At 32.1% G+C, this 72,089-nt stretch overlaps 7 protein-coding genes across 8 annotated transcripts; all 7 read left to right on the forward strand.

The window, feature by feature from the left end:
• The first annotated feature begins 11,978 nt into the window (after positions 1 to 11,978).
• On the forward strand, positions 11,979 to 13,141 carry LOC110646842 (uncharacterized). The gene is made up of 2 exons (XM_021800417.2): positions 11,979 to 12,541; positions 12,645 to 13,141. The coding sequence occupies exons 1-2, from the start codon at positions 12,100 to 12,102 to the stop codon at positions 12,731 to 12,733; spliced, it is 531 nt and encodes a 176-aa protein (XP_021656109.2). The 5' UTR covers positions 11,979 to 12,099; the 3' UTR covers positions 12,734 to 13,141.
• Positions 13,142 to 21,469: 8,328 nt separating this feature from the next.
• On the forward strand, positions 21,470 to 24,052 carry LOC110646854 (heat shock factor protein HSF24). Its single transcript, XM_021800426.2, has 2 exons — positions 21,470 to 22,184; positions 23,128 to 24,052. Exons 1-2 carry the CDS (start codon positions 21,981 to 21,983, stop codon positions 23,800 to 23,802), a joined length of 879 nt encoding a protein of 292 aa, XP_021656118.1. The 5' UTR covers positions 21,470 to 21,980; the 3' UTR covers positions 23,803 to 24,052.
• A 1,428-nt stretch (positions 24,053 to 25,480) lies between these two features.
• Positions 25,481 to 39,095, forward strand: LOC110646846 (red chlorophyll catabolite reductase, chloroplastic). The gene is made up of 2 exons (XM_021800422.2): positions 25,481 to 25,929; positions 38,408 to 39,095. Exons 1-2 carry the CDS (start codon positions 25,582 to 25,584, stop codon positions 39,017 to 39,019), a joined length of 960 nt encoding a protein of 319 aa, XP_021656114.2. The 5' UTR covers positions 25,481 to 25,581; the 3' UTR covers positions 39,020 to 39,095.
• A 1,977-nt stretch (positions 39,096 to 41,072) lies between these two features.
• Positions 41,073 to 45,851, forward strand: LOC110646845 (abscisic acid 8'-hydroxylase 4). The gene is made up of 9 exons (XM_021800421.2): positions 41,073 to 42,166; positions 42,266 to 42,593; positions 43,151 to 43,300; positions 43,424 to 43,672; positions 43,777 to 43,866; positions 43,989 to 44,067; positions 44,755 to 44,861; positions 44,976 to 45,094; positions 45,468 to 45,851. Exons 1-9 carry the CDS (start codon positions 41,973 to 41,975, stop codon positions 45,586 to 45,588), a joined length of 1,437 nt encoding a protein of 478 aa, XP_021656113.2. The 5' UTR covers positions 41,073 to 41,972; the 3' UTR covers positions 45,589 to 45,851.
• A 3,084-nt stretch (positions 45,852 to 48,935) lies between these two features.
• Positions 48,936 to 52,877, forward strand: LOC110646844 (caltractin). Of its 2 annotated transcripts, XM_058154494.1 has the most exons (6): positions 48,936 to 48,971; positions 49,602 to 49,723; positions 49,800 to 49,835; positions 50,187 to 50,339; positions 50,414 to 50,493; positions 52,599 to 52,877. In XM_058154494.1, exons 2-5 carry the CDS (start codon positions 49,712 to 49,714, stop codon positions 50,453 to 50,455), a joined length of 243 nt encoding a protein of 80 aa, XP_058010477.1. In that variant the 5' UTR covers positions 48,936 to 48,971; positions 49,602 to 49,711; the 3' UTR covers positions 50,456 to 50,493; positions 52,599 to 52,877. The 2 variants fall into 2 exon arrangements, 1 of the variants encoding a protein (XP_058010477.1); XR_002493232.2 differs by lacking the exons at positions 48,936 to 48,971; positions 49,602 to 49,723; positions 49,800 to 49,835; positions 50,187 to 50,339; positions 50,414 to 50,493 and adding an exon at positions 50,500 to 50,996.
• Positions 52,878 to 53,752: 875 nt separating this feature from the next.
• LOC110646843 (pentatricopeptide repeat-containing protein At5g39350-like) lies at positions 53,753 to 57,174 on the forward strand. The gene has a single exon (XM_058154495.1). It carries the CDS (start codon positions 53,999 to 54,001, stop codon positions 56,864 to 56,866), a length of 2,868 nt encoding a protein of 955 aa, XP_058010478.1. The 5' UTR covers positions 53,753 to 53,998; the 3' UTR covers positions 56,867 to 57,174.
• A 7,144-nt stretch (positions 57,175 to 64,318) lies between these two features.
• LOC110646850 (ethylene-responsive transcription factor ERF109-like) lies at positions 64,319 to 65,397 on the forward strand. Its single transcript, XM_021800424.2, has one exon. It carries the CDS (start codon positions 64,376 to 64,378, stop codon positions 64,985 to 64,987), a length of 612 nt encoding a protein of 203 aa, XP_021656116.1. The 5' UTR covers positions 64,319 to 64,375; the 3' UTR covers positions 64,988 to 65,397.
• Positions 65,398 to 72,089: the final 6,692 nt, after the last annotated feature.

The raw sequence follows: 72,089 nt of genomic DNA on the forward strand, positions 1-72,089 counted from the left end.
AGAGCATCAAAATGATGACGTTGTTCAGGTTTCAAGATCTTTGGGATCTTTTGGAGATGGGTATTCTGACCCAGATGAAGAGAATAGGTTGAGGGAAAATCAAAAGAAGGACTCAAAGGCATTGTTCTTCATCCAATAAGCTGTCTATGACATAGTTTTTCCAATGATCGCAACAACCACTATAGCAAAGGAAGCATGGGAGACATTAAAGAAAGAATTTCAAGGCTCATCAAAGGTAATTACGATGAAATTTCAATCTCTACGCCGTAATTTTGAAGCCTTGTTAATGAAAAATAATGAGTCTGCAAGATTTTCTATCTAGAGTGATAGAAATTGTAAGTCAAATGAAATCCTACGGTGAGAAATTCCATGATCAAACTGTTGTTGAAAAAGTTTTGAGGAGTTTAACTCCTAAATTTAATCATGTAGTTGCTGCTATTGAGGAATCGAAGGATCTTTCTATTTTTACATTTGATGAACTAATGGGTTCTTTGCAAGCAGATGAAGCTAGACTCAATAGATCACTTAAAAAGAGTGAGGAGAAGGCATTTCAAGTGAAAAGTGAGGCAACCTCACACCATGATGAGTCAAGAAAGGCAGGAAATAGGGGTGGATATCGTGGAAGAGGCCATGGTAAAGGAAGAGGTAATGGCAGATCCAATGGGCAAGCTAATCGAGGGAAATCTTTAAATGAGCAAAAGAGTTATAAAAGTGGTATTCAATGCCACTACTGTAAGAAGTTCGGGCATGTGAAGGCAGATTGTTGGAAATGAGAAAAGCAAGCAAGTTATGTTATGGAAGACAAATAAGAAAAAATGTTATTCATGGCCCTTGAAGCTAAGCATGATGTAGCAACTGTGAATGAAGCCTGGTCCCTGGACATCGACTGTTCAAGTCATATGACAGGCATAAAATCAGTATTTAAGGAGCTTGATGAATCTCAAAAGACATGAGTAAGGCATGGAGATGGTAAGCCACTTCAAGCTAAAGGTAGAGGGACTGTTGCAGTGATTACTAGCACTGGTAATATCAAGCTTCTTCATAATGTGTTTTTTGTTCCTAGTTTGTCTCATAACCTGTTGAGTGTTGGGAAATTGATGGAAAGTGGGTATTCTGTGTTATTTGATGATTCTTCTTGCACTATTAGAGATAAAAAAAAAAAACAGGGCAAACTTTAGTTAATGTTAAAATGATAGCAAATAAGATGTTTCCTTTAGAAGTCACTACTATAGAAAGTCAGGCTCTTATTGCTAGTAGTCAGAAAAATGAGTCCAAGTTATGGCATTTACGATATGGGCATTTAAATGTAAAGGGGTTAAAACTATTAAATCAAAAGGAAATGGTTTATGGACTGCCTAAAATAGAATCTTTAGAAGCATGTGAAGGGTGTATTTATGAGAAATAAAGCAGAAAGTCATTTCCTGTAGGAAATTCTTGGAGGGCTTCAAGTTATCTTGAACTTGTACATACTAACTTGTGTGGGCCTATGCAGACAAATTCTCTTAGTGGTAGTCGATATTTTTTGCTATTTACTGATGATTATAGCCGTATGAGTTTGGTGTATTTTTTTGAAGTATAAATTAGAAACCTTTGAAAGCTTTCGAAAGTTCAAGGCACTTGTTGAAAAGAAAAATGGAGGCTGCATGAAAACTCTTCCCACAGAAAAGGGTGATGAATTTTTATCTAATGAGTTCAACTCTTTTTGTGAGGAAAATGGCATTTGCTGGAATTTGACAGCCCCATATATAGCAGAGCAAAACGGCATTGCTGAATAGAAGAATCGCATCATAGTTGAAATGGCTAGAAGCTTGTTGCGAGCAAAAAGATTGCCAAATAATTTTTGGGCTGAAGCAATCACAACAGCGGTGTATTTGCTCGATATTTCACCCACAAAGCAGTACCGAATCAGACCACTTATGAAGCTTGGGCAGGTATGAAGCCTCAGGTAAGCTACTTAAAAGTTTTTTGTTATATTTCCTATGCTTTGGTTGAATCACAAAATTGTCAAAAATTAGATAGCAAATCTGAAAAATGCATTTTTGTTGATTATTCATTACAATCCAAAGCATATAGGTTATATAACCCTATAAGTGGCAAGGTGATTATTAGTAGGAATGTGACGTTTGATGAAAATTCAAGGTGGAATTGGGGCAAAAATGGAGAAAGTTCAATAGCTATAGTTTCATCAGAAAATGAAGATCCTCAAACTACATCATTGGATACAACTCCAACAACTTCTACTCCATAACACCAAATACTTGCAGCTCTTCAAATTCATCTCCGAGTAGAAGACCATCATCATCTACAAATGAATCTTCCAATGAAAGCCCACCCAAAAAATTCAGATCACTCCAGGAGATCTATGACTCCACTTATGCATTGTTTGTAGCTGAACCACCCAGCTTTAAAGAAGCAATAAAAAATGAGGAATGGTGCAATGCAATGAAGGAAGAACTTGCAGCAATTGAAAAGAATGACACGTGGGAATTAGTAGATTTGCCGAATGGGAAACACGCAATTAGTCTTAAATGGGTATTTAAGACGAAGTATCATGTTGATGGAAGCATTCAAAGGCATAAGGCAAGACTTGTAGCAAAGGATATTTGCAGCAGTAAGGAGTAGACTTTGAAGACACATTTTCTATAACACCCCTAATTGCATAGCCTGGTATATTTTACTGTTCCGGTGACCGGAGTCGGTCTGGACAATTAAGGGGATTAGAACCATACGTAAGACAACTAGATAACCTATAAACACAAATAATTAGTAATTGCCAATTAGTTAAGTATAAATAAGAAAAACAGAATATAAGAAGTTAAACGAGCCGAGAGTCACAGCGATGGGTGACATTCTCGGGAAGGACTGCGAAGTCATTTTAAACTCAAATTTCGAACCGTAAAATGTGACGCTGCGGTCCTTAGGACTCTTATGAACACATTGGAAAAGTGAAAATCATGAAAAAGAACTGTTAAGCCAGTCAAATAATTAGGTCAGGGAGCCGAAAGAAATATGGAATTAATTACAAATCGGGATGAACTGGAGAGGGGCAATTTGGTCAATTGACCCCGAGAGCTGACTCCTGATCTAATTGTCAAATAAAATCGGAGAAAAGAAAATTTTGGAATCGAGAATTAAATTAAAGAACTAATAGAAAAAAAAATAAAAAAAAGAAATAAAATGAAAAAGGTGTAGGAAGATGACATCATGCATGACATCATGCATGATGCCATAAATCCTATAATTAATAAATTAAATTAAATGGATTTTTGGGGCCTTCCATAAGACAAAATAAATAAAATAAAGGAAAAAAAAAATTTATTGTCTTCTTCTTCCCTTCCAAGACGTTTTCTCTCTCCCTTACCTCTCTCTCTCAAACTCCATTAGAGCTCTTAAGTCAAGCTTCATAAACCTTCAATTCCACCATAAAAACCTTACTCTCCAACATTAAATCTTGTAGTTAGACCTAGATAAGGAGCTTGACAGAAAGGAAGAAGTTTTGAAGAAAAGGAAATTCTGCATAAAAAGGTTAGTAATCAAATTTGATAAATTGAGTTTGATTCTTACATTTCTAACTTATTTAGCTTGTAAATATGCTTATAATGAAAAGAAAAAATTGTGAGGGACCATTACTGAATTTCGGCCAGCATAAGGGGGAGGGTGATTTGCATGATTTGAATAGTTTGAATGGGTATATAAACCTTAGTTAGTTGAATGACTATGGTTAAAGGTATGGAATCAAGTAAATGCAAAAATTAGTGTGAATTAGGGTTAGGACATTAGGGTTTAGGGACCAAAAATGTGAAGAAGTGCTAAATGATGTCTTTAACATAGTTTAAGGAAAGAAATGGTCATTTGTGACCTAATTAAGTATGTTAGAAATGTTTGAATCAAAGCCAAATTCGGATTGGGTATGTACCATGACCAAAAGTCAACTTTGAGGGACCAAAAATGAAATTTTACAAGTCCAATTGGTATGGGACCAATTGGGACTGAAAATAGGCGCTAAATGACACAATTTTCATTTAGGAAGCATTCCCAAAAAGTGACCAAAACCTAGTGAACAAACTGACCAAACTTGAAAATCTGCAGTATGAACAGTACACATGAACAGTAATCGTGTTTGGGTCATAACTTGAACTAGGAAGGTCTAAATGACCTGAAATTTTACCTGTGGTTAGAGACCTAAAACTTTCATGAAGAACAAAAATCCAAATTATGTCATTAACCAAGTCATTTGGCCACCCCAAGTTGGTGACTCAAATCTGCCAAGACTGAAAATTACCTGCAGTGCAGGTTGTGTCCAATCCAGCAACCATGGTTCAAATGGCCATAACTTGAGTTAAAAAACTCCAATTGGGGTGATTCAAAAAGGAGAATAAACTTAAGACATTAGGAAACATTTTCTATGAAGAAAGTTTTGCCAAATTCCAACAGTAAAGTGACCAATGGAACAGTGCAACTTAGGACTCAAAAACTGAAAATTGGCAATTTTGCCTAAAAGACCTAAGTTTTGAGAAAACAACCAAAACCAACAAGTTTTGTGACCAAAATGTGGTATGTGGGTAAAGTTGGAATTCCCATACCTATTAAGCCTTAGAAAGTCAATAATTTGACTTGAATAGTGTAGTGAATAATAACCCGAAACACAAAATTTCAAGAACGTCGAGTTTAGCACGTTAGAGTTAGGTAAAAGTGAAGTTAAATTTATGTTTGGATTTATGCTAAGTTATGGTACTGAAACACTGTAAAATTGTGTGTTTCAGTTGAAAAAAATACTGGGAAAGAACCCGAAAAACCGAGTCAAGGCCAAGAGGCGACTCGCTTGAGGTTTGTGCACAACATTACTATGCTTTAAAATTCATTGATAAAGTGAATGAAATATGTATTTTACATTTGCTTTAAATTGTTGAAAATTTATTTGTGACATTAGTTATGATGTTTTGACTTAAATTTTTGAAAGTTATTGTGTATATTTGAAATGATAATATTTAGCAAATTATTAAGATAAGTTTTGAAACCACACTGTCATGACCATATATTTGAACACCTCACTAGCACGACTAGTGGGGTAATTAGTTTCGAATTTTGATTCCTTCTCTGGAGAAGTGTTAAGGTGTGCCAGTAGAAGAGGATGTGAATGGATATCCATATATTTGAGCTAGCTAGCCTTGTGATGTGATTTCTCTTTAGCCTCTGGCTATTGAGATTCTATTTGTTTCGAATGGCATAATCTAACTGTGGGTTTTATGAAATATGTTTTGATACTTTGAAATGAACTTGGTTTGCATTAAAAATCTCATAATTCATGTTTTGTGTTTAATGCTCATGTTTAGTCAAATTTTTGAATAAATGTGATTTATATTTTGCATAAAGATTATTTTAGTACGTTGTGCACCACTGAATCCTAGTACTCAGCGATAGCTTTTATTGCTGTCACAGATATAGAGACTAGAAGAGCAACAAACTGAGCTGCTGAGGATTGAGGATCTTCCTGCTTTGAAGCTAACGGGTATAATATATACCCTGATTGTAAATATTTATTTTGATGTATGTAATGCACAGAAATGTATGGACATGTGAAAATGGGTCTTAAGCAGCTTGTACAAAATCTATATAAAATTCGTAATAAATTTTAGTTTGGATTTTCTTAATGTAAATTTTTGTATGATGTATATATAAATTGTTTATCTTTAAAGAAATATGAATGTATGAAATTGATTGACTGTACCTTGAGGATTATTGAATTTTGAACTTGAGAAATTGATTGAAATGATTGTGGAGTTGTTGAAATTGATTGAGTTTGATTGTGAAATTGAAGTAGTGGTTGAGAGAAATTTTTTTAGAAGTGCTTTTTACAGGTATTTGAAGAACTTTTTTCTCAAAATACAGACAGAACTCTGTCAAAATTTTTATAAAATTTACGAAAAAATAAAATGGTTCAAAATTTTCAACTAGCTTTCAAACTTAATTAAATGTTTTAAACACCTATTAGAAAACGCTCACCACTTATCAAAAATAAGAAAATTATTTTAAAATCCCTTGTAGGGTACTTAATGAGTTATTGGTAGATGAAGTGCGGTAGTTCATTAGGTATTGTATGGGATCATGTTATACCTTACAGAGGGGTAAGGTGTGACATTTTCTCCAGTTGCTCGGTTTGAAACTATGAGAATTTTCTTGGCCCTGGCTGCTCAATTTAATTGGTTAGTTTATCAATTTGATTTTAAGTCTGCCTTTTTTTGAATGGTGAGTTGGAGGAAGAAGTCTTTGTTACACAGCCTGAAGGTTTTACATTTAAAGGCAAGGAAGAGAAGGTGTATAAGCTGAAAAAAGCTCTCTATGGGTTGAAGCAAGCCCTACACGCGTGGTACAGCAAAAACTTTTTTTTCTTCAGTAAAATGGTTTTGAAAGGAGCAAAAATGAGCCACCTCTCTGCTTGAAGAAGAAAGGTACAAATGATTTTATTGCTGTGTGCCTCTATGTTGATGATATTATATATATGGGGTCATCTCAATCTTTCATAGCTAAATTTAAAAATTGTATGATGAGGAGATTTGAAATGTTAGATTTGGGTTTATTGCATTATTTTCTTGGGATGGAAGTGCATCAAAGTAGTGGTGGCATTTTTATTTCACAAAGAAAATTTGCCACTGATCTTCTTAAGATGTTTGGTATGATTGATTGTAAAGTTGCAGCCACGCCTATGAATATGAATGAGAAGTTATAGGTTGAAGATGGAACTAGAAAGGGAGATGCTAGTTATTATAGAAGTCTAGGGGGAGGGCTAATTTATTTAACTCACACTAGGCCAGATATAGCATTTCCAGTTGGTGTTGTTTCTAGGTTTATGCACTCTCCTACAAAGCATCATTTTGAGGCAGCAAAAAGGATATTGCAGTACATTGCTGGAACAATGGAGTATGGGATTTGGTATTCACAGAAATCAGAATGCAAGCTATTTGGATACATGGATAGTGATTGGGCAGGTTGTTTGGATGATAGAAAGAGTACTTTAGGAAACGTATTTAGTCTTGGGTCTGGTGCTGTCTCATGGAGTTCAAAGAAGCAAGCAACAATAGCTCTTTCTTCATCAGAGGCAGAATATGTGGCTGCCACTTTCTCAGCGTGCCAAGCAGTTTGGTTGCGAAGATTACTTGTCGATGTTGGCCAAGAACAAAAGAGTGCAATAGAAATTTTTTGTGATAATAGTGCTGCAATTGCAATGGCCAAAAACCCAGCATTCCATGGAAGAACTAAGCACATAGATTTGCGTCATCACTTCATTCATGATCTGGTTACAGATGGTGAAATTGCTCTCAAATTCTGCAGTACAAATGAACAAGTAGCTGCTATATTGACCAAGGCACTCTCCTATGACAAGCATGCTTACTTTAGATCACAACTTGGTGTATGTAATTTTGAATCAAGGGGGAATTGTTGAATATTAATTCAAAATTACAGCTGAGTGTTTTTTGACTTGATCTTTACTTAGTGTCTTATTTTTCTCCTATTTATTAGTTGCAATATCTGATAGTGGGCATATTTTTTGTTAGTGGGCAAATCATGTTCTGATTTTTAGGTTCTTCGGTTTCTATGTAAGCCTATAAATAGGCTCTTTCATTTCGGATCAACATAAAGTCAGTTTCTTCATGATTTCCCCCATATATCTTGTTGTTTATTCTTTGTTAAAGTTGTTTGTTGTTGCTGGTTTAATTTCTTTTCCCAACACTTTTCGGATTTGGCTTTGTAATCTAATTCACACATTTCCCTTGTTTAGTCAGACAAATTCATTACTGTGTAATTCTATTCACTTCGTTGCTTTTATCTTGCAGGCGTTTCAAAAAGGTTCTGATTTAGCATCAGACATGTCACAAGCAATTTTGAAATTAAAGGAAAGTGGGGAATTGCAGCTAATAGAGGAAAAAAATGCTCTCCTCTTTCAATTGCTTAGTTTCAGGTTCTGATGCAAACCCAAGCCAAAGTTTAGGACTCGAACCCTTTATAGGTTTGTTCATTATATCAGGCAGTGCTTCTGGAACTGCATTAATAATAACAATCATTCATCTATCAAGACAACATTGGGAAAGAATGACAAACATCCGAGAAGCATTAATGGGTAGAGGACTTTGGATATGGTTGGCAACACTTTTCACTGCAAGCCAAACAAGAAATGAACTTCAGCTGGCAATTCTTCAAAGAGAAGGGTAAAAAGAAATGCAGTGTCTGTATCTTAACATTATTAAATTTGCAGGATAGAAATAGGTCGTATCATCGCAGCTTATGCTTAGTAATTTCTATTGGCAAGTGGCCCTTTGCAATTAGTGTATTTCGATTTGAAGGATTTGCACTACCTTTGAGACGCCCAGTACTTTAAATTGTATGCTGCAAGAGTTCATAAAATGAAAATAGCTTGAAATGGCCAAATGGTGCGATGTCAGAGAATCAGAGGATTCAATATTCCCTGCAAATGACATGTCAATATGAAAAAATCGAAAGGAACTGATAATTCTGATCTTAACATTAATCATTACATTTTTGCGGATGAAGATGAAGAACTAGCTGTGTTGAAGCATATTAATTAATAACCAAAAAAGGGAGGACAATGGTTCACCAAAACAATAGAATTATTACAAAAGAAATCATGGAAACTATTGCTCACTCCACCAATAAGGGTTTTGCCGCTATCACTATTAACTGGTGCTTGAATATTGCTAATGTTATCCAGATTCCAGAGCAAGACAGAGCACTGACATCATGTTTCAATATGTTAGGCTGGACAGTGGACACCAACATTGTCTACTTGATGGTTGACGTTTATCTTCCTTGCATCCCACCTAATACTATCCATCACTACACCAAATGAGCAAACGGCTGTCACTATGGATGGCAAACGGGCCCGTCCAGGTCGGAACTATAGGTTTCGGTCTAAAATTTTGGAGAATAATCAAAATCAGACTGTAGAATCTAATCGATTCCCATTTTAATTCTAATTTCAATTCAATTTTAATTCTGTTCAATTTAATTTTAATCAAATTCAATAATTGATTTTCTTTTAATATTTTTTAAAAAATGATTTTGTTTGAAATCAAATTGATCGATTTTGATCTAATATAGTCTGATTTAAAATTAATTTTGATCAATCTAATTTTAATTGATTTTAGTTTGATTTCAATTCGATTTTAAATTAGACCACAATAAGTATTTTATATTTAACAAATGAATTTAATAATTTTATAAAATATTTAAATTCTATTTATTTAACATACAACGTATAAAATTTATATATTATAAAATGTATATTTTATATTTAACTAATTATTTATATATATAATTTAAAATAAATAATATTTAATATATAAAATTCAAACTCAATTTAAATATTATTTAAATAAATTCATTCCAAGTTTAATTGTATAATATTAAATCTAACTTAATAAAATTTTATGGTATTAAATACTCAAAAATACTTATTGATTACTATCTTTACCTAAGACTACCTTTATATTCCCATGAGAATATGCTTATAAAATTTCTCTAATTGACCCAAAATAATTATGATATGGCATTAATTCTCCCTAAAGAAATGATGATATGGCATGGTATTAATTTTGATGATGACCCATATGATATAGAGATTTATTATACATAATACCTGTAAAGGAGAAATCTAATAATTTGCAGTGCATAATATCATTGCAATAAGCAAATTTTTAATTTTTTTATTTTATTTTAAGGTTATCTATTTATTTTAAAATTTTAATTATTTGATTATAATAAATTAATAATAATGATTTTATTTTAAAAAAATATAATTAATTAACAATTTATATATAAACAAAGATTGCGTCTAAAAAGTTGCAGTGAGAGAATAAATGAATTTGATTTTTTTTAATTAATAATTATATTTATTATTAAATTAATTCTGAAGTGTAAAACCTACTTTGTTATTGATGTGTTTGATATTTTATGATTAGATGTATCTTTTGGTAATTTTAAGAATTCAACCTTTATATTGATTTGTAATTTTAAGGAATTTTTCAATATAGTTGAATTCTTATTAATAAAAGAAAAATCATTGATGAAATTCATTATTGTCAGAATCAAATTGGACTGACCATTTGAATCGATTTAATTATTAATCATATCAATAATTACCTTGGTTTAAACAAAAGATTTGTTCTTTCCATGAACCGAGATTGACTTAATCAACCCGAGAGGACCATCTTGCTAATATAATTATTAATAATATATTATAATTTCTAATTTAAAAAATTAAGTTTATAACATATATTTAATATTTATTTAATAATATCTCAAACCAATCCTAATTGAATTTTAAAATTTTTGACTCCCTCCTTAAACAAAAAATAAAATAATTAATTTGATTTAATATAATAATTAAAAATATATTATCGCCGCCGCCAATTCTTATATTCATAATTAATCTATAATATAATATCCATTTCATTCATTAATTAATTTTATATTTAAGTGATTATCCAATCCAGATGATTCACTCTTCCATTAATTTTTTTTTATAAATTAAATTAATAATGGACCTTAAGTAATTAAGCATCTATTTAGTATATACTTTATATTACTATTATTTACTGTATACGTAGCTGCATTTTATATAACAATTGGGTTGGGTCTGAAAGTGATACTATTAATATTTTTATTTATTTATCAATTTTTTATTTTTTATTTTTGAGATTCAATTCTGTGGTCTGTATGATATATGAATTTTTATACAATTCAATATAAATTTATTAAAAAAATAAAATAAAATCAAAGCAAATTATAATTTAAAATAAATCTGTTTGTTAGTCTTGTCATATTTGACCATTAATTAAATAAAATCCCTAACAAATCCACCAGTTTTGACTTAGGAATATTCTATTTGAATGGTATTTTTTTTTTTTAACAATTTGATCCTTATGAAGAAGTTTTACGGCTACGTGGTCTGGTCCACTTGTCAGCCATTGGAAAGCTCCCTCATCCTTCAAATACGCGTTGGGTTGATATGTTTGATTGAATTTAACATGTGGAAGTCTACTTCGAGGATTGAAGCGCCAAAACCTAAAAAATCAAAAGTCCATTCTTATTCTGCAAATCAAAATTTGAAATTCTTTTTTCAAATTAGCCTTCAAATTCTATATATATTTAAAATATAAATTTGTAATTTAAAATTTAATTAAATATTTACTACACATTAAGGTTTTTTTTTTTAAATGTAAGTGAGAGGTGATTATTAACATGACGGTTGTCACTAAAATACAAATGTACGTAGCTAATAAGGTGCTTAATTTTATTTTTATTTAATGAAAGTTGCTTACCTATTATGTTTACCGCTACTGGGGCGTGACACATTGAGAGATTATTAAATTCGAAAAGTATAATTCATTATTCCGTCTCTTATACGATTTGTATGTCCATACGCATTGAAAGTGAAGAGATATTTAATTGGTCATAAATGATCTTTGATTTTCAATATGACATAATTGAGAGATAACCATAAATATAAATAAGACCTAAAATTGAAGCTTTTTAATTGAGTCAAATCTTAAAATTAAGTCAATTTTGGTAAAATATAAATTTATTAATAATTTTTTATTAACTTAATAAAAGATATGTTTATTAGTGTTGGTGTGAATAATTTGATATTTTTATATTTTAAATGAAGTTAAGTATTCGATTTTTATGTATGAAAAATATATCTATTAAAAATATTTTATCTTTTAGTGAGCTGACAAATGCGATTAAATTGATTTTGAAATAAGATTTTCTTATGAATCAAACAGAAATTATGAGTTATTAATTAAATTACTGGTAATATTAATGCTGTAAGAAAACAAAATCAAACAGCAACTTAAACTTCTAAAGAAAGGAAACGACAGCTCATCATGACATAGGCCAACCAAAATAAAGTCCCATTCCGACCCCACCACCTCACCACCATATAATCCACCCATTCCCATTTCCCCTTCTCTCCAAGTTTAAAATTTTTAACATTTTTTTCTTTTAGCCATAGCGCTCTCTAGCCCACCGGGCGAGGTCCTCCGGCCTCCGCCGCACTCCCCTTCTTCTGGGGCTGTGCCCATGTCCCTCCCTCAGTGTCACGCGCCACCACTCCCGCTAGCACAGCAGCCGCTTCCACCTCCAGCTGTACAACAGCAGCAGCTGCTGGGCCCATCACCATCGCTTTATAAGCAGCATTCTTGGTCACCGGATATTTACCGGGATGAGGCTTGGCTTAGGCGGAAAGGAAACTGCAAGAATCGGAGAAGCAAGAGCGTTACAGATGAAGATCTTGATGAGCTTAAGGGCTGCATCGAGTTAGGTTTCGGGTTTGACTCACCCGAGGTGGATCAACGGTTATCTGATACTTTGCCCGCTCTGGGACTTTATTATGCTGTCAACAAGCACTATTATGACACCATTTCCAAGTCAGTCACGGCAACGACCACGTCGTCTTTGTCCACGGCGTCTGACTGTGATTCGCCTTCTCCACTGGGCAGCCCCCATGCCATCTTCGGTCCAGGTATAAAGTTAATTTTATTTTAAATTTGTTTTTTAAAAAATAGCATGTTTGTTTGATTTTCTTCATGTGAGGAGTGATTGTTTCTTGGGAAAATGGGATGCAGGTGACAATCCACAGACGATGAAGACGAGGCTAAGGCAGTGGGCGCAGGTGGTTGCTTGTTCGGTGAGGCAATGTTCGAGTTCAAGCTAGGTGAAAATGATAATTGATATTGATATGCAGCTAGCTAGCCATCGATCAGGGTAAATGGGAACCAGACTAGAGTTCATCAAAGTAACCAAACATCAACATCAAGATTATTCATCAACTTGTTTGATAAGATAATGATTCCCCTTCCCACCAACTTTGTATATGTTTGGTCTGAGATATTTAAAGAAAAAGAAAAGAACAAGGGCGGGGTAGAAGAGGAAGAAGAAGAAGAAGATAGAGGATGAAGTAGAAGAAAGACAATGTGAAAATTAAATCATCTGGCTTGTCCTGTTACTGGATTGACTTTTTCTTGCTGTTCCTGTTTGATTTTCGCTTGTTTATTCCCTGTTTTGATCTGTGAAATGGTTAGTTAAATTAGGTGTTATATATAATATATATAAATTATATGCATATGTGAAAAGATCAAGAGTGATTGAACTTGTACCTTTGGCTTTGAAAAAACAAAAAGAAAGATGATTAAGGAAACATATAGCATAAAGCTTTTTCTTTTTCGCAGCATATGGGAATGAGAATCTGTCAAAAACTTGATAGATACAGCTTGTTTTAATCTCTTTCTTTCGTGGGTAGCAATCGTTTTCTTCCCTCCAAGGCAAGGTATACTAAAACCAAATCTCTTGCAACTTATCATTAGATCATAGACACGTAAAGCTTTTTAGTCGGTTCCTGATACAAGAAGCTCACGTTGATATGTTTTATTCATGGATCTGGAACTTACTAGAACGTAGGTAGAACCTAGGGTATGTGTAGAACTATGACAGTAGTAGTCGTCCATGAAAAGTGAAATTGATGAGATATATATGGGAAGGCAACTGGCCACTAAACTTGGTCTGCTCTCCTTTTCTAAAGGTATTATGTTATGGGACAGCTGACACTGTCAATCTGTGACTTGAAATCCCATTTTCAATAATCTCCATCAACTCCATAACTGATGTTATGAATTTGAATTTTAATTAAACTCAATTAAGAAAAATCTCCACAAGACTCCCAATTGGACCCTAGAGGTGTCTTTTTTCTTTGGAGAGGAGAGATATTCTCCGAAGTATTACTGGGTCATAGTTCTTCATTTGCGACCAGATGTGATCCATTTTGGCCCTATATGGACCCATTACCCTGGCCCTACGTAATGAATTCTTGAATTCCTACATCAAAGGGCTAAATTATGACCTTAAAATGTAATCATTTAGCCCAATAAATTTGGTCCAACAAACTTATTTTATTCATAAAATGAATTATAGCATAAATAAAATATTTATTCGCAATAATTAAAAATTTCATTAATTTATTGAATTTATACCACTAATTTAAAAATATTTATTTCTCATTATTACATATTTTAAAATATAATAAAAAAAAGTTATATACATAAATTACCCCATACATTTTCACTAAAAGTTTGATGGTACTCTAAATTTTACATCAACCTACTAAATACCCCAATTTCAAATTCTAAATCTCTTAAAAGAAAATTATAATAATGCTATTATGAGTAAGAACCATCATTTTAAATATATATATATATATATATATATATATATATATATATATATATATAAGTGATATTAGAGACTAATGAATGTTGAATAATAGGCATGGTTTGATTAGGCCCAAATTTTCATAACCCAGCTGTTTGGGTTAGGTCTAAATAACACAACTCGGCCTTTAGTTTTTAGATCTATACATATAAAGACTTAAATAATATAATTAAAGAAATAAATAAATATACGAAAGTTGATTTAGAATTTAATAGGAAAAGTAAATTAAGTATTTTTTGTTCAGAAAAAAAAAACTACATTATTTGTAAATGAGATTAAAAATATAAATATTTTAGTATAGAAAAATATAGACAATGAATATATTTATAACAATCCCGTTTACAAATAGTATAGACAAAAAAATTTATTTATAATTATTTATAAATAATAATTACAAAAAATTAGACATAATAATAATAATAAGAAGAAGAAGTTAAATTTAAAATTAAAAAGTCTATAACTATCCTATCTAATGTTTTATTTCTTCTAAAACAATTACAAACACCTTTTTTTTTTATTATGAATTTATTACTAAAATTTCAATGCGTAATTTTTATTTTTTTTATTTTTTTTTAATTTTTTTTTTTTTTTATTTTTCATTCATTTTATTTTATGAAATAACAAGATGTTATTTATATAAATAAGCCGTTGTTGTTAATATAAGTTGAACACTTAAACGAGCAATTAACAGAAGATTTCCATAAAATCACTTTATTTCATGAATTTGGTTGAGATCCTTCTTAATATTTTAATCCAGTCAACAAATGTGAACTCTGAATCGCCTAACCCACCCATGATTTTATTTTTTTTTAATTTTTCCCCAGGTACGATATGGCTGATTCTAGATAAGTGTAGCAAGTAAACTAGATCAATTGCTTTCCGTTGTATTAAAAAGGAAAATAAAAGAAACAAAAGTGGTGTCAAATATGATTTTGTTCTCTTCAGAGTCTCTATTTTTCTTACTTTTGTTCTTAATAATAATAATAATAATAATAATTTCGTCCCATATCATGCAAGTAGCCGCGCAAGAAGACATTTTTTTGGAACATTTTAGCCTTGGGAGCCATGAAGCCTCTTTCTCATGCTACAGAAAAAAGGTGTATTAGTATGAAATTCTTAAAGGTTTTACTTAATGTATTTATATTTCTAATTTTAGTTTTTACATCATTAGAATAATATAGCGCTTTAAAAAAAATTAAATTTTAATATTTTAATTTATAATTATGAATATTTTTAAATTAACCTTCACATGTTGAAATTAAACTCATCTGTTAATCAATTTTGAAAATATATTTCTTTACGTTAATTTGGTGCATTCAAAATAAATAATTTTGAAATATTCTCTAATAAAATTATATCTTAATTAATTAAAAAGTAAAACTTTCATCTGTATCAATTAAATTAATTTTATTTTTTAATTAATTAATTTTTAATTAAAGTTAAAGTATATAATTTTAGTATAATTGGTTCCGTGGGAATTTTTATGAGATATAAAGTTTAAATTTTAATTAAATAGTGAAATAAAAAAAATAAAAGCAGATGGAATACGAGCTGCATACAGTTCTTAAGAATTTCGAATCAAATTAAAAAATTATATTAAATTAATGAGAGACAATACACTCTTTTTACGCATAACATAAAAAAATTATTTTAAATATTAATTTTGTTTAGCATTAAATTTTAGAGTTAAGAAAAAATATTTCTTATTAAAAAAATATTTTAAATGATTTTAACAAATAATTTTATTATTTTAATATTTATATAATCACAATTACACATGTACACAGAAAAGAAGTGATGGTACGTTTGTTTGACCACAAATGTGATTTAATTTTGATGGCTTCTGTTTGTCTGCACTTTATATTGTTAAGACTCGAATGTTTATTTAATTAATGTTCTATAATTAAGTGCCTATACTTGACCATTTCGTTATTAAAATAGCTATCTACTGCTCTGCTTCCTTCAATGTTCATGTGGTCCTTGGTATATTATGGATAAATTTTGTTTTTGTTATTTGCAATAACAAGTCATCGACATGGAATGGAATTGAAAGTTTATATTTGAGGCCAAAAATAAATGATAAAATAATAGTAAATTATTTATTAGTGTCCTCCAAAATAAAGTTTACCACTTAAAATAACAAAAAATTATTTATTAATTAAGGTTTGTTTGTTTCATAATAATTTTTTTAAAATGTTTTTTGTATTTTTTAATATTTGAAACACTCAAAAAAATTAATCGACAAAAATTATTTTTCTAATCAAATAAAAACTTAAGTTATTTTTTAAAAAAATGACTTCTTTTGTTCAAAAGAAGAAATTATTTTTCACTTTTTAAATTTTGATAATTTTATTAAAAAATATTTATAAATAGATGAAATAAATATATATAATTAATTTAATATTATAATTAAATAACAAAAAATATTTTTATAGTCATAAAAAATATTTTTTATATATAAATTATTTTTTAAAAAACAAATGAAGCCTAAATTAAATTTAATAAAAAATTTCATACTTATAACCTTTTACACAATCATCTTAAAATTTGTTTATTAAATTATTATTCTTGAATAATAAATTTTTACTCTCAAAATTTATAATTGAGAAATATTAAAAATTATTAATAATATAAATAAAAAGAAGTTCTTTTAAAATTAATTAATAATAATTTAAAAAATTTTATATTGCATATAGAAAATTACTGGTTATTTCTTTGTTTTATATGCATATTTGGCCAGCTGCTCTGACAAAATACCTCTAAACAATATGTAATAAATTAGTTGAAGTTTGAAAAGATCAAATTAAGAATTTAAAAAGCTGCCAATTCAAAACTTCCAAAAACCAGAAAACGCACATCATCATCATCATCTCATCTGTGCATTTTTCAAAAGAGAATGTTCAGAAATTAGGGTTAGAAAGTCAATATCATCGGTGATTATCTTCCAAATTTTTGTGCCATTCCTTCCACGCTGCCACACATATGGAAAATCACACATAGTTTGGCAGTAATTTAAGAAAAAAATGGAGCAATCTGGCAGCTAATTTAATGCATAAATTTTAATTTAATATGCTAATTCAATCAAACCCTTCTAATACAATGACTTGTAATATGGTTCAATTTATACATAATTTAAAATGATTCTCAAATAATTTGCAAAATCTAAAGTTAATTTAATAATTTATATGATCAAATTTGAAATTGGTTTGTTCAAATTGATCTGATTAATCAAAATTTAATGAACATAACAATTATTTTGTTAAAAAAATAAAATTTTAATTATAAATAAACAACAATAATATGACACGAAATCGATGGTGTTACAATTCTTCAATTTCATAAAATTTAATCATAAAAATTAAAACTTTCACCATATTTTATAAGTATTAATTAAAAATTAAGATGATGCTTAATATAGCGTAATGCAATGAAATATAATTAATCATGCAATAGAATTAAAATTATAATATAATATAATATATTAAGCGTAATGAAATGGAATTAAAATTATAATATAATATAATATATTAAGCGTTATATTACTTTATTTGAAAATATAAAAATGTAATATAATGACCATTATAATCTCATGCACGTGCATACATATATATATTTTGATGAAATGTTATCAAATTAATAATAAAATTTAGTATAATAATATTATTTTATTAAATATTATTTTAATTTAAATTATCAATATTAAATTAGTGATAATGGTTGTAGTGAATATCATTTAAGAGACAGTGGTAGCTAGATAAGAGTGGTGGTGATAATGGCAAAATGGTGGCGATGATGATAAGGTGGGGTGGTGATAGTGTTGATAATATATTAAATAATTCAAATTATGTAATTATAATCATATCTGTTTTTATATATAATCATTATATTACTTAAAATGTAATTGAATGTATTATATAATTATCATTTAATTATATCAAAATTTTTTGTTATTAAATAAAATAATTAAATATATAATATAATTATAATTACATTATAATTTTGATTACGTCTTACTAAACATGGCATAAATTCATACAAAATATATAACAACATCAATCATTGAACTTATTGGGGATAGCATTAGATATTTAGTATTTCTGTTGAAAATTGTTGTCATTGACACATGCCAATACTAGACCCTTAGTAGAACATAACCATGTGAAATCATGCAAAAAGAAGGAGACATGAATTCAAAGGTAAGTGGTAGTTGATGACTTATGTTGCAGTTTGGTATATTTTGTTTTCGTAGGCCTCTCATCGCACGACTCTATTATATAATTTTCCATGAATTGGCATGCATAGCTTGGGCCTTGAATGCAATTTTCTTGGAAAAAATTGACCCTTAATATCAAGAATTGCACAAGGGAACAAGTTAAGTTGGTGTCCATCGAAGTCGATTGCTAAACAAGTTTTAGTTGATGATCTTAATTTCTACTTTAACTTGCAATTTTGGGAACTTATGCTTGTGTAGATTACAACATGGGTAAACTACAACTTTCACCATTCTTTCTTTCTTTCTCTCTTCTTTTCATTTACATTTTAGTGATCTATCATGATATGTTTCAAATGTGACGCACTAATTTCAAATTTATGATATAACAAATTTATATTTTATTAGTGAGATATTTATTTCACATATAAAAATGTTTTATAAACTAAAAAACTTAATTCAATTTAAATAATTTTAGGTATAAATGACTCATGAATTGTTAAAATCAAAGTTAATTAATGTCAAAATTTAATGATCATAAAAATTTTTTGACTAAAATTAAAATTCACGGAATTTTTCAATTATTTAAATTTAGTGTCTGTTTGATATTGTGGTTTGAAGAAAAAAAAACTATTTTAAATGTTATTAATAAAATCAATTTGAAAAATTGTTTTATTACTTTAGTGTTAATTATTAAAATATATTAAATTTAATTTTAAATTATTTTTTAGTATTATCTAATTAATATATTTAAAAAATAACTTTTTTTAATGACAGCTTCAATGATAACATCAAACAGACCCTTAATAAAAAAAAAAAATAACCATAAACAATGATTGATTAATGTAAAGTATGTGCTTTAGTTCAACAATTGATAATAATAATAATTGCTTATACAAACTCAAGCATTTTTCATCTATTACAAAGCAATTCAACTTATAGCCGTTTAAAGTGAATTAAGATTCTTCATAAGAAATCTTCATCCCAATTAACTAATTAACTCTTCATTTTCGATCCATTGCAAATTCTCTTTTAATATTAAAAAATTAAGACAACAAATAAATATATATATTGTCTTATTTTCTTCCCTTATGAATCTTAATTTGAAAGCGAATGTTTTTATTTTTAGACTTTGATTGAATTTATATGTATAACAAAGAGAAAAATGACTAAACATAATTTTACCTTAAAAGTTAGTTTAACAAAAGAAAATTTATTCAATTCTTATATATAGAAAAAATACTTTATCTAAAATTAATGTGAGACAGTACATCCCTTCACACCTATGATGAATATTTGGAGAATGAAATTTATAAATAAATATATTTGTGAGTAGTTCAATATTAAAATAGGATAAACTTTGATACCATATTCAATATACAAAAATGAATTCCAAGAATTAACATGATTTTTCTGTGTAAAATATAATTAAGTTTTCATTGAAATAAATCATTTATAAGTAAAAAGATTAATTAAAATTTCACACAATCATATTTAATTTTATTTTTTATTTTTTTAAATTAAAAAAATTAAAATTTTCATTCTAAATATAAAAATTCAAAAAAATCGTTTGAATTAAAATAGGGTTAAAGGAAAAAAAGGTTACAACTTTGACTGGCTAGGTGATTTTTATATTTTTTTTGTGGTGAGCATTTTGGTCAAGTGGCAAGACCAACCCCAGATAAGGATGAAGAGGAAAATAAACAGATATGAGCACAGCGAACGATTAATAGCTACAACCAATATAAAATAAACAAGAGAAAGTCTAGTAATGATGGAAAGAAGCAGCCATACTTGGAAATTTTTTAAAGAAAAATATTTTTTTTATTAAAAAAAATTTTATTGTTGTTAGATTTACTATTATAAGAGTTTATATTATTAATGAATTAATGTTTAGTAAATAATTTAATTCAGTTGGATTTAATTTTATTGCTCATCTTCATATAATTCTATCTTTTAGTTATTTGATTATTTTAATTTTATTTTTTTAATGGCCAATTAATTGTATAATTATAGTTCAAATTCCATATTTTCTTTATTAGTGTCCTAAAATTAAGATAGTGGCCACCTAAAATACCCTAATTGGTTAAGAAAAAGGTTAAGCCAGGTGCAGTTGAAGAAGATAAAGGTGCTAAAAACTAGTCAAAAGGTCTATTTCTTGCAACCCTGTTATAGTCTGTTCTTGATGCTGGCTGCTTCTAAAATGTAAACAGTGAAAAAAAAGAGAGGCACGCACATGATGTGCATTCTTTAGAAACGTATCAGAAGCTTCCTTCTCCAAGAAACGAACAAGAAAATGTCGTCGCCAATTTCCCATTAGAATACTCCCAAAATATATTCTCTCTCATCATTTTCCTCAACAAAATATAAAGGGTGTTGATTCTCTCTCTCTCTCTCTCTCTCTCTCTCTCATCTATTTGTCCAATTACTTTGAATATCAAAGTGAAATTAGAGATGGCAGTAAATGGTGTTCTTGTGAGTATTTAATTTGATTGGATTTTTATATAATAAATTTAGAATATATATAATTAAATTTGAGATGAATTTAAATTTAAAATTTAATATTTATGATGGGTTCAGATTATATTTAGATTTTACACGTTGAATATTTAAATTTATTTATATAAAAATTTAATTAAATATAAAAAATATATATATTTTTTATAATAATATTTATAAAATTTTATATATTTTATTTTATATAAAATAAAATTAAAATATTTTATAAAATTATTAAATTTTAAAATATAAATTATTAATAAAAATTAATTTATATATATATTATTAATTAAATATATAAAATTAAATGAATTTAAATATTTTTTAAATAATAATAATTAAATTTAAAAAAATTTAAATAATTAAAAATAAATTTTAATTAATTTTAAAATAAATTTAAATTTTAAAAATATTATTAAATATAAATTTAAATCAAGTAATTTCCGTATACATCTTATTCATTACCATTCATCTTTTTTCTTAGGTTTATTAAATTTCTCAATTGTTGTTTCTAAAAATTTCTAGAACCCACCTCACTTAATTTCTCTCTTTGTCTCTCCTCCTCCTCCTCCTACTTTCTTTATAAAGTCCCGTACACGAAACCATAAGAAAAAATATTTCCGAGGGGATTCTGAGAGAAGTTATGGTCTCGGGCTTGTGGGTTTTTACTCAATCCATAGAATTCATCTTGGCAGCTCACATCCATGGAAGCAGATAGACAGAAGCTCTGTGATAATCTTGTTGGTTCTAAATTCTTTCTTTCTGGATTCTATTGCTGGGGTTGGGAATTCTTGACTGCTCTCTTGCTTTTTAGTTGCTCTATCTAAATCTAATTCAATCCCCAATAAATAATACACTTAAGGGATCTTTAATTTTCTTCCATATTTAGTTACTCTTCATAGATACATAGATTTTTTTTTTTTCCTTTCTCCTTTAGATTTCTGTTTCTGTTCTTGGGTGGGTTGGTGAGGGGTAAATCGGGAAAAAAATGGCGCAGCGGTCGGTTCCGGCGCCGTTTTTGACGAAAACTTATCAGCTGGTGGATGATCCGAGCACTGATGATGTGATTTCCTGGAATGAAACTGGCACCACTTTTGTGGTTTGGAAAACTGCAGATTTTGCCAAGGATTTGCTTCCTAATTACTTCAAGCACAACAACTTCTCTAGCTTTGTTCGTCAACTCAATACCTATGTAAGTATCACCCTCTCTTTTGCTTACCATATCTATGAATTTTTCTTGTCTCTATGGATTCATTTGAGCTTGAACCAATAATTATTCTCCTTTTTGCATGTCTGTGTCCTATGTAGCAATTCATTTTTTAATCTGAATATTGGGTAGTGATTAGTTTTCAACCATGGAAACGTTATCTATAGATTCCTTGATTTTCCCAGCAACCAAACAATCCATTTGATGCTTAAAAAATTTCTTCAATTTTGGTTTGTTGATCAAAGGATCAGAAATGGTATGAACAAGGAGCATATGAGAGTTAGTGTGATGTCAAATTTACCCCTGTTTAGACAGGGCAACTGATATTAGGTGAGGGATAGAATGGTCTTTTGAATGCGCTTCTCGTCTGTGAATGTACGTGGAGAGCTACTTGTATGCATGTCAGTGGATACAGCTGTGCATGTGGGTCCTATGAATCATTCTAGGAGTTTCGTCATAATATAAAAGGTCAAGATGTATAGAGCTTCCTTCGTCCACGTTGATTTTTACTCGAAATCAAAGATAAACTTGTTTTTATGAATTAAAATATTAATGAAAAAAATAAATAAATTTTGTATCATGTGATGCTTAGATATTGCATAAAATTAAATATTAAATTTAAGATAAAAAAGGAAAAGACTTTTATAATATGTAACAGAGGGAAGTAAAAGAAAAGAGGGGAAGTCGCCAAATTTCAATTGCGTGCGCAGAGAAAAAACCTCTTGCCTTGCCTAGTTCAATTCCGTATCCAAAACACAGATCTCCTTCTTGGCTGCGCCAACGCCCGCGCCCATTTTCAAACCTAACCCAAAAACCGCGTGGCACGCGTTTTTCTTCCTAACCCTGCTTCCATCAACCCAACGAGACTCGTTCGCAATTTCTAGAAATATTTTTAGCTAACTGCCTCCTGTTTACTGTTTTACTACAGGGCTTTCGAAAGATCGTGCCAGACAAATGGGAATTCGCCAACGAGAATTTTCGACGAGGACACAAAGAGCTCCTCTCCGATATCCGTCGCCGGAAAACAGTAACTCCTACGCCAACTCAGACTCCAGCTGCCTGTAAGTCTGGAGCAGGTGGAGGATTAGCCACCTCCCCCTCTAATTCTGGTGAAGATCTGGGATCCACGTCCACGTCCTCTTCGGATTCGAAGAATCCGGGATCAGTGGAGACGGCAGCGACGATGACAACGCAAGTCGCCGACTTATCGGGTGAGAATGAGAAGTTGAAAAAGGACAACGAGAAGCTGAGCTCGGAGTTGGCGCAAGCTAAGAAGCAGTGCGAGGAGTTGATTGCTTTCTTGACTGAGTATGTGAAGGTGGGGCCTGATCAGATCAGTCACATCATGCGTCAAGGAAGTTGCTGTGGGTCCACCCTTAATGGATTGGTCAGCGGGATGGCCGTGGGGGCTGATGATCACGATGATGACGACGAAAAAGATTGTAAAAACGACGACGGAGAAAATGGTGGTGGTGGAAGTGGCAAGAGTTTCAAACTGTTTGGTGTTTTGCTGAAAGGGAACACGAAGAAGCGGGGTCGTGCTGAGAATCTTGGGTTTACTGGGCCTGGGCCCCATGCAAAGGAAATTAAGATCTGCAACTGAACAACTAGGAGGTGTTCATGGTAAGATCCATGCGCCTGCGTGCTGCGTGCTGCCTGCCTCTGCACCTAATATGAAGATAGAGGGTATCAGAACAAGTCTCTGTAATCGTCGACGTATCATCTGTAATCTAGTAATTGTGTTGGGAATGTAATAAAGGTGGATCTTATATGCATATACATGTGTAAGTGCATGTGTGGATGTATTTGTTTCTTATTTGCAATAAAATTTATGTCTTAATATATAATTAAAATTCTTAATTTTATTAATTGTATGAGAAAAATTAAAGGAAAATGATGTTTTTGAAGCGTTAACTGAATGCATGAGAAAGAACAGAATATTTTGTTTGGAAGCCTAAATTATATGGTTAGAGTGAATCATTTTTGTTTGATAAAAGTAAATAACTTTTTCTTATTTATTTTGCAGGTTTGATATTTAATTATTTTACATAAAATATGGGAATTGTTTTTTTTTTAAATTTATTTTTCATATTTTAAAAAGATTATAATTTTACGTAATCAAAGTTTAAAGAATTTCTCTTTTTGTTTTATTATTTAAAGATTTTAAAAAGTATGGGTGATTAAATTTATAATTTAACTAATTCAGCAAAAAATAATGTTAAAGTTTTTAAGTTTGAATTTATTAATTTTTTTATTTAATTTAATTAATAAAAATTTAAATTTTTATCAAATATAAAGATTTATTAAAAATATATTTATTTTTAATTTATTTATAATTAGGACCGGAAAGATGGCATATTAGATTTTTACAGATACTTGGATCTTAATAAAACGAATTTTGATAATATAAATTTAAGTTTGAATAATAATATCAATGATGAGTTTTGATTATATCCAGATTTTACTTTATGTGTATTTGTTACATAAATTTACTTATATAAATATTTAATTAAATATAAAATATATATTTTTATAATAATTTTTATATATTTTATTTTATATAAAACACAATTTAAATATTTTATTGAAATATTAATTTTTAAAATATAAATTATTAATTAAAATAATTTTTTAAAATTATTAATTAAAATATATAAAATTAAATGACTTTAAATTTTTTAAGTAATAATAATTGATAATAAATTTTATTAAATTTAAATTTTAAAAATATTAATTATATTTAAATTTAAATAAAATAATTTTTATAAATACCTATCAGTTACGATCTCCGCTCTCACCCTACCAACCACTTTAGATGCAGATGCTTGAGTCGAATCAAAATAATTATGTAAATTATTTGAGCTCCACTCACTTGGAAACTTTGAGACTCGAATCAATTTCACATGCAATACTTAACTATAAGCTTATAGAAAATTTGCAAATTTAAAACTTGATTCAATTCCTATTTTTGAACTCTAAAGGAAGGAAATTCTTAACAATCCAACTTAATTTTTAGTGTTTATATAAAATAAATTATACAAAATTATTATTATTATTATTTTAGTGTTTACATAATTTTATTTTTTATGTAATATAAATTATTTAAAATTTAATTTTACATTTTACTAAGAACCATTAAGTAGAATACTATGGTAATAAATAAATTACATCATTTTTTAGCATAATTTAAATTACGTATTGCATCCATCCCCACAATAAAAACATAATATTTGTTTTTTTTAAAAAAAAAACGTAATTTTCTTTTGAAACGGTGCGCTGAGATACATGCATTCAGACCAAAGACCAAAGTTAGAGAAAGCACTAGCAGCCATGTAAATATCAGAGAGAGTGATCTTGTCTTGAGGCTACAGCTTCCAAATTAATGGCCGTGAGTTTCTGCCACATTCTACGCTTTCCTTCTCCTCCTAAAACTTCTCTCTTTTCACCTCCATTCAAATCATCGAGAATCAAACTCTCTGCCGCTTCCTCTCCCTCACAACCATCATCCGAGATGGACCTCCACAACCAGGGACGTGCAAAATTCCTGGAGTTCCCTTTCGTCTCCGTCCCTCACCGGGCTCTGATGGTTAATCTCTTGTCGACGGTAGAGAATCGCCTTGGTTTGCAGCTCCTCCCTTGTACTCTTCCACTTGACGTACAGCACTGCCAGAACGAAAGTGGAACCGCCCAAGCCTCGCTTCACATTAGATCTGGTCAACAGTCTTCCACTGTAAGTGATTTCCTCTCACCACCCTTGAAATTTCCTTCTTTTTTACTTCTTCCATGATTATGTATGTATAGAGTAAAGCTTGAAATTTTGAATTGGTTACTCTTTTTATTTAATTAGTATTGCGGCTCTCACACTGATTAATTTAATCTAAAACAGTTCTTGTAGATGTGGTCAGTGATGAGCAATAACTTTCTTTTTTTTAAAAGAGATTAGCACTCATGTGGCCTCTAATAATTTTAATTTGACTGTAATCGGTACTCTGATTAAGTGGGTTGGTTTAATTTATTTATTTTGGAAGGTGAAAATTTTATTTTGAATGCTCTGGATTAGCAAGCATTTTAGAGGAACTAACTTTCGTTTGCAATGGACATTTTTCTTTACTATAGTTTGATTTAAGAAATTCAAATTCTTGGTGTAGAGTTTAGAAACCCTTATGGCCTTATAGTCCAAGGTCTGAATTTGCATATTTATCTTCCAACTTGTTATAGGCTTTCAATCTCATAAAGTAATGAAGTATCCTTTGAGAGAATTTTTAAACTGTGCAGAAATGTGAAAAAGATGAACTCTATTTACAGAGCTAAGCATGCCAGTGTGAATATAATATTGAAGTTTAAAGACAGGGTTATCAAATTGAATCTAGATATACATATTAACAACTATTTAGCACAAGGTCATCGCTTGTCAGTTTTCAGTAATGGTAGAACGATATTGGTGCTGTGGCCATTGGTGCAACAGAGTGCAGATTCTGATCAAATATCATGCCATTCAACAATGGTTCTGTCACCACGTTGCTAACTATGTGAAAGTGAACATAGGTGAGCTCTACTTGTGGAGCTGAACAGCTAACAAGGGAAGGCCTGTTTGAGCAGATTCTACAGGTATAAACAAGCTGTATGAAGAATTAATATTGAATCTAGACACGTTAAAGGCATCTTGAGTGCACAAGGCTCCTCATAACCTTCCCCCTGCTTTTTCTGCTGAGAGTTCAGAGACTGTTTCTAGCAATTGATCATGTAACTTCTTGGTGAAATGGTGTAACCTTACTGTTGCGCCAAAGCTCACCCTTAAAAACATATTTTAATCATTCAAAAGTGCAATTTTTGGTTAGCGAAACTAAGTTTTATATTCATAACTATTCTTTCTTTCCTTAGGTTTATTGTCTCACTCCAGATTGGTGAGTTTGTACATTTGAGCCTGCTAGATGCTCTTTTCTACAAAACTTGGGGACTAGTTAATGTATATGGTAGAGGTAGATTTGGCAGTAAGGATAGTTCTAGCAATGTTTTTTGATTAATCTAGAACACCAGAGGAAAATTTATAAGAATCATATTCAAAACCTTTGCTTTAGACTTATCTAGGATAGTCGTGTCTATTTTAGGGGTAAAATTTTTTCAAGAAGAAGAGTTGCCATATTTCTTAGCTTAATTGGGCTTAATGCTTGTTAAAAAATTGGCAAAACTGTTAGCTTTACTAATGCCATGTATTTTTAATGACCAAGCATGAGAATCATGGGAGATCTATATAATTTTGGAAGAATTGACTTGCGATTTTGTAATTTACAGGAGGGATATTGGCAGACATCGTTAGAATAGTGTGATTTAAGTATGTGTTTTAGGTTTTGAGTCTTCTTCCTTTGGCATTGTTTATTGTCTTCCCTTTTAGCTGATCAGTTAGGTTTGTGGGATGGATACTGTTGATGGTAGGTTTCAGAGAGGTTCTTTGTCAAGTGATGATTCAAAAATCCAAACTTTTGCTAACTGGAGCCAGCAATTACTGGATTCAGACTTTTGTCATCCTTCATATGAACATATGATTCAATATGAATATAAATGATATTGGCTCAACCTATTTTGAGATTGAGCTTTCTGGTGCTGTCTTCCACTTCCTTTGTCTTGACATTGTAAATTCTGCATATTGGTTTGGGCGTGAATTGATTTAGGATGTAGGTTACTGTCTCGCTAGTTGAACCCAGTTCCCAAGCATCAACTTATGGCTTAATTTGTTTTTACTTTGTGGATTGGGTCATGACTCTTGATCTTATCATCATACATCTTGTTTATCCTATTAGTAGTTGGTTGTAGAGGGACTGGCATATCTTGTTCAGTTCACAAGGAAGTTTTAAAACTACCCATCTTTTCCAGCTTCTCTTCGCTAACTCATCTTTTCAAGCTTTTATCCTCTCAAGAATATCTGGTTGCAGAGTGTACAAGCTTAATTAGGCACTATATTTGTTAAATTTGGGTTGTCTCTACACCTGTGAGGATGAGAGAACAGAACAACAACAAATTGACTAAAATTTTAACCCACCCAGGAAATTTATCAAACACTTAGTATGCAGAAGAAATGAGTAGGGAATCAGACAAATTTTTATTGTATTGACCAGCATTTAAATACACGAAGTAGTTCAACAAACTCAAAAAAATAGGACCCATTATCAGCACTAAATCAGGTCTAACAGAAAAGAAAAAAACAGACTAGAAAAAATAGGACTCACTTCTACTGACTTATTCAAATGAAATCAAAATAATTTCTGCATTATTTTTTCAACACTCCCCCTTAATGCAGAGATTTACAATTCCTAACATATTTCTTAGGTGCAGAAATTTTATAAGTGGAAGTTGCTTTGTAAAAATGTCAGCTAGCTGCTCATCTGTATTGCAGTGTGTGATCTTGATTGCTCCTTTTGTCACCAATTCTCTCACAAAATGATGCCGAGTTTCTATGTGTCTTGTATGGCTATGATAGATAGGATTTTTAGTCATGGCAATTGTAGATTGATTGTCACAATAGATGGTTGTAGCCTCCACTTGTGTCAGTTTCATATCTTCCATGATCCGACGTAACCAAATTGCTTGACAAGCTGCTGAAGTTACTGCCATATATTTAGCCTCTGATGAAGACAATGCTGTAGATGGTTGCTTCTTTGAATTCCAGCAAATGACACCTGACCCAAGATTAAAGGTATAGCCTGTGGTACTCTTTCTGTCATCAATGCAACTTGCCCAATCACTATCAGAAAATCCACATAACTTCAGATTGTTAGTGTTTGAATACCAAATACCATAAGAACTTGTTCCTCTCAAGTATCTTAATATTCTTTTGGCAGGCCCAAAGTGGATTTTGCTTGTACTTGACATGAATCTTGATAAAAGGCATGCATTATATCGGGTCGACTGTGTGTAACATACAGTAAACTTCCTATCAAACTTCGATAATCACCAGCATCTACTTTCTCTTCCCCATCATCAAGATTGAATTTTTGGTTAGCGTTTGTTGGAGTCTTCACCGGATTGCAATTTTGCAGTTGAAACCTTTTAAGAAGATCATTCACATACTTGTGAAATAAAAATTCCATCATCACATTGCTTTGCTTCCAGCCCCAAAAAATAACTCATTAACCCCAAATCAGTTATTTCAAACTCACCAATCAATAGCTTCTGAAACTCACTAAGCAAGGCAATACTATTTTTGGTGTAAATCAAATCATCAACATAAAGGCATATGATAAGTACCTCATCAGCTCCCGTTGTTTTAACAAAGAGAGTAGGCTCACTTGCACTCTTTTGAAAGCCATTCTTATTAAAATGTCCATCAATTCTCTCGTACCAGGCCCTTGGAGCTTGTTTGAGACCATAGAGCGCTTTATTCAATCGATGAACCTTGTTTTCTTGACCTGCAATTTCATATCCCTGTGGTTGCTGCACATACACTTCCTCATCCAAAAAACCATTTAGAAATGCAGATTTTACATCAAATTAATGAACATTCCAATTATTATGAGCAGCTACAGCCAAAACAATCCAAATAGTGTCAAATCGAACAACTGGTGCAAAGGTTTCTTGATAATCAATACCTTCTCTTTGCATGTACCCATGTGCTACAAGGCGGGCTTTGTACTTTTCCACTTTACCATCAGGTCTGTATTTGACTTTGTAGATCCATTTCAACCCCACCACTTCTTTTTCATTTGGCAAATCTACTAGTTCCCATGTCTTGTTGTGCTTTAGAGCTTAATTTCTGCATCCATTGCTTCACACCATTAAGTATTTTTTGCAGCTACATCAAATGAAATTGGTTCTTCAACTTGTGCTAGTTGACACACATTGAGTCCTTTCATATATCTGCTTCAAGGATCCCCATTTTCTTGGTGGTGTTTTTGAGGAAGAGGAACTTGGAGAGGCTGAGTTTAATGAGCCAGAGGAGCTGCTTTGAGGTGTTAGAGGGCTGGAACTTCTATGTGGTGTTGAGGAACTAGAGCCATCATTGCTGCCTTGATCAAATGCATTATGTTCAACACTCATTTCTTCATTACCCTGAACAAAACTAGGACTATTTGCATATCACTCCATTCCCAAGCATTTTTCTCATAAAAAACAACATCATGACTGATTAGTAACTTTTTGGTGAGAGGATTATAAAAACGGTATCCCTTAGTTTCAGTGCTATAACCCACAAAAATGCATTTGATGCTATTATCTTCTAATTTTTCTCTTTTTTGTGATGGAATGTGCACAAAACCAATGCAGCCAAAGACTTTTAAGTGAGTTACCTTTGGCTTCCATCCGTGCCATGCTTCGAATGGTGTTTGTTGAGTCAAAGCTGCTGTAGGTGATTGATTGAGAATATAAGCTGCTGCGTGGATTGCTTCAGCCAAGAAATTGTTTGAAAGGCTTTTGGCTTTTAGCATGCTTTTTCCCATCTCCACTAGGCTGCGATTCTTCCTCTCAGCAACTCCGTTTTGCTGTGGAGTGTAGCTAGCTGTTAGTTGTCTTTGGATACCAACCTCCTCACAAAAGCTATCAAATTCCTTAGAGAGAAACTCTCCACCGCGGTCTGTTCTAAAGATCTTTATTGGCTGCTCACTTTGCTTCTCAATGTATGCTTTGAACTTCTTGAAGACGAAAAAAGCTTCTGACTTTTCTTTAAGAAAATAAACCCACGTTATTTGACTAAAATCATCAACAAAGGCCAAGAAATACCTGTTGTTATTGAGGGAATGTGTCTTCATAGGTCCGCAAATATCTGCATGAATTAGTTCTGCAGGTTTTGAAGCTCTTCTTGCCTTCCCTTTTGGAAAAGAGTCACGATGCTGCTTCCCAACTACACAACTCTCACATACTTCATTTACATCTTTAATCACAGGCAAACCATCAACATAATTCTGTTCTGACATGAGAATAAGATTTCTGAAACTCAAATGACCATATCTATGATGCCAAAGCCAATTATCATTTGCTAATGTTGTCTTCAAAGCATGTTTTTCATCAGAGGTTAGATTGCAAGGAAAAATCTTATTTTTTGCCTTGGGTACACTAGCAAGCAAAGTTTTTTTGGATTTATCTTTAAACACATAGCAAGTGGAATCCTCAAAAACAAGTGAGTAACCATCCAAAAGAAATTGCCCCACACTTAACGAATTTTAATCCAAATCATGAACATACAACACGTTTTGAATGCAATTCAAGCCAAGAGAGTTCAGCATCATAGTACCTTTTCTTTGTGCAACATGTGCAGTTCCATCACCCATCGTAAACCTGCTAGTCACCGACTCATCCAAATTGGTGAAATGTTTTAAATCACTTGTCATGTGATTGCTACAGCCACTGTCGATGTGCTAAATTGCTGGAGGACATTCTTTGGCAGAAAAGCATGCAAGGAAAAGACTTTCAGTTTCATCTTCCTCTTCCTCTTGAGCTCTGTTGGCTTGTTTCTCTTGGGTATAAATAACCCTTACAAGATAAGATTTGTTATGATACAGCTATTGTAACAACACTTAACGTTTATCTCTACAAAAATACACCTCTATCTAATACACCCTCTCAAGTTGAACTATCGATATGGGAAGATAGTCAACTTGGTTCGTAATTGCTGAAAACGCAGTTTAGTCAACGGCTTTGTTAAAACATCAGCGATTTGATCCTTTGTAGAGATGTATCGAACCTGAATATCATTAGACTGAACTTTATCACGAACAAAATGTACATCTATCTGCACATGTTTCATTCTGCTGTGATAAACTGGATTTACCGTAAGGTTTGTAGCACCCAAGTTATCACTCCAAAGAACAGGGATTTTAGTTTGTACCCCCAATTCTTGTAGCAAGTTTGAATCCAAAGTACCTCGAAGTTGTGTTTGCAATGGCACGGTGATTCGCCGGTTGATGAACGCGAAACACTTTATTTCTTGGGCCTTGAGAGACTAGATTCTCGCCAAGATAAATAGCAAATCCGTCAGACTTGCGATCCTCTATGCGCCCGCCCAATCGTAATCACTATATGCAGAGATTTCATAAGCGGATGATGGTCGAAGAAGTAGGCCATATTCACTGTTCCTCAAATAACTAAGTACAAGCTTCACCGCTTGCCAATGTTCCTCAGTTGGTAGATGCATATAATGTGCTAATCTATTTACTGTAAATGAAATCTCTTGACGAGTGAAGAGAAGATACAATAAGCTGCCAATGGTACTTCGGTATAGCATGGGATCTCCAAAACCAGAAGAAGAACATTGTAATCTGGAACTTGGTGCTTGCGGTGTAGTAACAGATTTGGAGTTTTCCATTTTGCATTTCTTCAATAAATCCAGAATATATTTTTGTTGAGTCAAGAGTAACGAACCATTCTGCCAATGCGCCTGTATTCCCAGGAAATAGTGTAGACGTCCCAAGTCTTTGAGCAAAAATTTCGACCTCAAGTGCTGCTGCAACTCCTTTTCCAACATTTCACTAGTTCCCGTCATGAGCAAATCATCAACATATGTCAAGCAATAAAGCACATCACTGCCTCGCCGAAAAATAAATAGAGAGGTATCAAGCTTGGACTGCACGAAGCCAAAGTGAAGAAGAGCTTCTTTAAGACAGCTATTCCATTGACGCGGCGCTTGTTTTAAACCATACAGTGACCGTCGAAGTCTGCAAACATGGTTTGGCTTTGTATCATCAATAAAGCCTGGAGGCTGTTGCATGTAGACCGGTTCGTCTAATTGACCATGTAAAAAGGCATTAGAAACATCATATTGTTTAACAAACCATTTTGAGAGACCGCAAGACTCAAGATCAATCTAATCACATCGGTTTAACAATCGTGAGAAAGTTTCACCAAAATCTACACCAGGTCGTTGGTGAAACCCCTTTGCAACAAGCCGTGCCTTGTAGCATTCCAAAGAACCATCTGAATTTTCCTTGACTTTAAACACCCATTTGCAGCCGATTACATTAGCATGTGGTGGTTTTTCAACAAGCTCCCAAGTCCCAAGCTGAATTAATGAGTTAATCTCATTATCAAGTGCCTCACGCCATTCTTTAAAGCGCTTTGCTTCTGTAACTGTGGCAGGTTGTAGAGGTGGTGTAATTGCTGACAATGTCCTGGGCTTTGAATGACCTGTCTTTGACCTTGTAAGCATAGGATGAGTATTCCCCAGTGGTGCAGGTAGAGGAAGAACTATAACCGACTGATCTGGTTGTACCATTGGAGACAGTTGCGTGTCTGACAAATTCGAATTGGAGCAGGTAGGGGCTCTGAGTCTGAACCCGATGCAACAGAAATAATCTCAGTGCACTTTTGGAAGTAAATGTACTGGTGGTGGCCCAAGAATACCGCGGCTTGAGTGCACAGATTCAGGAACATTATTATCCTGCACTTTAAGAGATTTAAAAGGAAAATTATGCTCATCAAATACCACATGTCGGGATATATACAACCGTTTTGCCAAAAAATCATAGCACTTGTACCCCTTGTGCACCAAACTGTAGCCAAGAAAAATACATGGTGAAGACCTATTTTCCAGCTTATGTTTATTGTACGGACGCAAATAGGGATAGCAAAGACATCCAAAAGTACGAAGATCGACAAATCGTGCAAAGCTCTAAACAATTTTTCATAAGGCGATTTATGTATTAAAGGAGTTACTATCCTATTAATCACATAAGTTGCAGCTTCAAAAGCAAAATCCCGAGAATCCAATGGTAAAGTAGCAAAATTCAACATAGCCAAACCGGTTTCCACAATGTGCCTATGCTCCGCCAAAGACAACCATTTTGTTGTGGCGTATAAGGACAAGACAAACGCAGTTGAAATCCCATTATCACCAAGTATGTAGCAAGAGACCAAATTCGCCTCCCAATCACATTGAAACATTTTTATTTTGCGATCAAAGAAAGTCTCAACAAATTTTGAAACTTAATACATGTAGACAGTACATCAGATTTTCGTTTGAGACAATATAACCATGAATATTTGATGAAATGATCATAAAAAAGAACATAATAACGATTACCATTAATAGAAGGAACAGGGGAAGGACCCCATACATCAGAACAAATAAGTTCAAGTGGAGCAGACGCATTAAAAGTAGACAATGAAAATGGTAAACGATGTGATTTACTAACACAGCAAGATGAACATAGTTCTTTTTTATTGGAAGAAAAATAATTTTATTATGCTTCAAGGTTGATAAAACAGCTCCATCATGAGCATGACCCAGGCGAGAATGCCAAGACCGGAAAGAAATATGATGCATAGCAGCAGTCGGAAGACTAGATGCTGAAAGTTTATAAAGACCTTGTTCAACTGGACTTTTGTGAAGAACCTTCCTCGTGGGGATATCCTTGATAAGAAAACAGTCAGGAAAGAACTCAAGTGAGACTTGATTATCATTTGTAAAATTTAGAACTGACAAAGAAACTAAATGGAGATTGAGAGAAACAAAATATTGTTCAAACGAAAATCATGATTATTGTTCAATATTGTAACGCCTACATGTGAGATGGGAATTGTATTACCATTGCTTATCAGAACTTCATCCGTCCTGTATATTCGTAATCAATCGCCAAGTTTCCAAGAGATCCTGTAAGATGGTGTGTAGCACCAGTATCAACAATCCAAAGCTGTGGCTGTGCACGATATCCCTGTGAACCTGAAGCAGCATTCCAAGCGTGAGCCGAACCAACAGGAACCGAAACTGTATGATAAGCTTGTGGTGGTGGCAAAACTATTCGGCGTTGACTTGGACATTGTCTGGCAATATGACCCGAACCATTACAGTTATAACAAGTAGCGTAATCAAAATCGACACGAGATTGCCGTGGTTGAGCGAGGGCGTCGATAATTACAAACCGACCACCACTCTTACCGCCTCGATTACCTCGACCACCACGCCTTCCACAACCATTCGAATTAGAAAACCCCATCGCAGGTTGCTGATTACGTGTTGTAAGCAACGCAGTCATTGGAGAACTAGAATTTTCATATTTTTTCTGCTGCAATTCTTCAGACAACAATAAACCATACAATTCGTCATAAGAGGGCATCTGCAGTTTCGCTTCAATGGAACGCACAAAAGGACGATAGTCCTGTCCCAACCCATCAAGAATCGCTCCAACAAGATCATCACTTGAAATCGGATTATTAAGTGCAAGAAGTTGATTACTAAGGATTTTGCTCACGTGCATATAGACTTCAATCGAAGTCAGATACGTTCCAAATGATGAATTGCGTGTTTTAAATGACGCACCTGGGCAGTATTCCCAGCCGCAAAACTCTGCTCTAATCGCGTCCAAATCTCCAATGCAGATGTAGCACCAACTGAACTCGATAACAAAGCTTCAGAAAGAGAAGCGTGAATCCAACTCATGACGATCTGATCCTCACGAAACCAGATAGTATAAGCTGGATTGGGATTAGAATCAGGCAGGGTAGGATTCGGTGGAACATAATTTTTGTCGATATGTTTATCAAGATTATAGCCACGCAATAATGGTAGCATCTGTGTCTTCCAAATAACATAATTGAGAGGAGTAAGCTTAACATGAATCTGATTGGAAACATTGGGAATAGTAGTCAAAGAATTTGAGATAATCGAAGAAGAAGAAGAAGAAGAAATAACAGCAGGAGAAGGAGACTCATCAAGAGCAGACTCTGTAGACATGATGAAAAAAGAAAAAAAAAAAAAAGAAAGAAAGAATTAACAAGAAAGGTGTTTAAACCCTAGGAGTGCTCTGATACCATAAAGGCAATCTCAGAAAAGGTATTTCATTAAACTGTGATCTTGGGTATAAATAAACCTTACAAGATAAGATTTGTTATGATACAGCTATTGTAACAACACTTAACGTTTATCTCTACAAAAATACACCTCTATCTAATACTGAAACTCAAATGACCATATCTATGATGCCAAAGCCAATTATCATTTGCTAATGTTGTCTTCAAAGCATGTTTTTCATCAGAGGTTAGATTGCAAGGAAAAATCTTATTTTTTGCCTTGGGTACACTAGCAAGCAAAGTTTTTTTGGATTCATCTCTAAACACATAGCAAGTGGAATCCTCAAAAACAAGTGAGTAACCATCCAAAAGAAATTGCCCCACACTTAACGAATTTTAATCCAAATCATGAACATACAACACGTTTTGAATGCAATTCAAGCCAAGAGAGTTCAGCATCATAGTACCTTTTCTTTGTGCAACATGTGCAGTTCCATCACCCATCGTAAACCTACTAGTCACCGACTCATCCAAATTGGTGAAATGTTTTAAATCACTTGTCATGTGATTGCTACAGCCACTGTCGATGTGCTAAATTGCTGGAGGACATTCTTTGGCAGAAAAGCATGCAAGGAAAAGACTTTCAGTTTCATCTTCCTCTTCCTCTTGAGCTATGTTGGCTTGTTTCTCTTTAAGCCTACAGAACCTCTCTATGTGCCCATATTTCCCACAGTAATAGCACTTTATTTGGCTCCTATTTTCACCTCTGTCAGTGCTTCTAGGCTGCTGGTTGTACCCATTTCCACCTCTTATACCTCCTCTTCTCCCACGTGACGAACCTCCACGCCCCTTGTTGAAGTTGCTTTTGCTGCTTGATTCACTAGCACCTTTTTCACCTTGTGATAGCTGCATCTTACTGTGTAAAAGGCATTCTCAACAGAAATATTGTCATATCTCTTCATCCTATCTTCATGAGGGAAAAGAGAACCCTGCAACTCAGCAACAGTTAGTTCCTCCAAGTCTTTTGACTCTTCAATTGCAGCCACAACATGTTCATTTCTTAGGTAAACTCCTAAGATTTTTTTCAACAACCTTCTGCTCACTCAAAATTTCATTACATCTTCTAATTTGATTAACAACATCAATCATGTTGGAAAATGTATTCTGACAAAGAGTCTTCATCTTTCATAAAAGAACTTTCAAATTTCCTACGAAGAGTTTGAAGTTTAACAGTTACCACTTTTTCAGTACCTTCGTAGACCTTTTGAAATGCATCCCAAGCTTCTTTTGACTTTGTTGCAGCAGCAATGCGAGGGAAAATCGCCTCATCTACAGCTTGTTGGGTGGAAAACAAGGCTTTAGTATATTTCTTTCGAAGGTCTCTGACATTATCAGCTGCCGCTCCATCTTCAGTGTATCCATTTTCCACCAAATCCCATAATTCTCGGGATAAAAATAAAGTCTTCATCTTGGTACTCGACACATCATAGTTGTTGCCTTGGAAGACTGGAATTGAAGGTTGCAAGAGGTTAACTCCAGCATGATTGTTGGCCATTTGGAAGTGAACCTTGCTCTGATACCAGAATGTTAAATTTGGGTTGTCTCTACACCTGTGAGGATGAGAGAACAGAACAACAACAAATTGAATAAAAACTCAGGAAATCTATCAAACACTTAGTGTGCAGAAGAAATGAGCAGGGAATAAGACAAATTTTTATTATACTGACCAGCACTTAAATACACGAAGTAGTTCAACAAACTCAGAAAAATAGGACCTATTATCAGCACTAAATCAGGTCTAGCAGAAAAGAAGAAAAACAGACCAGAAAAAATAGGACTCGCTTCTACTGACTTATTCAAATGAAATCAAAATAATTCTGCATTATTTTTTCAACAAGATTTGAGCCAAATCAGATGTAAAAATCATGAAAAGTTTGTATGGATGATTTATAGTTGACGTCATGCTTATTCATTGGTTGCATAAATAATAGAGTAGGTGTTTCTGAGTGCTGAAGTACCTGTTTGACTTGGTGTGATTCCAAAGCTATTTGTGGGAGATTAGAATGTTTTGCTCAACATCAGGATATGGAAAATTCTAGTACTTCAGTGGCCTATAACATCATGGTACTATAAGTAAAGTTGCATCTTCAGCAAGTCAGTGCAAGCTAACCAGCCCTGTATTGGAATTTCATTTTCCTATTTCTTTAAGTTGATGTCCTCTGCAAACTTGAAGTCTTCCTTGGGCCCTTGGAAACCTTACTACTTTTACCAGCTTCAAATAAATTGTAGCGCAAACGCAAGTGCTTTCCTTGAAAATATAGCTGATATGATTTTTGACATTGTATGACAAACAAGATACGCTGGAAGTATGACCCCCTGTTTATCAATTCTGAAGGTAGCTATTAGTTGTTAACAGATAATACATCCTTGTAAAGAGAGGATAAAGAGATGTTCTTCTTATCTAATACACTTTATTCTATCAAAATGATATTTATCAGGTTGATTTCATATTGGGAAGTTGGCTACATTGTAAGCTACCAACTGGCGCAGCATTGAACATAACAAGCCTTTCAGCCTATTTGAACCTTTCAACTGATGCGCCGAACTTCGTAATCGAGCTTATCCAGAGCAGTCCAACATCTCTCGTCTTAATTCTTGATTTGCCTCCTCGAAAGGACCTTGTCCTTTATCCAGATTATCTCCAAACTTTCTATGAGGATTCTCAGTTGGAAACGCGCAGGCAAATGCTTCAGAAACTCCCAGAGGTTCAACCTTACGTCACTTCATCCCTTTACCTTCGCAGCCTTCTCTCACCCACAGCGATAATGATTCGTGTAGAAACTGAGGAAGGTGGAGCAGGCCCCATGGAGGAGATTGTAAAAAATCACGTAGAGCCTGTTGCAGTAGAAGTTCTTGGCTTGTGGTTGGATCATTGTGCTTGTGGAGGGAGAGAGGCGAGGGAGGAGGAAAAGGCTTATTTGAAGAAGAGGGACGAGCTTGTTAAGAAGAAAACCATCGAGATTGATTTGGGATCCAACTTTCCAAGGTTGTTTGGGCCTGAACTAACAGATAAAGTAATGGGAGCCATACGTGATGTTTACAATGTATGAGTTAAGGCTAATTGTCAGGTGTTTCCTCTCTCATAGAAAATGGGTCCTCTTTATTGTATAACAAGTAAATTTCACATGTAATTATGAGAGAAGGTATATATATACCGCGTACACCTAATAATTTCTCATGAGTTAATCCTCCAAGAATATTAATTATTTTATGTACGATAAATAATAGTTATTTGTGTGATTATTTTATAATACATAAAAGATTAATCTCTAATATATTTTATTTAAAAAAGTTTAGAATGATTTTATTATAAAATTTATAAAGAATTTAAGCTTATATAAAAATAAACTTATTTATTAATATATTAAATTTTTATATATAAATTTATATATTTTATATATTTTTTAATTAATTTTATATATATTTTAAAATAAAAATTTAATTTAACAATACTTAAATTTATTCTTATACAAATTTAAATTTATATCAGATGAAATTTTATTTATTTGATTTTTATTTGATTGAAAAGAATTTTATTTCAAATCTAACCACAATAATTTCGACACGTAACGATACATAAATCACACTAAATAGGTTTTATTACAGGACAAAAGTCGGTGTTCCTGTACAGCTTTACTCATATTAAAGTGGGGTCAATCTTCGTATTTAATAATTTATATGAGTTGGCCCCCGCTGTACTTACTGTTAGAAAAACAACCAAAGTGCTTTCGACACGTAATCTGTTACAGATCTATCTGACTGTGACAGTCACCTGATTTTGTTCTCTATTTCAAGCTTACACGTAGTACTGACCAGTCTCCACATGGATGTGGGCCAGCTTCTCGAAAGTTCCACTTCTGGTACAGCAACCCAGTCAGTCATACGAATTTTTCGATACATCAGTCATACGTACGTGGTGAGACGTGTGGGTCCAACTTCTCACCCTTGTAGCATATTTCTAAAAGAGCACATTGCAAAAACCCTCTCCCTCTCTTACTCATTTTTACAATTTTATTTTATTTTTTAATAAATTTATCAAACAGTAAAAATTAATTATTAAATTTAATAATAATATCATATCATATTTAATAAATATTATAATATTTAATTAACTGTTGATTATATCCTTAAATTAAAAAGAAAATTCAAAATTTCTAATCTAAAAATGATTTTATTTTTTTACTTATTTTTTCTCTGTTTGTTCTTGCTTGAATAAGAGGAGTTACTAAATAAAATAAAATTTGAGTAATTAGATTTTTATTCTTATATTAAAACTTTCAATTCAAAAAGAATTTACCTAAAACTCAAAATTATCCTTAAAATGGCTTGATTAAATCTTTTAATTTTGAATTTGAGTTAATTTAATTAATTTAAATTTAATTAATGTCACTTTAACCTAATCCTTTTTTTATTACCTCCTTCCAATGAATTAATGAATGAATAAATCTCTAATTTTCAATAAATAAGAGATTAGGGAAAACTGAAGGCGATAAGAGCTTGAAATCCCTAATCTCTCTCTCCTTCACCACTCACCTTCCTCTTAATTATTTTTCAGTTTTCACCTTCAAGGTTTCATACCTCCCTCTTTCTTTTATACCTAAACGACTTGTAGTTTTAATGATATAACAATTATTAATTGGATGATAGTATGAGAGAGAATGTTCATATGCGCAATGAACAAAAAGAATATGAATTCGCTTGATTATTTCTTAGGTTTTGGTCTTTTTTTGTTATCATATGAAGAAAGAATAGAACAGAAGCAATTTAAGCCAGTTATCAAATAACATTTTAGAAAGTGGCTTTTTATTAAAGTGAATATTTATAAATGATATCTTCTATAGTTATTTTATTTTTAATTTACTTTGTTCCTTCCAATAACAGATTAGAGCTTATTACTTTATTCAAAAGCAGTTACTAATAAAATAAAATTTATTATATAAAAAAGAGAAATTTTTATATACACTCAATTTATCATAAATCCAAAATATAAATATATGAATATATTTCACCATACATCTTATATTTTGAATCTATAATGAATAAAAAATTTCAAAAAATGAAGTTATGGTAAAAACTATCGTCGTCAGTGGGTGCTGACATTCCTCTAATTGATTTATTGGAGTCGATATATGGAAAGGAACATTGCTTAATTTTCAATCTTGTACATTTATTGGCACCTTAACTCACAAGTGATCTAAAGAATTAACATTTGGAGGCTTAATGCACAAAACAATTATGAAATCACATAATATGTTGAAAAATTAACTCTAGATCACCCAACAAAGATATGGAAAATATTCTTAATTTCCAAATTCGAAAATTGTGGTAAATATTAAATTTAGCAATTAATTGTATTTTGTGTGCGCATGAGTTTAATTAACAATCCTGTCAAAACACCTTTAATTAGTTCAATACCCTATTTGGCAAATGAATATATGCAAACAGAAAGCAGTGTGATATATATGTACGAGTACAAAGAGGTGGCACTCTAGACATGAAAAATCTGGCAGAAGTTAACCATTACACTACGCATACCTTATTGGCTGTGTCCCATTTGTAAGATTTCTGGGTCGTAGAGCTACTTTTCAAGGACACTTGGTGCCCAAACAGTTTCCGGTAACAAAAGGAAATCAGTTTCCTGACGTAACCTGCAATATTTATTTGGCTTAATTTACTTAATTAATTAATTAACGTCACTAAAGAGAATCAATATTATTATATATAATCTGCAACCTATACGTCTCAAAGCATTGCTTAAGCAAGTGCTCAATTGTATATTTGCCTGCCATATATAGATATCCAAACGAGTGTTAAACTTTGGCTTAATTAGTTAGTTAATTATTACAATATACATATCCTGTGCATGCGTTTGCACCATAGAAAAATATCAGCTCACTAGCTTTTGCCTACTTCTTATATATAAGCACAACCCCAGTTCTCCCTTCTCATTGAGTTACAAACCTAGGTAAAGAGAAAGGCTGAAAAAGACAGAGAGAGAGAGAGATGGCTGTGGTTCTTGTGTATAGTTTTTGCTGTACATTACTCTGGGCAATTGTATTGAGAGCGATCAAAAGGAGAATACAAGAGAAGAAAAGAGCAAACTTGCCACCAGGTTCAATGGGGTTGCCTTATATTGGAGAGACTCTTCAACTCTACGCTCAAAACCCTGACATCTTCTTTGCTGCCAGGCGGAAAAGGTTGTTCCATTTTCTTGTATCATTTATTTATTTGATTTGATTTGTTTCTCTTTTGAACATTCCATTTTGAGGATTTTGATGATCATCCTTTATATATAGGTATGGAGAAATATTCAAGACTTGCATTCTTGGTTGCCCTTGTGTTATGGTGGCTAGCCCTGAAGCTATCAGGTTTGTGTTGGTGACACAAGCATGCTTGTTCAAGCCAACATACCCACCTAGCAAAGAAAAATTGATAGGCCCATCAGCAGTATTCTTCCACCAAGGGATTTACCATACTCAAATGAGAAAACTAGTACAAGTTTCATTGTCTCTTGATGTCATCAGAAGCTTGGTCCCCCATATTGAAACTATTGCCATCTCTGCCTTGGAATCATGGTCTAGCACTTCTGGCAAAGTTGTCAACACTTTCTATGAGATGAAGAAGGTTAGTTTACCTTGTTTCCTGTACCAGGCCAATGAATCTTGTGATTGCTTATTTTTCGTTTATGGAAAATTTTTTTGACAATTAATATGATAAAAAAATTATTATTACTTAAATTTCTTCCACAAACTCATCATGAATATCTCTGCCTTGGAATTCACTAACTGGCTTGTGAAGTTAACTAAAATTTTTTTTTTGGGTATTAAAGAAAGTATTATTTACATGAATACTGATTTAATTAATTGCTTTTTGAGCTAATTTTGAATTACACACACGTGTGCATATATATATATATATATATATATATATATATATATATATATATATATATATATATGAACATCCATGTTAATACGTTAAATAAAGCTTTACGTAAACAAACATTTAATACTACGTGTAGCATGCAGGAATTATAATTAATTTTATACAAAAAATAATATTATAATTCTAATATTAAAATTACTTTTATTAATTATATTGAAAATTAGTTTTTAATAAATTATTTTCCAAGTATATATCAGTGGCTTCTTATTGACCACCCAATTTTTATTAACATCCAGTTCACTTTTGATGCTGCTGCTTTATCCATCTTTGGTAGCTTGGACACTTGCTACAGAGAAAATCTCAAGACAAATTACTACATATTAGACAAAGGTTACAATTCTTTCCCAACACATCTACCTGGAACTTTATACACTAAATCAGTCATGGTAAGTAAAGATTTTCAATTAATTAATATCTTCAATATTATTTCCTTTTTCTACTTCTTCAATAATTCAAATCTCTTGAACCTTGTTTCTTTTCTGCAATTGATCTTGATCCATCGTTCGCAGGCAAGAAAAAAGCTAAGCCTGATTCTTAGCCAGATAATAAGGGAGAGAAAGGAGAAGGGATTAGTGCAGAAAGGTCTTTTGGGCTATCTGCTAAATTTCAAAGATGAGAAGGGTCAAGCCCTATCCACCCATCAAATCACTGATAACATTATTGGTGTACTATTTGCTGCTCAAGACACCACAGCTAGTCTCTTAACATGGATTCTTAAATACATTCATGATGATTCAAAACTTTTAGAAGCTATTAAGGTTTAGATTTTATTTTTTTGCTATATCTTTACTGCAATAACCCATTTCTTGCTATGCAAGTTAATTATTAAAATTTGAATTTTACTGAACATTTGCTATTTCAGATAGAGCAGACTGCGATTTACGAATCAAATGGGAGAGGAAAAAATCCATTGACATGGTCTCAAACTAGAAATATGCCCATTACAAATAGGGTGATGATTCGAAGTTTTTTACTAGTTATATATATATATATATATATATATATATATATATATATATACACATTAATTTGAGCCCTGAATATATATGCTATATGACCCCCAAATAATTTCAGGTTATAATGGAGAGCTTGAGGATGGCTAGCATCATATCTTTTACTTTTAGAGAGGCTATACAAGATGTCGAATATAAAGGTATGTTAATTAGACAAAATTATTAAGCAACACATATAATTAATTTGTTTGTGGCAAGTGTTTTTAAGCATTCAACTCATAATTATTATTTGGTTTAGCTATCGCTATATTAGAGTTATCTTTAAAAATGTGAGGTATCAAATTTAAAACTTAATCAAAGCGAAATCTTAAGAAAAAAAAATGTTCATCGGGTTTTCTCTCCCATCTATTTCCACTCATTTTCTAAACTTAATCTTATCATTATAATCAAAACACTGTAGAAGAAAAGGATCCACACGAAGAGGGGCTTAGGCTCATCATGTATACAGGTATATATCACTGTCCATGTGAAAGCAAGGACAGTCCAACAGCTTCTCTAAAAGCGGGAATATAAGAACAGTGAAAATTCCATTTAAAGAAAATATCCAACTCAATTATTCTAGACTGTTCTTCCGATCCATGTCAAGCTTAATGCCACCACTACCTAACACTCTTACATCTCTCTTTTGTACAGGTATAATAGAAATCGTGTTTTCCAAGAACCCCACCCTCATGGACAATTGCCAAATTCCCATTGGATAGAACCTTATAGTAATTAATGAATTAATTAATTTTCATTATAATTAATAATTGAGTTATATATGGGGGCAATTAAGGAAAAATCTCATCAGTTTTGTTTACTTATTACTGTACGCATATGCTTGACAGGATTCTTAATTCCAAAAGGATGGAAGGTGCTTCCTTTGTTTCGAAACATTCATCACAATCCAGACTACTTCACTGATCCACATGTATTTAACCCTTCAAGATTTGAGGTATATGAAATTAAGTGCTTCTTTATTAAGTTAATTAATCAGATTATCTTTGTTAATTGTTTTCCTTCTACTTATATATTGTTTTTTTTTTTTTATAATTTTAAATGCATGAAGGTTCGACCAAAACCAAATACTTTCATGCCCTTTGGAAATGGTGTACATGCATGTCCAGGAAATGAAGTTGCCAAGCTAGAGATTCTCATTCTAATCCATCATCTGGTCACCAAGTTCAGGTGTATATTTGATCTGTATCTCTTCACCTAACTCTCCTCTATATTTCTCTAGCTATATCTGGTATATTTGTTTCAGATTTGTGGCTTTTGTGCAACTGATCCCACCCAACACACAACCTATGCAACAGACATTTAGCTAGAATTGTCTGACACCAAAATTGTACTAAAAACAAATTAATAATCCATTGATTATGACTTGAACACTCATGTGTGCATTCCATTAAGGCCTATGAATATTTTCTCATGTTTACATAATTAGACTTACAAGAGAATTACACAAGGGAATGTCAGAATTTAAGTCAATTTTTAGTATTATTTGCTAGGCAGTAATTAAAAGTAATTTTTTAATTGCTGTTGATGATTTTTGCTGCAGATGGGAAGTTGTAGGGTCTGCAAATGGGGTTCAATATGATCCATTTCCTGTGCCTCAACAAGGTCTCCAAGCTAAGTTTTGGAAAGAATCTACCAGCTGCACAGCTGGTCATGATATATAATAAAATCCTTCAAACATTTTCATGTTCATCTAGCTAGGGTTAAAAGATCCTTCAATTCTCTGCCTTCTTTTTCCTCCTCCATTGTGTCATTTTCCTACCTAAAATGTCTCTCACTTTTGACATATTTGACTGGGAAAGAGATGAGAATTCAAGGGTTTTAATGTTTCATGTCACGGGTTTGGCTTCACCTTTGAATTAATGTGTGTGTGTATATATATATATATATATATATGAAGTTAATAATCTTCAATCTTTCATTTGTATCTTTCATGTCTTTTTTGATGGTGACATATCGTAGGTGATATTTCATTTCAAAATGAATCAACTCCTCACAAAAAAACCTGTTAGGCTTTTATAATTAAGAGTGGGGACAAACACATTAATTAAAGAATGCAACTATGACTATTTCACATCCAAAAATAATTTAAAAATATCTATAGTTTATAAAATAAATTTAAAAATCAATAAGCAGTAGTATTAAATCGTTCCTAAAATTACGAGATTTAAAATTTAAATAGAAAATGGAACCTATAATACTAAAAAAATCCTTAAAAATGTTTACAAACAAGGCTATAGCTCAAAAGACAAATTTTATTGATGGCTTTAGAATTATCACTTGTGTCCCATATATTGAAATGATAGAGATATGAGATGCCCATGATCAATGTGTAATCAATGTAGGAACGGAGTCAGGGTAGGCCAAGGGGGGTATTAGGCCCTCCTAAAATTTTAAAAATTGTGAAAGATTTAATGGTAATTTTAAAATTTTTTTTCTATTCTTATATTAAATTTTGATGAGTAAGGGATTTTGAAGATTTTAAAAGTTTTATATGAGTTTAACAGTAATTTTATATAAATTTTGTTTTATAATTATGAAACGATGATCATTACCTAAATAAATAATTTATTAACAGATTATATATTTTAATTAAACCTCTTAAATTAAAATTCTAGCTCTGTCACCAAATCAATGTCTCCTTGTTGTTTCATGTCTTGATGGATAAAAAATTTAAAAGTACATATGGGATCCACCAGAATGTATATGAGAATGAACATGATTTATTAAAATATGATTATACAGGATTTATTTTTAATTCTTGGTTATTTTACTTTTAGCTATTTTTTTTTATAAATGAAAATTTTATTAATAATAAAATCAGAAAAAACTTAGTATCGATATCAATAACTAATCTCAACCAATTGACTATCCAGATATACTCAACCTAATCGATATTATGTTAAGTGAAAAAAAAAATTAATGTTAAAGATTAAAAAAAAAAAAAGCAGTCAAAACAGGTTTGACCGCAAACTGACCAAGGCCATGAACCTAACGGGAACTAAGGGAAGCAAAACAATGAGACTAACAAGGAACAATAGCACACAAACCAAAAAGACAAGCTACAATGGCCATATCATTAATTTTTCATTATTTTCTCTCTTAATGAAAATTTTGTACTATGGTTTTCTCCTTGTTATGGAAACTTTTGATCATGAGATTATTCATATGTAGCTCTTTTTTTTTTAAATTATAGTGTTTGTTGAAATAATTCAAGGCAATATAATTTTTTAAGATTAATTTATTATATTAAATGAATTTAAATATTCAAAATGTTATAATATCAATTATAGTAAATATCTCCAAATAGCATGAAGATATATTGGCATTGAAAATTCTTATAATAAAAACAGTGTCATAATTTTGGAACTAAGTCAAGTTACAGTCATCTAATAATTAAAAAAATATATATTTTAGATTTAAAAAATAAGTTTTCCTTAGATATTATATGATTATTTATGGTACACTTTAAATTATATTATCTTAGTCAAACTCACGCATGTTTATCTATTTTTTGAAATGAAAAGTACAAGATTATTATAGTTGTACCTACATAATATTAAGGACGAATTTAGCAATGGATTAAAATTTCATTAGCATGAATTAAAAATTCTCTTATGAGTCATTAATTAGGCTAATTTAACTTCGCAAACATATTAATTAGTGATGAATCAATGATAGATTTATCACTGATATTTTAGCAATAAGGGTTTCAGAGACGGACAATAATCTATTACTGAAAGTTAATCTTAAATTTACTATGAATTAGCGATAAATTATAGTTATCGATGAAAATCTCATCGTTAATAGATTTTAGCGACGGATTTGTCGCTAACCCACATTATCAACAAAAAATTTAGTGATGGATCCATCACTTTGTCGCTGATATATTTTTTTTTTTAGAATTGTATTTCTAAAAATAAAAATCAAATAATTCAATGTACTTAATAGTTAAGTAAGTCCGAAATCAAATTTTGAGTTAAATAAAGACAAAACTTTCTAATTAAAGCTAAATAAACTTATTCTTTGGCAAAAAAAAAATTATTTTCTTACTTTTTTTTAATAATAAAATATTAAAAATAATAATTTTAATACTAAATAATTTTTAAAAATTTTATTTCAATTAAAAATAATTTAGTATTTTAAAATTAGAAAAAATATTTTATTGTTAAAATATAATATTTATTAGGTAAAAATTTATATAGCTTTAATTGGAAATATAAAGACTTATTTGATTAAAAACTTAATTTTAAACTTATTTAATTATCGACTAAAAATACAAGTATTTATTTAATCTTTTTTCTACATTTCTACATCGCATTGGACTGTATTAATATTTATAAATTGTTAGATGCTCTATTAAGTTATATTATGTTTGAAAAAAATAAGTTACATTATAGTCTATAAAGTATTTATTATTTTTGTGTATTTTGAATTAATCTTATTATGAATTTTAAAGTCCTGACACATATCAATTTAAAACTTAGGGCCAATTGTGAGTCTCAAATTTAAATCATGTAAAACGTGCTAATTTAAAAGCAACGATGCTTTTCTACTTCAGCGAAAAAGAAATGATATGAATGGCCATTCTTAATTTCAATTATTGGTGCTGCATTTGCTTCTTTTGGCTAAAACGACAAGTCACTCATCTGTCGAATAATTTCTATTTAAATTTCGAATTATATAAATCTGCTCTCAATTTATAAATAGACAAATGTCTATAATTAAAGTTACTTTTACAATAAAATATTTTATCTGTAAATTATAAAAATATAGAAAAAAAAATAATATTTGCATAAATTAATAAATCGTACTGTTAAACCTATATAAATCAATATGCAATTATTGGATTAATCAAAATAAGAATTCGACAAATGGGCTTTGAGCCCAAAGTTATATTTTAAAAAATAGGAATTTGGAAAGTGGGCCTTGAGCCCAATATCTTGTTCCAGTGCTTCTACGATGAGAGAGGCTTCATTCCAATCCGAAAAAGATTTTTCAGCTTCTCTGTTGAAGATTCTCTCCAGAGATACGCTGGAAATCCAATGGACAATGGTTTTTTGTTCGCACGAAACCCTAATTTCATTTGTGTTCATTTTTCTACCATTTAATTTCTGTATGACTTAGCTAGTTTCTTAAGAGCAACTTAAAACTGTTTGAATCTTGTGGATGATTGGGAATTTGAAAATTTTTCTTAGATCATTCTGGTTGAAAATCATATTAATGTTGTTTTTTTTTTTTTTTTTTAAATTATGTTTGGATTCTTAAATGTATGAATAGAAAATTCAAAGAAGGGAATTGACTGTATTTTGGAAATATCATCCAGAGATTGGCATTTTGTTTCAATGCTTGATTTAGATTGAACTGCTGTTACCCATTTTGTGGTTCTAGCCATTGCCTCGAGGTTATCACTTGTAAATAAGATCCTTGAATTTTCTTTTTTTTTTAAAAACCATTTGTAGCCCTTCTGCAAAGAAAATTATTGAATTTTCATTGCTTGGAGACTTATTATTGTTCACAAAATAACTATGTTCTTGCTACATTCTTTACTATTCAAGAATTGAACACCAGTTCCCAAATCCTTGTTTCGAATGTCAATGCTACACAATTTCTTCAAGATTTCATTGAATTACTTTTCGGATGATGCATTTTCATGAAAATGAATTATGCCTCAACAGGCTAGTCTTTACAGAGGGCAATCTAGGGAAGACAAACCCAGAGGACGCCATAATGGGTTAATTCAACGGAAAAGGGAAGAAATTAAGGAAGCATTTGAACTATTTGATAATGATGGCTCAGGTACTGAACACTGATTGTTATATGTCTTTGTTATGTATTTAATTTTCTTATTCATTTGTTGGACTATGTTTTCCAGGCACTATTGATGCCAGGAGCTGAATGTTGCCATGAGGTATGAATATCTCATCACATTGCTTATATTGTCTTAGTTTTTGATCCATGAAAATACTGGAACTAAAATAATTTTATAACAGGGCACTTGGTTTTGAAATGACAGAAAAGATATCGTTAATGTCCTAGTATATGAACATGCTGAAGCGTTCATTACTATTGCCCAGTTTTAGAATACTCTTTTTCTATTGCAATATCTTTGCTCAATCACTTTTTATTCTTGAACATATTAAAAACAAGAAGATTTCCACCTGATTTACCTTCTCAATTTGTAAGCCATGATAGATTCCTCTTCCAAATTCCTTTGCATTTTGAACTTGACTTTACATAATTCTTAAATGGGCCATTTTAGCAAATAAATCAAATGATTACGGACGTGGACAAGGATGGCGGTGGTGCTATTGATTTTGATGAATTTGTGCTTATGATGATGGCCAATATTGGAGAAAGGGACACTAAGGAGGAGCTCATGAAAGCATTCCGCATCATTGACCAAGATAACAATGTGAGGTTTTGTTAAATTGTCTTTATTTGTTTTTCTTTTTGTTAATGGCTTATTATTTTATTCACTTGATATAGGGAAATATATCTGTTGATGACATTAAGCAAGAACTTCATTGACAGAGAGATTCGAGAGATGGTTGATGAAGCTAACCCAGGTCGTAAGTTATTCTGCTTTTTTTCTTGCTGCAGTTTGCAGATATGTAAAAAATGGAAATGTGGACATGAAAAATGTTATAATCAACATAAAAAAATAAAAATAGATATTCAAGAAATTTTTTTTAACAAATTTTAATAAAAAAAAATTGGATTTTAATATTTAATCCCGAAATAGGGAGTAAATATAATCTATGTTAAAAATTACCCTAATTATCTTTTTAATTTAGCCCAGAACTCCAAACCAAACAAATTAATTTGTGATGTACCCACCTTTAAAGCCCAGCCCAGCCCAGCCCAGCCCACTCCCTTCATTAATTTAAAAATATTCAGAATTTTCCTTTTATCAACCCGACTGCCCGTTGCCCCTTCCCATTCAATTCCTTTCTACATCTGTTTTAGTGTTTTGGTCGTTCTTCACTGGGGATTGTTGCTTGTTGGTGGTGACGCATTTTGAGGATTCTATCTTGCACACTTGTGGGTTGTTCTTCGTGTTCTTCCTTTGGTAAGTGGTTCTTCTTCTCCTCCTTCCCCTCTGTCTGCGACGAGGTCAATTTCTTTTTTTTTTTTTTTAAACGCGTTTCCACTTTCGAAATTTAAGGACACGACCCTGAAACGTTTCTTTTCCGTTTCCGGTCGGAAACGTTTCTGAAACGGGAAAACATCATCCATAGCCGTTTCCATGCTTCGCATGTTTGCAGAATTCCTAATATGTTTGGTTGAAATTGTGTCCTTCTCGAGGACGTCATCTTATGAATTTTGTTAGTATTGCTTATTTTTGTCATTATTGTAGTTTCTTTTCTCTGATTGCATGTATCTATAAAAATTTTTTGCTCAACTTGATCATTCTTGTCAAAAAATAATTGCCTATAGACTAGATTGTATGCCCATATGTGCGTAGTTCCCTACCAAGTGAGCTGGGTTTGGAAGATTTTATCCCTTATTTTTTATAAAAGAAGAATTTTTAGTAGAAGAGGAGCAATAAGGATGATAAGGGTATTCCTTTCTCTTATTATTTCTTCATGGTATCTTTTGGCTTTGCTCGATTTGTTGTCAAATTTTGAACTTGGTTTTCAAAATCATAGAATTTGTAGCCTGCTTGTACAGTTGCGGAAGCGCATTGTTAATATTATTGCATATGAAGATTTGCAATACTGTTTGCTGATAATGACAGCCAGAGCAAGAAATCAACATTATAAAGCAGCACACTATGTGATAACACTAATAATAAAATTTCACTCATCTAATTAGTTTTCTGATAATTGACTTGAAAGATTTGACAACTCCAAATGTATCGTTAATGCTTGTTTCGATGTGTGTAGAATTTTCTGGGGAGGGCTTTTAAGCTTACTAATACTACCTTCATAGCCTGCCAAACGGAGGATTGAGAGAGCTTATGTTGATTTAGTTTCAAAAGTTGTCCTTTTTGTGAACCTAATCAGTATAGAACTCTTAGTAATGGCTTTGTTATACTTTTATCTAGCATATGGAGGTCATTTTTATGGTGGTGTCAGCAGCCTATTAATATTTAGGACAGCTTTGTCTTATGAGTATTTCACTCTTAAATACCCTGGCAGCTTAACTAGTAGCTCTAGGAATCTTATCAATGCATCCCCTTAAGTTGCTTTTGCTGAAGAACCTAAGTAGTAGCTAACCTGCTTTACAGAAATGCATGCAGGAATAGGAATGCATTGTTTGTAATAAATTTGACTTGGTGCCTTGTGTGGTGAGGTGTGAGCCTGTGAGGTGTAATACTCTTCCTGCAGTAGATGCATCCTTCTCTTGGATGCAGCATTTGAGAATTCCCATTGAGCCGTCCACTGGAACTGTGTTCTGATGTTCTGTATTTCGCACTTCCATATCTGCTATTATGTTGTCAGACATGGATGATTGGGCATGTTAATTAGTTCTTGGTCCTTGCTACCATACATTTGTCATTTAGATTGTTGCAAGGTGCTGGCGCATGAAATTTAGTGACACAATAAGATGAATGAATTTATAAATTGGAGATATCGCACATGCAAACAATTCTTTTTGCATCTGTGTTAGTTTGAGATACTTTGTACATCCTGCTTATAATAAGGGTGATGGTTTATGAAATGTACAGGTGATGGAGAAGTGAGTGTTGAGGAATTCATCAGGATAATGAAGAGGACAACATATGGATACTGGGGTGGAGTTCAGCACAATGTTGACAGCCCGTCCTATGCTGAAGGGGTTGGTTCAGTCAATGCTGTAGCTGTAGTATGTTCGAGGAAATAAACTTTGTTTTTTTTTTTTTTAATTATTTTTTTAAAGAATGATTTATGATGTAATTAGTCGTGTATACTGGACATATATTGTAAATTCTCTTTAGTATGTTGACTAATCTGATTTGTCTTTTCAATTTTCTCTTCTTTCTTTTTTGGAATTCATTCGAGAGGTTATCATTTTTGCAACTATTATCATCCTCTTACATATTAACGTTCTATTCATGTGTTGGAAGGCAACTAAATGTTCAAAGGAAGACTGTAAAGCACTTAGAAGCGGCAATATGACATCAATATTTGCCCCCGTTCTTGAGATCTGCAAGACATTATCAACTCCAACGTTATCCATCTCCATTTTTTTTTTCATTCATGTTCTCTAATGAAGGCTTTGTCACCAATTAACTATCTTCTTTCACATGGTTTTGAAATTTTATTGCATGCAGTCATATATGTGAACTCTGACATTGGCATAGCTTGCACCTAGCAGCGTTGTCTTCAATTGATTGAAATAGAAAGAAACCATATAATCCAAAAAACCAAAATAAGCGAAATTTTGAAACGAAAACATAGGCAGGCGAAGATCACGTGGATTAGATCTATCTATGTGTGCATGTCCACTCATAATTGGATTGTTATTCTTTGTAAGATATTTTACATGAAATCCCAACTTTACCATAAAATTTCTCTTCGCTGGGAAAGAGGGCAAGAGGCTAAAGCCCAAGCTAGTGCTCCTCGTGTCATTCTTTTCCAATTATGTTGAATGAGCCAAGTGCACTGGTGTTTGGCTTTTGTTACGCTATCTGCAATTCTGTCGCCAATTTATTGGCACAGCTTATTCTATTTCTTATCTTGCTTCGATGATTTGCCTTTTAAAAAAAAAAATTGAGCGTAATTTACATTGTGTTTTTTTAAATTAATATAAATACAAAATAAAATAAATAAAATTAATAAAATTACTAATTTTTTTTAAAAAAATTAATATAGTTAAAAATAAATAAATAAAATATAATTAATATGGTTTCTTTGCTGAGGGTTCTCTTCTATTCGAATCTATGGGATATTCCTATCATCAGAAACGAACATCTGCAGTAATGGCGGGAATATAAGCCAGTGATGGCTTACCATATACCTATGAATCTTCCTTCCATGGTGTCTCCCATCTCGATACACTTTCCCACATCTCTCTCCAGCCATTTCTTGTTTTTGCGCCACTTTCCCATCTCCCAGGCACAAACAGCACCCAGTAAACAACCCTTCAATGTACTATTCATTCAATTCCAAAGTCTTCAAATTCCTCCATTTCTTACCTCTCTGCAAAAAAGCCAATCACCTCAAGTATCTCACGTCTCTTCTTGTCTTGCATGGTCTAATTGAACACAAGGGTCTACTAGGACAGCTTTTAAAGGCTTGTTTTCATCTGGGTGCTTTTGATATAGCTCTCTCAACCTTCAATACTATCAGAAAACCAAGCGTCTTCCTGCGAAAATTGGTGATTAGGGGTCTTAGCAATCATGGATTACACGAACATGTCCTGTCTGTGTATTTGAACTGTCGGGTTTCTGGTTGCCCATCTGATCATTTTACGTTTCCTTTTGTGATAAAGGCGTGTTCGGCTCTTGGTGCTTTTGGGATAGGAAAAGAGATTCACTGTGTTGTTTTGAGAACTGGGTACGGCCAAAATGTGGTTATCCAGACTGCTTTGATTGATTTTTATGCAAAGAATGGCAACTTAAGGACTGCACGTGCACTGATTGATAGAATTCCGCAACCAGACTTGGTTTCTTGGAATGCTTTGCTTGCTGGTTATTCTTTTCTTGGGTATGAACATAAATCCTTAGAGATTTTCAAGCATATCTTTTCAGTGGGTTTAAAGCCCAATTTGAGCACTCTGGCTAGTGTAATTCCAGTTTGCAGCCGTTCAGGATGTTTGGATATTGGAAAATCTCTCCATTGCTTTGCTGTTAAGTCTGGATATCTTGTGAATGATTTTCTGGTGCCTGCTTTAATTTCAATGTATGCTAGTGATATGCATTTGTCTGCTGCTAGAAACTTGTTCGATTTTGTGCCAGAGAAGAATGTAGCTGTTTGGAATGCTATTATTTCAGCTTATGTGCAAAAGCAGATGCCTTTTAAAGCATTTGAGATTTTTCAAAAAATGCTCCATTCAGATGTACAGCCTAATTCAGTCACTTTTGTGTCAATTATTCCTTCTTGTGAGATCGTCAATAGTATCTGGTTTTGTGAATCCTTTCATGCTTGTGTTATAAAACGTGGATCAGAAAATCATGTTTCTGTGTTAACAGCCCTTGTGTCCGAGTATGCCAAGCTTGGGCATATCAGTAAAGCGAAATTTATTTTTGAGTGGATCCCTAATAGAAACATCTTATCATGGAATGTGATGGTTTCTGGACATGTGCATAATGGACTGTGGGAAGCAAGTTTGGAAACCTTTTGTGAAATGCAATTGCGTGGATTTATTCCAGATGCAGTGTCTCTAGTTAGCGTCCTTTCTGCTTGCTCCAAACTGGAGGCCGTTTTACTTGGTAAGTCTGCCCACGCATTTAGCATTAGAAAGGGAATCAACTCAAACCTAAGTGTGTCAAATGCACTCCTGGCATTTTACTCTGATTGTAATCAGCTTGCCTTTTCTTTTAAGCTGTTTTTCACGATGGATAGCTGGAATTCTGTATCATGGAACACTATAATATCTGGGTGTGTACACACTGGAGAATTCAGAAAGGCAGCTGAACTTCTTCATCAGCTGCAGGAAAAGGGCCTGGCATTGGATTTAGTTACCCTGATAAGCATTCTCCCTATGTATTGTGACTCTGAAAATTTGGGTCAAGGGACGACGCTTCATGGTTATGCTATCAAAAATGGGTTTGCCTCTGACATTTCTTTAGTAAATGCACTTATTAGCATGTATTGTAAGTGTGGAGATCTAGATGCTGGAAGATTACTTTTTGAAGATATGCCCAAAAGGTGTGTGGTATCCTGGAATGCCCTAATTGGTGGTATTCGACATCACAGTCTCAAGAATGAGGTTTTGATCTTCTTTAGACGAATGATAAAGGAGGGTCAGAGACCAAATTGTGTAACATTGCTAAATTTATTGCCTGTATGCTGCAGCCAACTCCAAGGTAAGTCTATCCATGCTTTTGCAATCAGAACGGGAATTTTACAAGAAACTCATCTCCTTACATGTCTGATATCCATGTATGCTAGATTTTCAAATGTGAATTTATCTCTTTTACTATTTGAAATGAATACAAAGAGAGACGTATCTTTGTGGAATGCCATTCTTTCTGTGCATATCCAAACAAAGCATACTGAAAAAGCAATTGCCTTCTTCTGTGATTTGCTTCTAATGGGCTTGCAACCTGACTATATCACAGTTCTAAGTTTAATTTCAGCATATGCTCAACTAAATAGCCTGAAACTTGCTCATTCTGTAATGGCGTACGTGATACGCAAAGGATTTGACAAAGATGTGGTCATCAGCAATGCCCTTATAGATTTATATGCAAGATGTGGAAGCATTTTTGCTGCTAGAAAGATATTTGAGGGCTTGCCTGTAAAGGATTCTGTCTCTTGGAGTGTGATGATTAATGGGTTTGGTCTACATGGGAATGGTCGAGCTGCCCTTGAACTTTTCTCTGAGATGCAATTTTCAGGGGTAAGAGCTGATGATATAACTTTTTCAAGTATTTTATCAGCTTGCAGTCATGCTGGTTTAGTTAAGCAAGGTTGGCTAGTCTTCAACTCCATGTTAGAACAGGGAATATCGCCAAAAATGGAGCACTATGCCTGCATGGTGGACCTACTTGGGAGAACAGGTAACACGAAAGAGGCTTATGGTGTTGTTGAGAAGCTACCTTGTAAACCTTCAATTAGCCTACTGGAATCCCTGTTGGGTGCTTGTAAAATCCACGGGGATGTTGAAGTCGCAGAGAAAATCTGTGGGATGCTCTTCGAGATGGAACCAGAAAATTCAGAAACGTATGTGATGCTTTCCAATATATATGCAGCAGCTGGACGTTGGGTAGATGCCAATAGAGTGAGGTCTGGTATGGAAGGAAGACAACTGAGAAAGGAAGCTGGTTTTAGTTTTCTAACTGTGGGATGAAAAGATCAAACAATTGAGGCTTTCATGTGACAGCCTGCGGTGGATCACGGCAGAAAGATTCTCAATGTGGGATACGTTTATTAGAGCACAATTTGGATAGCAAGTTAAGAGTAAAATTTCGGCAGAGAAAGAAATTCAGGAGTGGAAATGAGCGCCAAAAACATAGCAGTGCCAGGGGGAAGAATTATACAATGAAAATAATGATTTCATTATGATCATTAATTATAGTAAATTTTACTGTTATAGCGAAATTAGTGTATTTATATCAATTTCACTGAATAAAAATTCATGATAATTGGTACCGGCCATAGCCTCTGTTATTGACCTTTAACAGAATGATGACTAAGGTGTCCTTCCGTTATATCCTTGTCCCAACACGGTGGGAACAGCTTCAAAGCCTGCATGTTTTTTTGTCCTTGCATACAGAAGCAGCTTTCTTTATGAACTCTTGGTGTTTCTGGACAGTGATGTGTATCTTGGAATAGTTCAACAAAATCCATGAGCGCAGCAATTTCCTTGACTTGGTCAGCACTCCCCATCAGTCAAATGGCCGACGAAATGGTGGCGACGTATCCAATTTGTCTTTTTCTTTCTCCATTTTGCCTTTTCCTTCCATCAGATCGGCTTTTACCCCTTTACAAACAGTTGTCTTTTTCTTTTAATTATTTCTTCAATTTATTCAACTCTCCCATTCCCATCCCATGCCATCTATACATATATACGTTGTGATACTGTTTAAAGATTATTTATAGTTATCATTTAATTGTATTTTAAAGTTTTTATATTTAAAGTGATGGAAACTGATAATAATATATTATGTTAATTCAGTTATTTTATATATATTTACATATATAAAATGGTAAATAAATAATAATAAATTTCATAAAATTATTATAAAAATAATATTTTAATTATAATTATTTTCTATTTAATTTATTATTTCAAATAAACTAAAAATTATTTTTTTTTTCACTCGATGTTCATATCACATAAATGATGTGGTGCTTAAACGAGTAAATATAGGACGAGCATGCTATAATTTCCTAGTTATATAATAATATTTTAAAGAGAAATTATATTATAAATCTATGATTTCATATTCATAGTCTATAATAAGTCTTCAAGAGTTTTAAAAAAAGGCCAATGAAGAATAAATAGTAGCGCTATTATTAATTAGAGGACCATATGAGTTAGGGAGTATAGCAGGAATCATTATATTTTTGTGAGTGTCTGTGTCAATGAATCCAATCACAGAAATTAGTCTTTTAAACTTTTTTTTTTTGAAAATGCAAATGGACTTTATATATTAATCAAATCAAATGACAAAACATCAGAAATAAGATTTGGGGGAGTCTCACCCCACTCCAGAAAGCCAGACTTAGAAATAGCTGCTCGAGCTAACAAATGAGCACACTGATTCGCTGACTTTTTGACAAAACTAAAAGAAAAAGATGTGAGCTCTTGTAAGAGAGCTTTAAAATATGAAATTATTGACCCGAAATACGAATTATCCACCTTCAAACCTTGTATCGCCTGTACCACCATCATTGAGTCCGTCTCAAATTCAATAGGACAATCATAGCCTCGATCTTTAACCCAACTCAGAGCCTCTCTAAACCCCCTAGCCTCAGCCAAAAACAAGTTAAAAATACCCTGTACCACAGAAAGCTTACCACCTTTATTTCTCCCATACTGGTCCCTTACAATCCAAGCTATCCCTGCATGGCGTGATTCTGGAATGAAAGCAGCGTCCGCATTGCATTTCAAGGCATTCTGCTTAGGAAGTCTCCATGCAATAGGATGAGGAGAATTCGTGACATACGAGACAATCTTTGCTGCTTGTGTAGCCTGCCACTCATTACACAATTGATTAGCTCGAAAAATAATCTCCTCTATAGACATATGCTTCTGTTCCCACACCACCTTGTTCTGTCAAAACCAAAGAAATCAAACAATACAGCAATACTGACTCCATTTGTCTCAATCACAAGTATCCTGCCAAACATCCAACCAATGATTGATATTGCTAAAAATAGCCCAATTCTGCCCCAATGATTCCTAGTAGTGTCTAGCATATGGACAATATAAAAAACAATGAAGAGTTGTTTCACTTTCCTCATGACATAATGGGCATGTAGTATCAACTTCAATATGTCTAGCCAATAAATTACTTAGAACTGGCAAAATATTAGAAGCCAATCTCCACATGAAATTTGCCACTTTTGGAGGAACTTTGATCTTCCAAATCCATTCCCAGCTTATCTTATCCACTTGTCCATGCATAGTATTATTATCAATAAGCAATTTATATCCACTATGCATTGAATACACACCTTTTACATCCCACCACCACAACTAACCATCTGCACTTTGTCGACGTCGAAGAGGGATTTGACAAATAATATTTATCTCTACTGGAGTGAACATAGCATGCAAGGCTTCCATATCCCAACCACTACCATTCTACTCCAATAAATTCGAAACTAAAACCTTTTCTAGCCCAGTGTTATTTACACTGAAAACATAAGGATGTATAGGATCTGGTAGCCACGGATTGTGAAAGACATCAGTACTGGATCCATCTCCAATTCTTCTCACACAACTTGCCTTCAACAAAGATTGACCTCAAGAATACTCTTCCAAAGGTAACTCGGATTCTTCCCTAGCTAGCTTGTAAAAAATCAGTGTCTAGAAAATATTTTGCCTTGTAAAGTTGAGACACTAATGAGGAAGGATTTGTCATAAACCGCCAACTTTGCTTTGCCAGTAGAGCAATATTGAATTCTCTTATTGTGCGAAAGCCTAATCCTCCTTGATCTTTCTTCCAAGCAAGCTTATTCCAACTATGCTAGTGTATACCCGAATTACCATCCACTGAGCTTCTCCACCAATATTTGTTCATAAGTTTCTCAATTGCATCAAAAATATTGAGAGGAAGAAGAAATACACTCATCAAATAGTTAGGTATCTCTTGCACCACATTTTTTAATAAAACTTCTTTTTCGGCTCTTAAAAGCAAACAACCCTTCCACCCTTGCAATCGCTTCCATACTTTGTCAACTACATAATTGAATACCTCTCTTTTATTTTGGCCTACCACTGCCGGTAATACCAAATACCTGAAAAACTCCCGAGTCTTCTTGACTTGTAAAAGACCACAAATAGCATCCTAATCTTCTTCTTTCATATTTTGACTAAACAAAATTTCTGATTTGCCATAATAAACTTGCTGCCCAGAAGCACGTTCATACGGCTGAAGATAATGCTTAATTATGAAAGATTCTACGGGAGTTGCCTGAAAAAAATATAATGCATCATCCTCAAAAAATAGATGACTAACAAGATAAGCATGTCGAGAAATTTTGCATCCAGTAATCTGACCCCGCCTCTCAAAACTCTGAAGAAGACTGGATGAAGCCTCCACAACCACAATAAATAAGCATGGTGAAATAGGATTGCCCTTTCGCAATCCTCTCGAAGGGACTATAGGACCATATGATTCCCCATTATGGCAAATGTGATATGTGACAGTGGTAATCAAAGCCATAGTTTTCTCAACCCATGAGTGTAAAAAACCCATTTGCAACATCAATTGCTTCAAAAAGTTCCATTCTACGCGATCATACGCTTTCAACATGTTTGTCTTAAGCACAGCAATACCACACTTTCCTTGAGTCTTCCTCTTAATGCAGTGCATTATTTAAAAAGCAATCATCACATTATCCGTTATGGATCGATCAGGAATAAAGGTACTTTGGGAATCTGAGATGACATGAGGGAGTACCTTTTGAAATCTATTTGCCACTATTTTAGTAACAATTCTGTCAATAACATTACATAAGGAGATGGGCTTGAGATCTGCTACAGACTCTGGTAACTTCTTCTTCGGAATAAGAGTGATATTGGTAGCATTATTGCCAGGTAAAGGAGCTCTATTATTCAGACAATTCAAACAAACCCAACATACATCTTCACCAACTATTGACCAGAAAGCTTGGTAGAAAGCAGGGTTAAAGCCATCCAGCCCCGAGGCTTTATCAGGATGCATACTAAAAGTTGTTGCTTTAACCTCTTTAGCAGTAAAAGGTAGTAACAATTCCTCATTATGCTCTGTTGTAACTGATGGTTCAATGCTTTCCAAAATAGTTACACCCTCTCCTTGTTGCGATGTGAACAAACTCGAAGTTAATCAACAATCAAGCGATCCAAACCATTATCCCACCCAATCCAATTATGACCTATGGCCAATATAATTTTTCTTCCTCCTTTGATTAGCCATAGAGTGAAAGAATTTGGTATTGAGGTCTCCATCATGCAGCCATAATTGCTTCAAGCACTGCCTCCAATATGCCTCCTGCTGTCTTAAAACTTCTAAATATGTTGTATGATCAGTACAATAAAGCTCAATAGACTGAGAGTCCCTCAATGTCCTATAACGAGACATTTGTTGCTTACTCTGGCGCAATTTCTCCTTAAATAATTTCTTCCTCTCAAGACCCCACTGCTTTAGCACCTCACCACAATGAACTACCCTATCATGGAATGTCCCAAAGTCTCCTTCCTTCCATGCTGAATGCACCACATCCTGGATATTCTCTTCACAAAGCCACGAGTTCTCAAAGCGAAAAGGCTAATGAGCATAACGTATAATTATGACTCTTAGAGACATGAAGAGAGCACTATGATCACTATTGGCTGCCTCTAGATGAAATAACTGTGCTTGATCAAATGGATAAAACCAGTTATTGTTAGCCAAAGCTTTATCAAGTCTTTCTAACACCTAATCCTCTGTATCTCTACCTCTTTCCCAAGTAAACTTGTTGCCTATGAAACCCACGTTAAACAAACCACAAAACTCCACCGTATGACAAAACCCATTGATAAGACAATTAGGTTGATATGCACGACCTACCTTCTCATCATGTGACAACAAGTCATTAAAATCTCCAGCCATGCACCATGGTAATACTGATTTATCCCTTAAAGATGAAAGTAATGCCCAAGATTCTCATCATCGTGCTCGACCAGGAATACCATAAAATCCTGTGAAACGAAAAGGTTGAATACCATCCACATAAATGGCAACATCTATATGATTATTGTTAAAACCAATTAAAGAACAAGCATCTTTGTCCCTTCATAATAAAGCAAGGCGTCCACTATGGCCTTGTGGATTGACAACAAAAAGGCCCTGAAAGCCCAATAATCTTCTAACTCTAACTATCTTATTCCAAGTAACTAATGTCTCCATAAGAAAAATTAATCTGGGTCGCTTAATAGACACAAATTCTTGCAATTCTCGAATTGTCTGCGGCTTCCCAAGCCCATGACAATTCCAGCATAAGGAACTCATTGGGCCTGGGGGGCTTAGTAACCAAAACCCTCCTCTTCACTGTTTTTTGGATTTGCTAACTCCTCCAACAAGCTGCTCGAACCATCACCTCTAGACATCACGTCATTACCCACCTCCTCAACCCCACATCTCTTTGGGTCACCCACAAGTAAACCAACAGTATCCTCTAAGTCAACCACATTCACGTTAGTTTCCTTATGTAACATGTTCTTGCCTTTATCACGTAAATCATCTCCATACACAAAATTGGGAGATTTAAATTTTGAATTAGAATCCAATCCCCCTAATCCCACTGGTTGTTGACTCGAAGGATTTGTGCCACCACTATCACAATTTCGACCACCATTAAGGACTTTCGATTTCGATAATAGCCACCTTTACCGACATTTGAAGAGCGCCTATTATCTGCAAGAAGTTAAGGTCCATATGCGAATTGGCTCCTTGGAACTTCTGGATGTTCTAAAAGCTTTGCACAAAAACGATCAGAATGTCCCAAGTGGCCACAAAAAAAAGCAGAATGTAGATAACCTCTCATACTTAAAATCCACCCACTCCCATTCCCCTTTAGGATGTTTCATTAGAAGCCTGCGTTTGAGAGGTTGTTGACATCCATGGTGACCTTAATTCTCATATAATCTCGCCAAATCAAAGAGTAATTCCTCTGATCAGACTCAATATATCGTCCAATAAAATTTCCAACATCTTTGAAAGCTCTTTCAGACCAACAACTCGACAGATAAAATCCACTTCAGTAAGTTGCACCTATCTAGGGTTCTTCCCTTCTGGAACTTTACGTAAAATGATTAGGTTTTCTGAGAAATTCCATGGATCTCCATTCAGCACTGTGTCTCGATCCATAATATGCATAAACTGCAAAAGAAATGCATTTGTTGCCTAACTCTTTCACCAGCATTCCTTTAACCGGCCTCCACATAGCCGCCATGGTTTGCTTAAAAGCAACAAAATTCATTGGCTTCTCCTTCAACAGCCTTCCTTCAACACACAACGGTGATTCAATAACCTCCTCTTCTCCAACATCATTATCATATTCCATAAATTCCACCCTCCCTTGTTGCTCCTCAAGATTGAGATGGGCATAAAACTCATCAGCAAAAGATGAATCAGAGCTAGAACTCGCCATCATCCAAAAATTAAAAAAAGAAATAAGAAAAGAAGACAAAATGGATGAAAGTTTCAAACTTGTAAAGAACAAGAGAAAATCGCACTTGTCACATATTGAACAAAGTACTTGGGTATAATCTCTACATTAGTGTAATTTAAGCCTACTTAGCACTTCTGTTGATAAAATTACCTTTTTAAATATATCCTAATTGAGGACTTAAAGATTAATGTTTTGTACAGAAAATGTTGTTGGGTGACATGATTTTGTTGGTTTAGTCTGTCATACTTAGAGAATAGGATTTGTATTTGTACCAAAGAGATTAATATTGCAGGTTGTGTTGATTCAATAAAAATTATATAGATATATTTAAATGAGTCTTATAAAAATATAATTATCATATTTTTCTTTTACAATTGGCTTTGACTAGAATTTAAATATTAGATTTTACTATTTTAAAGACGACTTTAATACACTTTCATTGATATTATCATACATTTTTATCAATTAATTTTAATTTTAATAATTATATTTATTTATATATTAATTTTATGATAGCTTATCATTTTATATAATTTACTTACATGCGTCACCGTTTCATCCTTTAAACAAGAAATTATATTATAAAAATATAATTTTATACAAGCACATCACATGAATTGCAAGTGAATAGAAATTAAATATGAAAGAATTTTAGTTATAGATAATTTTATAAGTTTTCTTATTTATTCATGTTTAATTCTTATTTATTTATATTTTTTTTAATAAGTCACGGTGGCTATCGGTAAGCGATGACGGCCCTGGAAATCTCTCTTTCCCATCAAATTATTATTTATTACATTGTGGTTCCCACGTGCCTTCAAGATGCCACCTTTCCCTCGTGGCCCAGCCAACCGTGTCCGCACAGAAGAGCTGGTTCCCTCTGACCCACTCTGCACATATACTTAATCGCCACCACCCGCGGGCTTCCTCTACGGGTGGAAAAGGAAAAAACAAAGTGCCTAAGGAATCTGCCTCCAAGAAGTCAGGAAATAGAATGGATTCCGCGAACAGACGCTTAACCACTGAAGAAGAAGACTCCATCATAGTTTCAGCTCTCCAACACGTTATCTCAGGTAGCAACAACACCATGCCAATCCTCCAGGATTCGGCTTCCACTTGTCCCGTTTGTAATATGGATTCTGTGGATTGTCTCGGCTGCAACTACTTCGGGTTTAACCAAGAACAAGAATCCGGTGGAGGAGTGGGAGAAGGTGCAAGAAAGAGTAAAAGAACGAAGAAGAACCAGTACAGAGGAGTTAGACAAAGGCCGTGGGGGAAATGGGCGGCGGAGATTCGGGATCCATGGAGAGCAACACGCGTGTGGTTGGGTACTTTCAACACGGCAGAGGAGGCAGCCGCGGCTTACGACACAGCTGCAATCAGATTCCGTGGACACAAAGCGAAAACTAACTTCCCATTATCCAACTATACACCAATGCGGATTACAGAGAACAAAAAGATGGAAGGATATAAGCCAGACCATGGAGCAGAGAGCAGCAGCAGTAGGCTGGCAGAGGAAGAGAACAATAACAAGCAAGTGAATGATGATTCCTTCGAGCTCGATGAGGAGGATTATCTTCTAGATTATACGTCGATGGATGATTGAATATTTCTGGTCAAATATAGAGATAGCGTTGAATCCAGATTGAATATTGTATCCATTGCTAGTGATGATTGTTTCTTTTGGGTGCTTACTGCAGTTGTAGAAAATGGAAAAGATAAATAAGAAGATCTCTCTACGTGGACTTCTGAGCAAGTAAACTCTCAGAGGAAATCTCCATTAAAAGGTTTCAGATTTGAGTTCATGGATGGAGGGAGGGAGAGATTGTGAGAAAGTATGGATGTTATCTTTCACTGTGTTGTATCATTACAAGGGTCAGCAGTGTACCGTTGTTGTTTTGGTGTCGTCTTTCCTTAGTTCTCTAGGCGTTTTTCTTCTCAATCGTGCATACGCACTCGGAACTTTTCATAGTTTTCGCATAACCTTATCTAAATTTATTTCCAAACAAAAATAAATTCATTTAATTTGAAACAATAATCATTTCAACTTAAACTCAATTTTGAAATTAACTCACACAATTCAACTTTTATCTCTTGTATATCAAATTAATGCAAATCAATAAATTTTAATTTAAGAGAAATTCGAGTCATTATAAACTCAAAACACATTATACTATGTAAGACCCAGACAGAAGATATACGGTGTGATATAAATTTTATGAAAAAGACAAAAAAATTTTTATGTTTAAATAAACAGAATATATATATATTGGGTCATGAGAAAATAAGTATAAATAAAAGTCTCTTAATTTAATGGTATTTGTTTTCCAACTTAATTTAATAGTATTTGAAATCAAAAGTAGTTTTGGATTCTTAGAATTGAATGTAATTAGAGTCAAATAAAAAAAAAAAGAAGCATAGGACTTTGCAGGGTTACTACAGAATGTCTGTATTGAACAGCAAATAGATTTCTCGTCAAAGGGTTGGAGAAGAAAAGTCTTCTCTGTTGTTTGCTTTATAGAGATGGAAATTAACAAGACATTGACTTGAAAAATATCTGCATTGCAGTGCAACAATCTATATTCTATTTCTCCATCGTCATTGGCACAGAGATTATTTTTTATTTTTTGGATAATGAGGATAAAATGCTGAATTAATTCTTAAGCATCGATCCAAAACAGTGGGTTTGTTGAAATTTCGCTACGTGAAGACAATGACATTTAACGCTGCGTATTATGGCTTTGGGTCCTTGACTTGTCCCATTATCTATACTGTTAATGTCTTCTTCTACAAAGAAAAAGCGTTAAGAACCCCCCAAAAAAAAATTTATATTTAAATCAAATGAATTTAAAAAAACAATGAAATAAATTAATTAATTAATGATATTATATGAAACTTTGTAATATTTAACAAATAATGCAAATGAATTATGGTAAATACTTGCATTGTGCACCTGATAATGTATAAATAAAATTAGCATTAGAATATTAATGTATTATAGAAGCTCAATATATGAATGTAGTATTATTCATGCAAGTTATCTAATTAATTTTTATCATCAAATTAAAAATTATAATATGATACAATTTTTTATTTGAGAAAAAAAAGGCTTAAACTTAGATTTATAAGTGAGTAATATGCTTTTAACTGTTGAATTAAGTCAGATTGGATTATAATAATTATTAATTAAAATATAAAAGATAAATTCAATTTAAAATTATAAAATCCTTGTTTTGAGGATAAAATTATTAAAATATTATATTATAAATTTAAGATATATGATATATAATGAGTTTCACTTATGAAATATATAAATTTTATATATTTATTTTTTAAATATATAATTGATTAAATTTAGATAAGAATTTTTTAGATAAAAAAGCCTTTTTATAATTAAAAAAAAAAACCGTGTATGAGTTTTAAAAGTCGAAAAGGTGAAATCAAAATTGGCACTGAAAAGAACTTTCTAAACCAAAATATCTCTTTTCACAATCAGTGTAATGTGAATGTAAAGCGGAGTGGTCCTTTCATTGTATGTTTGACCTACATATTATTATAAAATTACAATATTAACACCGTATTGTAAAGAGCCTGCTGGAAACAGAGTGTAGGTTTCTCCTCTACAAATGTTGCAGACAAAAATAGCAACCTGCATGAACTTTTGGAATCTGAAGCGGAGACAGGGCCTGTACCCAGCCCATTCCCAACGATCTCATCACTGCTTATGGCTGCAACAGCAATGGCTGAGGCAACTGCTTATTCTGCTGAATGCTCTGCCTATTTCTGCAGCTTATGAGCGAGATGATACATGTACAATGGAAGTCATTCCACCAAAATTTCAAAGGAAAAATATATTTTGCTAGACATAATTAGTTAACAATATTAAATTATGACGTATAATGCAAAACTATGGCTTTCGAGGGCAGTAAATCTCTCTGGAAATAAATTTAATGAAGACTTGTGCAAGAGCAAAATTATGAGACACAAGTATGAAGACTCGCACATGTACACAAAATGCATGAATCAAATGCCAAATCACTAGGCCTGACCCAGACTCTCACAAAGAAAGAGAGAGAAAGAGGAGGGTGAGGGGAGGAGAGCTCATTGAAGCAAAATCAACCAGTGGCAGCAATGTAGATTCTGGGGCAAACACCGACTAAAATTAAACAACAAACAGAAAAACTTGGCCAACAAAAAATAAAGCCATAACAGCAAGTAATCACAAAAACTTCCATCATAGCTTCTTTGATGCAAGTCTAATCAGCTTCATATTCATACAAAGAAACAGAAAAGAGAAGAAAGCACCAGAACACCACCTAAATATCCCAGTTACTGCAATAATCGCCAAACTATTAGCAAGAACATTAGCACTCCTGTTGATTGATTTATTGCCTGAATGCTGCAGCCAACTGCAAGGTGAGTCTATTCATGCTTTTGCAATCAGAACGGGAATTTTACAAGTAACTCATCTCCTCACGTCACTGATTCCATTTATGATGCCAATAGAGTGAGGGATCTTAATATGGAACGAAAACTGAGAAAGGAAAACGGTGCAGCAGCTGGACGGTGGCATGAAAAGATCATAAACAATTGAGAGCATTCATGTGAGGGCCTGAGATTGATCAGGGCAGAATGATTCTCCATGGTTGAATACGCGTATTAAAGCATAATTTGGTGAACAATTGGTACTCGCATACGGAGGCAGAGTTCTTTGCCAGTTCTCTTGCTGTTTCTGGCAACATTATCAAAGTGTCTCTCACATTGTACAAGGGATTGTTCATCAAAATCTTGACCCGCCGCAATTTCGTTGACTTATGTCGGCACGCAAATGGTCGGCTGAAATTAATGTAGGCGGATGTCCGTACTATCTATACCCAGAAGTCAAATGGTCGGCAGAAACGGAAGCCGAAAACAATACTATCAATGTATATAATAATTATATCTTTTATGAAGTATTTATATTTTTTTATAATTATAATAATTTAAATATAAATTATTTAGAAATATTTAAATATATATTAATTATACATCTAAATTTAAATTAATTCTAAAAAATTATAAAAAAGTCTATTTTATAATTCATAAATTAATTTTTATTTAAAATTAAATAGAATATAACTTTCAAACAATAATTATTTATTTTATATTTAATAATTATATATTTTATGAAGTATTTCAATTTTTTTATTTTAAAATTATTTAAAAGTATTTATATATTTTTAATTATAAATTTAAAATTAAATTAATTCTGAAAAATTATATAAAATTATTTAAATAAAATATAATTTAAATTTTCAGACAATTAATTCAAATGAAAGTCTAATTTAAATATCATTTTTTAAAAAATATTTATAAATAAATTATAACTTTGATTTTGTGTTGTCAAATAAATTAAATCATGTAAAAATAATTTTTCCTATTTTTTTGAAAATTATGTTAAAGAATATTAACAATTATTTATTTATTAAAAATATCACCATAAAAATAATTTTTATAATACTAAAGCTCATAATATAACAAATTTAACAATTTAGTAAGACATTATTTTTCCTTAACTATTTTATACTATTTGAAAAGCATACTATCATCTAATTAACTTTTTAATATTTTATATTTAAATAAGTATAATTATAAAAAAAATATTTAATATTTTTTAGATATATAATTATTTAAATATAAAATAACTAACTAATTAAATATAAAATTTAGATATAAGGACTATTTTGTTAATAAAATAAAAGTTTATAGACTAATTGTAAATTGAAAAGAAGATAATGAAATTATCAGTCAATTTAACGATGATGACTAATTTATTAACAGAATCAAACATTGAGGCTAAATTATTTTTTATAAAAAAAAAATATAAGAACTAACTTACAATTGTTTATATATCTTTGAGACTAATTTACAATTTATGCTACATATATTGAATTGAGCAAACGATTTTTTGGGTCAAAAATTCCCTTTTAAAACTTGTATGTTTTGCATTTTGCAATTTCAAATTACTTTTTTCAATGTGATACAATTTTTATAAGCTTATTTTATACTTAATTACAGACGAAGGTTGGGACCAAGGAGAGCATTGAGCTCTCTTTTAGATTTTAAAATTTTGTAGGAGTACAATGATAATTTCTCAATAAATCAATATTTTCTATTATTGCTACTAGATTTTGATGGAATGTTTTTAAGGTTTCACAGTAATTTTACAATAAAAAAAAATTCTAAATTTCTTATTGCTTTAGTGAAAGAACAATGTCAATGGTGAAAAACAAATCCTCTTCTAAAAAAGAAAAAAAAAAAAACTCAAATTTTTAGAGGAAAATGCATGGTAGGTGAAGAGAAAAAAAAAAAAAAAAGCAATTGCCTTGGAAGACAAAAATAAGAAGGACAAATTAAATATTTAATTCCCTTGTTTTCTAAAAAGGAAAAGGGGAAATGAAAAGAATTGTAATAATTGGTTTGGATTTTGTGTCATTTTGTTTTTCACCCAAATTGAGAGGAAAAAAGAGAAAAAATATGTTAATTTTTCTAGTTTCCCTTTGTACCATTTTTTTTTTTCCTATAGGCATAATGGTAAAAATATAAAAATTTCTCTCCTCACTTTTCTTTTCATCAAAACACGAAAACATAGGTAAATCACTTATTTTCCTTTCCTTTCCTTGTAGAAAAAAATTTGTATGAAAAATAGTTTTCCTTTCTTTAAGAATTTTACTTTTTTTTTTATATATATATTTCACTTGCTTTTCTTTTTTTTATCTCTACTTTCTACAAAACAGGCTATTAGTTTTTCTTATCCATTAATTTTATTTTACTGTTTTCTATGAATAAATTTTAGTTAATAAGAAATAGACAAGAATAAATTTAATTGTAATACTTATTGACTTTTTGTAATAAATTTTCCTGTCATCTTATATTTATTTAGGAAAAGAGTTTGTGTATAAAAAATTTTTTAAAAAAAATGGACAAATGAGGTAGAATGTCTTATTTACCCTCATACTATTTAGGCTCCAAATTAATTCATTTTCCCTCCAAAATTCAACTAATTATTACCCTCCTTTTTTTTCACCAATAAACTCTCACAATTCTTTTAACCAATCATTACCACTAAGAGGACGTTTAGTTTACCTGTTGGGTGCAGCTGATAGCTAATGGACACCCAAATAGGTAAATTATAATGTTTGGTAAGCTTAAAAAAATAGAGTGGATAGCTGATGGGCAACTGATATCATACCCATCAGCTGCAGTTTGTATCAGCTCTATTTTTAGAGCTGTTTCTCATCAGCTGATAACTGATTTTGTCTTTTTTTTATTTTGACCATATTATCTTTTTTTATTTAATTTGAAAATTAATATTATTAACGTTTTTATTTTTTATTTGTAATTTTAACATTTTAATTAACGTATTTTAACTTTGTTAAAATATGTTTTATTAATAACATAAAATATAAAATATTTATTTATATCTAAAAACTTAAAATTAATTATAAATTTTTCTATTAACAATAATAATTATTTTATTATGTTATCTATATTTTAAAATTATTTAATTATCTTAAAAAATAATTATCTTAAAAAATAATTATTTTCTTATTTCAAGAATAAAATAAATGATATAATATAATAGATTAATAATTATATATTTATTTAGATAATATAATATATTAATTTAATAATTATATATTTAATTTAATAATAAAATAAATAATATAATGTAATAAATTTATAATTTTATATTTATTTAAAAATTAAATAAACTATATGATATATACCATTATTAATCATTTCACATATCAACAGCAACGGCTAAATATAATTTTACTAAACACTTAACATAAAACAATTATCATTAGCTATCAGCTAACAGCTATCAGTTGTATTCAACAGTTAAACCAAATAGGCCCTAAATCTTTAATCAATCAATTCTCATAATTTTTTTAACTAATCACATATCACCAATCTTCAACGATCAATAGATCCCACTAATCTCTCAACCAATCATAGCCATTAAAAATTCAATCAACCATGTCTAACCATACCAATAAATTTAACCAATCACAATTGATTTCATATAGTGTTAGTATAATCAAACCGGACTAGACCGGTCAGATCGGTTTAATCGGGAACTAGAATAATGACTGATCTACTTTGATCGGTTCAGTTCAAAATTCAAACCCTTTATTTAGCAAATTAGAGTTGACCTGTCCGAACCGACCGAGTAACCTATGAACTAATTAGATCATAAATCAAAAAACTATAATCAATTAAATCATAATCGATTATATTAATTAATCAAATAACTATGATCAATTATATTATAATTAGTTAGATCAATTGATCAAGTAACTATTACTTAAGCAACTATTAATCAATTAGATCTTAAATCAAATAATTATGATCAATTATATCATAATCAAGTATTATCGGGCATTTTATCAATTAAAAATCACAATCAATCAAATAAAAAATCAAATAACTATGATCAATTAAATTTTAATCAATTTCTAATCAAGCATTTTATCAATTAGTTAAGTAGATCATAATTAACTAGATTATAAATCAAGTAACTATGATCAATTACACCATAATTAAGTATTATAAGATATTTTAATAATTAATCAAGTAGATTATAGATCAAATAATTATGATCAATTACATCATAATCAAGTACTATCTCATATTTTATTAATTAATCAAGTAAATCACAAATA

Source organism: Hevea brasiliensis, chromosome 10 (genome assembly GCF_030052815.1).
Source record: "Hevea brasiliensis isolate MT/VB/25A 57/8 chromosome 10, ASM3005281v1, whole genome shotgun sequence".
NCBI classification, from domain to species: domain Eukaryota; kingdom Viridiplantae; phylum Streptophyta; class Magnoliopsida; order Malpighiales; family Euphorbiaceae; genus Hevea; species Hevea brasiliensis.

What these genes read in the sequence shown, in the direction of transcription:
- LOC110646842 (XM_021800417.2), top strand. Translation starts at nt 12,100, where the DNA reads ATGTCCCTCCCTCAGTGTCACGCGCCACCACTCCCGCTAGCACAGCAG. An exon ending in CCATGCCATCTTCGGTCCAG is followed by an intron (nt 12,542 to 12,644) that starts GTATAAAGTTAA and finishes AATGGGATGCAG; the next exon opens with GTGACAATCCACAGACGATG.
- LOC110646854 (XM_021800426.2), top strand. Translation starts at nt 21,981, where the DNA reads ATGGCGCAGCGGTCGGTTCCGGCGCCGTTTTTGACGAAAACTTATCAG. An exon ending in TTCGTCAACTCAATACCTAT is followed by an intron (nt 22,185 to 23,127) that starts GTAAGTATCACC and finishes GTTTTACTACAG; the next exon opens with GGCTTTCGAAAGATCGTGCC.
- LOC110646846 (XM_021800422.2), top strand. Translation starts at nt 25,582, where the DNA reads ATGGCCGTGAGTTTCTGCCACATTCTACGCTTTCCTTCTCCTCCTAAA. An exon ending in CTGGTCAACAGTCTTCCACT is followed by an intron (nt 25,930 to 38,407) that starts GTAAGTGATTTC and finishes GATATTTATCAG; the next exon opens with GTTGATTTCATATTGGGAAG.
- LOC110646845 (XM_021800421.2), top strand. Translation starts at nt 41,973, where the DNA reads ATGGCTGTGGTTCTTGTGTATAGTTTTTGCTGTACATTACTCTGGGCA. An exon ending in CTTTCTATGAGATGAAGAAG is followed by an intron (nt 42,594 to 43,150) that starts GTTAGTTTACCT and finishes ATTAACATCCAG; the next exon opens with TTCACTTTTGATGCTGCTGC. An exon ending in ACAAGATGTCGAATATAAAG is followed by an intron (nt 44,068 to 44,754) that starts GTATGTTAATTA and finishes TATGCTTGACAG; the next exon opens with GATTCTTAATTCCAAAAGGA.
- LOC110646844 (XM_058154494.1), top strand. An exon ending in GAGCTGAATGTTGCCATGAG is followed by an intron (nt 49,836 to 50,186) that starts GTATGAATATCT and finishes GGGCCATTTTAG; the next exon opens with CAAATAAATCAAATGATTAC. An exon ending in TCATTGACCAAGATAACAAT is followed by an intron (nt 50,340 to 50,413) that starts GTGAGGTTTTGT and finishes CACTTGATATAG; the next exon opens with GGAAATATATCTGTTGATGA.
- LOC110646843 (XM_058154495.1), top strand. Translation starts at nt 53,999, where the DNA reads ATGTACTATTCATTCAATTCCAAAGTCTTCAAATTCCTCCATTTCTTA.
- LOC110646850 (XM_021800424.2), top strand. Translation starts at nt 64,376, where the DNA reads ATGGATTCCGCGAACAGACGCTTAACCACTGAAGAAGAAGACTCCATC.